At 45.7% G+C, this 72089-nt stretch overlaps 1 long non-coding RNA gene and 1 other non-coding gene across 2 annotated transcripts; one reads left to right on the top strand and one right to left on the bottom strand.

Annotated features, from left to right (window-relative positions):
• The first annotated feature begins 43267 nt into the window (after nt 1-43267).
• Nucleotides 43268-61975, top strand: LOC145521227 (uncharacterized). The gene is made up of 4 exons (XR_014065250.1): nt 43268-43425; nt 50656-50847; nt 60634-60919; nt 61138-61975. It is a non-coding gene; the product is annotated as an uncharacterized LOC145521227 (long non-coding RNA).
• On the bottom strand, nt 55067-55173 carry LOC145522173 (U6 spliceosomal RNA). Its single transcript, XR_014065970.1, has one exon. It is a non-coding gene; the product is annotated as a U6 spliceosomal RNA (small nuclear RNA).
• Nucleotides 61976-72089: the final 10114 nt, after the last annotated feature.

Below are 72089 nucleotides of genomic sequence, written 5' to 3'. Positions count from 1 at the left end.
CTCCGGGCCGGGGCGCAAGCTCTGCGGCGGGAGCGCTCTGCGAGGCCGGCTGCGGAGTCGGTCACCCAGCGTTGAGCGCCGCTTCTTCGGCTCTCACTCCCCGGGAGGGCAAGGGCCACTCCATCCCCCGACTGCGTCCTGGGCCCGCGGAAGTTAAATCCAGGAGTGTGGCGAAGGGCCCTTTGTCCCCCGGCCAGACGCCCCGCCGCGCTTATCGGCAGACGGCTTCTGGCCCGGTTTGCAATCCTTTCCAGCCCCCTCCCGACCCTCTCGGGGTAAAGGTCTGAAGGGGAGGGTCATTCTGCTAACTGCGTGGCGCGGAAATGCAGCTGCTAAGAGGATTAGTGCTGGGCGGCGAGCGCTCGGCCGGGCCCTCCTCCCCTTCCGCGCTCAATTAAGGCCGCCGCGAGCTCGCGCCTTCCTCGGCCGCGTTTCGCATTCCCACCGCCCTTCCCGGCTCCGAGTCATCCTTCCCGCGCCGCCGTGACCTTGGGGTGTGGGTCTCTATACCCGCCCCTCCGGCGATGCCTGTTCAAAACGCCTAGAATTTTACCGGAGCTGGAAGCGAAAGCCTTGAAATCTGGCTTACGTGTGTTTATTGGGGATGACAAACTCAGACGGGGGAGGACGTCGAGGAGCCCCCCCAACCCGGTCTGCGCTCTCCCCTCCCCCAACCTCAAGGACCGTATTGGGAGACACGATGGAATTTCGAAACGGTGTTCTCCTCTTCTGCCTTCTGGAAAGACTGCAAAGGCTAATCACCTCCGGGATGGAGCAGACACCGGCCCCAGCCTATTTCCAGTCCTGTATATTTTTGCACGGTACAGTAAAAAGAACCTGGTACTGTGAAAAGTCCCTGACAGTGTTTAATAGAAACGTAAGTGGCTGAGTGGCCCCAATTAACACCTTGTGATAAGGCATTCCTAAGATGGAGTGTCAGACACCAAATTGTGAAGAGATGTATCTAATTAATCCTCCTAGAATGACACCGATAAACAAGCTTCTATTTAAATAAAGATCAAGGACTCGGCGCCCCGTTTGTTTACCTTCACCGCCGGGGGTCCCAGCGTTCGCGCCCGCGCAGACTACCTACCCTGAGCTGGGGGAGCGCGGGTGGGGAGGACCCTGGCTTGGGAGGGTCCTGCTGGCTCCCTTCCGTTGTAGCCCCAAACAGACATCTCCAAGTAGACAAACTGCAATGAAAGAGAAGTGCAAAAACGACACGACTCTGACTTGGAAATACTATTGTCATTTTCTTCACGTGTCCTTTTACATCGCCAAACACTTTTTGGTTGTCTGAGTTTTTCAAAGTTAGGCCAACAAAAAGCATATTCCACTTGTAGTCTCGGGAATTCTTTGCTGTTTTGGGGAGAACTCGGATCAGGACCTTCCTCTGCCCCCCACCCCGCCCCAGTGCGATTTCTCTCCTCGCTGACTCGGGATTCCTTCTCCAGGCAACTGAAGCCCAGAAGTGCTGGGGCGCAGGGTAGCTATCCTGGTGGTGGAGTGGGGAGCCACCCACTGGGAAAGGCGAGAGGAATCTGGAAAGAAATAGGGGAAGAGTGGAAGGGGCAGCTAAACTCTTAACCTATAAACCAGGGCCAGGGCTCGGAGCCTACTCGGCATCTGCAAGGAATCACCTCCCCACTCTTCAACGGGGGTTTAAAGGCTCCAGATCAGCTTTCGGTCCAACCTCCTTCCTTGTCAGCCGTCTCTGATTAGATTTCAGCCTGGGGATAGAGGCAGACTCGCGGTCTTCCATTTCCTCTTCAGGTTCTTCCTTCTTTCGGAACCAAACAGAGCGGGGGTACGATGCCGTGGTTTTTTTTTTTTTTTTTTTGTAATTCTGCAGGTGTCGTGGAAACGCTCCGAAATAAACACATTTCACCTTGCCCCCTGATTTTAATCGAAATTGAACCTCCAGTGGGGATAAAAAGTGAAAGCGCTCAGTCTTCACTCGTCCGGACGCTTCCCCTGCCCCGCTCTCGTGGCGATGTCCCCCACCGCGCCGCGGCTCTCCACGAGTGGGGCTTTTCACCTCGCGAAGATTTCGGCAGCCTCGGGACGCACTTTTAAAGGCAATTTGCAAAACCCCGTTGGTGGACCTGATCCAGTCCCCTTCTGTAAATGCCCCGTCCCTCGAGTCTAAGCTTTCGAAGGCGCGAACTCCACCGACCCAGCCCGGGAGACTGGACCTGCGGAATCCGTCCACCTGCGCGCGTTTTTGTTGGAATCGAATCCCTCCTGCGCCCCCGCGGACGCTAGGGAGCAGCGCCTGCACTTGGGGTTCACTGGGATTCCGTTCGCCGTAACCCGCAGGAGTTGCATTTCTTCCCCCGCCCGTGAGCTGAACCGTTCGTGGACGGCCTGAAACTAAGACACTTTTTTTTTTTAACATGATGATGACTCTGACCTTGGTGGCCACTGAATTTCTCCTTATTACAGCTTAAAAGAAGTTAACTTCTGGCAACTGCTCCACCCTCTTCCCCCTTTCTTCTTCGGCCCTAGGAGCCCTTTGCGTCTCGCCGAGGACGCATCAAGTCACCGGGGGAAGGACGTGGCTGCGCCAGACACGGAGCAGACCCTCGGAGGTGGTCTCCAAAGTGGCCGACTTCTGATGGACCGTTGGCCGCCCCCAGAAGCGCCAGGTCTCTTCTTATCGTGGGCATCACGGTGTGAACACCCCCACCTCCGCTTAAACTGTCCCCGTCTCCCTAAAAAGTCCTTAGCGTCCTTCTAGAAGCTTTCGCGGAGGCAGCAGGGCGCGCACAGTAACTTCTGTAAGCCCGAGCTGGACCCAGCTTTCCGCTCACGCCGCGCCCTTAGCGGTGGGTCCAGCCGCGGTTCCGTTGATGCTGCGGGTCCCGGATGGCGGGCAGGCTTCGCCATCTGGCGGCCACGGCGAGTAAGGCGCCCCAGGCCCTGCAGCTTCTGCAAGCAAGTCTTCGTCCCACCTCCCCTCCTTCATCCCAAAGCTCCTTGGTGTGAGGGCAGGAGCCGGGAACTTGAAGTTGGAAGACTTTAAATTCTAGTCCTGGGCCACCGCTCAGTAGCTGCAGTCACAGCTGGCTCGTCTGATGAATTGCCCAGGGCGAAAGAGGGCAGGATGAACTTCACTGCTTTGTAAGCTGTTGAGTAGCTGTGAGTAGTATTAGTAGATATTATTATTTATTTAATTTTTGGTTGTGCTGGGTCTTCTTGGCTGTGCGGGGGTCTTTCTCTAGTTGCCAGAGCAAGGGCTCCTTTTGGTTTTGGAACACTGGATTTAAGCCCAGGGACTTCAGTAGCCGTGACCCTGGGGCTCAGTATTTGCAGCACGTGGGTTTAGTTGCTCTGCAGCGTGTGGAATCTTCCCGGACCAGGGATAGAAGCGTGTCCCCTGCTTTGGCAGGTGGATTCTTATCCACTGTACAGCCAGAGTAGTCCAGGAGGCATTATTAATTACTACTTTTACAACAAGATATATAGTGGTAAACTCAGGTGCATTCATTGGCAAATGAAAGATTTTTTCCGTAGGATTTTTAATTTTTTACATTCTTCCTGAAGAATAGTTGATTTACAATGTTGTGCTAATTTCTGCTGTACTGCAAAGTGATTCCATTATACACCTATATACATTATTTTAAAATACTCTTTTTCATATCATTTATCCCAGGAGATTGGGTATAGTTCCTTCTGCTATACAGTAGGATCTTGTTGTTTGAGAGATTTTTAAATTTACTCAAAAATGATTATGGACAATTACAAACATACAAGAGAGTAAAGAGAAGTGAACCCCCCCATATATCTGTCTTCTGGGCTCCCCTGGTAGCTCAGCTGGTAAAGAATCCACCTGCAATGCAGGAGACTCTGGTTCAATTCCTGGGTCAGGAAGATTCCCCGAAGAAGGGATAGGCTACCCACTCTAGTATTCTTGGGCTTCCACGGTGGCTCAGGCGGTAAAGAATCTACCTGCAATGCAGGAGACCTGGGTTCGATCCCAGGGTTGGAAAGATCCCCTAGAAGAGGGCATGGCAACCCGCTCCAGGATTCTTGCCTGGAGAATCCCCATGGGCAGAGGAGCCTGGCGGGCTACAGTCCACAGGGTAGCACAGAGACAGACACAACCAAAGCGACTGAGCAGGCAGGCAATCCTCGATTATTTCCATACACAACCCTAAAAGATAAGGATTCTTTATAAAGACACACACATATAGACATATATATCCCATCTATAGAATCAGCAGTAATTTCATGTCATGAAATATCCAGGCATGTTTCCCTGATTGGCTCATAAAGCTTTTGCTGTTGTTCCTGTTTTTTTACAGTTGGTTTGTTTGAATCAGGATCCAGAAAAGTCCCACACATCTGGTTGATCATCTTAATTCCCTTAATTTAGAAGTCTTCCCTCTTTTATTTTTCCTTGCCATTTGTTGAAGAAGTTTAAGCATTTATTTCGTCTACTTTTCCAGGTTCTGGATTTTGCTGATTGAACTCCTGTGGTGGTAACTTGATCCTCTGACCCTTGCGTTTCCAACAAACTAGTAAATAGATATGGAGACTTCATCTGATTACAATTCTGTTTTTGGCAACAGTATCTCATTGGTGGTCTCTTCCACCAGGAAGCTCTTCCACCCGGATCGTCTCTCTTTGGGCCCTCCCATTGTCCACTGGTAATGCTCACCATGCCCATTTTTTCTTTGGGGATTTGACAAAGGAGGTAAATTTCAATACAGCTTTTATTTCATATGCAGGCAAAAGTTTTACTCAATGGCACTTTGGTTTTTTCTAAAGTGTTTTTCCCTCAGCTTTGCTGAGATATAATTGACATATAACATTGTGTGCACTTAAGGTGTATAGCCTGATGATTTGCTTATCCATGGGTATACTGCAAAATGATTACCACAATGAAATTAGTTAACGCCTCACTCACATTACATAACTACTACTTTTGTGTATGCTGTGGGAACACTTAAGATCTACCGTTTAGTAATTTTCAAATACATAATAATATCATTAGCTATTCCCCATGCCATTCACACTGAATCCTCAGAGCTTATTCATCTTATAACTGGGCCCTTTATAATCTTGTACTCTTTGGCCAACACCTCTCCATTCCCCTCACTCCCCAGGCCCTGGCAAACATCATTCTTCTCTTTATTTCCCTGAGTCCTGCCTTTTAAAATCCACATATAAGTGAGATCACACAGTGTCTTTTTCTGTCTGACTTTGAATAATGCCTGCCATACATCCAGAGGAAAACATGGTTTGAAAGAATTCATGCATCACAATGTTTATAGCGGCACGGTTCACAATAGCCAAGACACGGAGACAACCTAAACGTCCATCGGCAGAGAAATGGATAAAGAAGAAGAGGTACATATATAAGACAGAATATTACTCAGTTGTTACCAAGAATGAAATAATGCCATTTGCAGCCACATGGATGGACCTAGTGAAGTGAAGTACTAAGTGAAGTAAGTCAAAAAGACAAATATCATGATAACGCTTATATGTGGAATCTTTAAAAAATGCTAGATATCGAGTTATTTATCGAATAGAAACAGACTCGTAGACTTAGAGAATGAACTTATAGTTACCAGGCGGGGATGGTGGGGTAAGGGAGGGATAGACTGGGAATTTGGCCTTGACATGTACACATTGCTGTGTTCAAAGCAGATAACTAACAAGGACCTGCTGTGTAGCCCAGGGAATTCTACTTAATATTCTGTAATAACTTACATGGGAAAAGAATTTGAAAAAGAATAGATACATGTATATCTATAAATGAATCACTTTGCTGGACACCTGAAACTACTGCAGCATTGTTGATCATCTGTACACCAGTATAAAATAAAAATTCAAAATATAGATAATGCCCACAAAGTCCATTCATGTTGTTGCAAAAGGCAGGGTTTCCTTCTTTTTTTATGGCTAAATAATATACATGCCAATTTTCACATTTCCATTCCCCCATGGGTGGACATTTAGGTTAGTGGTTTGCATCTTTTGGCTAGTGTGAATAATGCCACAGTGAAGATGGGAGTGCAGATATCTCCTAAAGATCATAATGACATTTTGATTGTGACATTACACAGAGTGAACCAAAAATCTAAGGTCTCTGCTCTTTACGTATCATCACAGGAAAGTAACTGTTGCCCTCTGGGGGACATGGGTCATTGAAACCAAGTGAGAAGATGGACAGAGTACCTCAGTGGATAAGATTGATCCATATTTATTGAAACAGTTTGCCATGCACAGATTGCTAAGAAATCACAGTAAACCAGTGCATAACAAAGTGATAAAGTGTGTGACTATTGGCTTTTCTATTCCCAGGGCAAATTATCAATCTCCTAATCACCTTAAAAATATGTTTCCAGAACTGATAAACATCCCTTGGAAATCATAAGTGATAAAAAGGGCTGTCAAATCGGGAGGTGGTGATTCCATCTGTGATGAGTAAGGAGAGATGGTTTCTTATCAGTGAGTTTGCAGTGGAAGGGAGAGCTGAGGAGGGGACCTGGGGAAGGGAAGAGGTTGGGGAGCGTCCTGGGGATTTCCAGGTTACTATCCACAGTGCACAGCCTAGAACTTCTGGAATTGGGGTGCAATTCGTGACTGAGGATATCATGGTAACTCTATGAGTAACAAGGGTAGATTTAACCCCTACATGTGTCACTATAGCCCCACTGCAGGCACCAAATCGTCACCCATTCCACAGGCCACCGGGCGGTCAGAATGTCGGCTACGATAGTCTGTCTTTGGTGGTCACCGTTTCTTCGTGCAGTGTCCTGATTTTAATACCCTGGGCACCTGGACTTCTCCCCCTGGGATTGGAGATCTGAGGGACACTGTGATGGCTACAGCCGTGAGCGCACGTGACTCACAGGAGAGCCCCAGGGGCTGACGTGTCCCTGGGGAGTCCGCTGGCTCTGCAGTGTACCATGGGGTGGGGGAGTCCGCTGGCTCTGCAGTGTACCATGGGGTGGGCCCTATACTTTAACAGGTGAAAGATGTATATGATCTGAAGAGAAACCAGCGTGTGGACCCTAGACTTCTTTTTTTTTAATGGTTATTTATTTGGCTGCACTGGGTCTTAGCTGTGGCACACGGGATCCTCAGTCTTGTTGTGGCGTATGGGATCTAGCTGCCCGACCAGAGTTTGAACCCAGGCCCCCTGCCCTGGGAGCACAATTCTTAGCCACTGCCCGCCAGGGGCGTCCCTGGAACCCACACTATAAACATAAAACATTTCAGAAGTGTGTGAAATATCTAGTCATGACAGCATTAAATTCTAAAGCATAGTTTTTAATTATTTTTCTGTTGTTTTTCAGAATATTTGAAATGAACAATATTCAGATCTCAATGGATCAATGATTCATCTTTCTCTAATTTTTTTCTAAAATCTAGACCTGTCATGGAGTGGTGTCTGTTCCTTCTTGCTCTTTGACCTATATTCAACCCAGGGTAGTAAATTTACCCTACATATGTGCTGCTTTTCTTAATCTTGGCAGGCAGGTGTTTCCTTTTATTTTATACACCTAAAATCTAAGAACGTTCTTTGACATTTTACTTCTTCCAGGATTCCAGTTTTTCTTGTACACCACCTTTTCAACCAAGTAAGTGGTGATTTAATTAACCAACTACACTGCGCTTATCACTAAATTTTTAGAAGCTGCAGGTAGAGACCACATAGCTGCTACAGAAAATCACCCAGGAGCTGGGGTTGTGTCAGTGTACAAAAATGCACACGCACGCCTGTACTTGGAGTGTGTATCTGTGCTCAAAGGCTGAGCACAAACTGAGATCAGAAGGAGTGAAAATATGATTAGAATAAAATGTATGGTGGTATCAATATTTCCTTTAGGGACTCTTCTGCTCAGAGCTGTCAAAACAAATTGTGTTATAAATAGACCAGTCTGAAGGAGGTGATCCTAAGCATCCTGATGAAACAGTCCTCTGAAAGGATGCAAACAGAAGAGAATCTCTAAGAATGTAACTACACCTTAATCTGGGGGCAGTGCCTCAAATGATTTCCCGCTACTCCTCTTTCCCTTGAAGAAACACAAAAACAAGCACAGACTTGCTGGGAAAGGGAAAGCAAGTATTCCCATGTTCTGTCGTGCTCGCTTTCCCAGTGGAGTTTTAGAAAACGGCTTGTGAGTCACATTCTTCACCTGGTCCTGAGGAATCAGGGCTCTTTCTGGAGTCTCTGTAGCTGGGGCAGTCATGTCCATTAAGTGTCCCATGGTTACGCTGTTTCCCAGCCTCTTGCACTTAGGCATAGTCACTGGGACCCAGAGAGACAACAGTATGGGTAAGGACGGATAAGTATGGCGGTGTGGGTGTGTGTTAGTCGCTCAGCTGTGTCTGACTCCTTTGTGACCCTCTGGACTGTAGCCCGCCAGGCTCCTCTGACCATGGGATTCTCCAGGCAAGAACACTGGAGTGGGTCGCCATTCCCTTCTCCAAGGGATCTCCCTGACCCAGGGATCGAACCCAAGTCTCCTGCATTGCAGGCAGATTCCTTACTGTCTGAGCCCCCAGCATTTGCCAAAAGCTGCAACTTTTCAAAAAAGGATGTGGCCTGCCTGTAGTCAACCAGCAAATAGGCAGCCAAACTCTTCTCCCACTCTCAGCTTCCCTGCCAGACCTCTGATTGGCCAAACGCAATGCAAAGCCAGAGGACCAAGAAGTCTTAGGATGTAGTCATAGAAGCCAGTATCCCAGGCACAAGGCAGGATGGAGAAAAATGGAGCATGAAGCACAGGGCAATGAAGAAGATAACCAGCCCTACTCCAACCCTACCCAATGCAAAGCCTAAGCTAAAGGCTCTAAATACTCTACAGTCGTTTTGACATATCCTCAGGAATGCTGCTTCAAAAATAGCTGGAAATATGGATTACTACATGAAAACTTCATCATTTTTCAGTATGGATAACTTATTTGAAAGAAACAAACAACAAAAACACTTCTGAGAAAGACTCAGCTGTGGACTGCTAGCTTGGGCTTTCCTGATAGCTCAGTTGGTTAGGAATCTGCCTGTAATGCAGGAGACCCCAGTTCGATTCCTGGGTCAGGAAGATCCGCTGGAGAAGGGATAGGCTACCCACTCCAGTATTTTTGGGCTTCCCTTGTGGCTCAGCTGGTAAAGATCCACCTGCAGTGTAGGAGACCTGGGTTTGATCCCTCAGTTGGGAAGATCCCCTGGTGAAGGGAAAGGGTATCCACTCCAGTATTCTGGCCTGGAGAATTCCATGGACTGTAGAGTCCATAGACTTGCAAACAGTCAGACACGACTGAGTGACTTTCACTTCACTTTGATCAATGATTTAATTCTAACTGGATCTCAAACATGTCAGAAACAGGACTTCTGCTCCAAGACAAGATGGAGTAGCAAGGATGTGGCTTACCTTTCTGCCTGGAAAAATTTTTATTTTAAAATAAAAATCAGAAAAGCATATAAGAAAAAATGTCTTCCAGGACACTGAGTATCAGGCAATGTAGAATAGCAGTCCATTAGAGAAGAGAAATGAGAAGCTTCCTCCAGCTGCTGCCTAGAGGGATTCCAGTCTGCGGTCAGAGTGAGGCTGGGGACCCAGACTAAACCCAGCAGTCTTCTTGAGTTGAGGACACAGATTTGTGAGGGGGAAAAGCCAAGATAGCCAGATTCTCAGGGCAGAGTTCCGAGAGCAGGATGCGCGCAGAGACACGCCAGAGAATCGAGCAGGGTCCCCTGATGCTGAGTGCTGAGCAGAACGTGCACATGAAGAAATGCTCCAAAGTCCAGAAGAATAACCCCCGAAAAGACCACGGTTGGCCTTGTCAATCTCAACACTAATGACATTTGGGGACAGATAATTCTTTTTCTGAGGGTGGAGAGCTGCATTGTAGGATATTTAGCACCACCCTGGCTTCTAACAATTGGATGTCTTCTATGCCTAGAAGAAAGCTTAACTATATTTATAGTAATAAAATAACCGCAAGCTCATACGAAGAAAATATTAAAAATTTATGGCATTCAATAAAAAACAATAAAAAAGCAGGAAAATATGACCCACATTAAGGAGAAAAAAAACAATCAAAACCAAACCAAAAATGACACAGGTGGCAGAGTTAATAGAAAACAATAATAAATAGCTTCCTAGATGGCACAGCGGTAAAGAATCTGCCTGCCAATGCAGGAAACACAAGAGATGCAGGTTTGATCCTTGGATCCGGAAGATCCCCTGGAGATGGAAATGGCAACCCAGTCCAGTATTCTTGCCTGGAGAATCCCATGGACAGGGGAGCTTGGCGGGCTACGATCTGTGGGGTCGAAAAGAGTCAGACACGACTGAGCGACTAAACACACACACACGTGCGCACACACACACACACACACATACACACACACAAAAGAGCTCAGTGAAGACAATCACAGGAAATATGAAGGAAACTATACCAAGGCTCATATTAATCAACTTTCTTAGAACCAGCGATAAAGAGGAAAATGTAAAAGCACCCAGGGGGAAAAAAGGTATATTGCATACGAAGAAAAAAGATCAGAATGACTTATGTTCATAAGTAGGCTAGATGATGGTGGAACATTTTGAAAGTACTGAAAGAATAAAATCATCCATCTAGATGTCTATACCCAAGGAAAACCTCTTTAAACAATGAAGGTGACATAAAGACTTTTTCAGACATATGAAAACTGACAGAATTTATAATCAGCAGACTTGCACTACAAGAAATGTTAAAAGAAATGCTTCAGGATAAGTAAAATGATACCAGATGGAAATTTGGGACCCACATAAGGAATGAAGAGCCCTGAAAATGGTAACCATGTGAGTTAATATAAAATACTTGTTCTCTCATTTTCAAAATCTCCTGAAAAGAAAATTAACTGTTTAAAGTGAAAACAGCAAGGTATGTGATGTTTATAACATAACATAGAATTGAAATATATGATGATAGCACAAAGGCTGGGAGTAGAGAAATGGATAATAATATTACTGTAACTGAAGGTGGGATCTGAATGCTTGCAACTCAAAAGCCGATAAAGAAACCAGGTTGGTGGAAACGAAAGTTTGCTTGATTTTGGATGCTGGCAGTGGGCAGGAGGAGGGCAGATGCTTGTCGAGAGGCCGACTCCCCCCACTGACTATCAATGGGCAAGAGCGTTTATAGACGGAGGGAGGGGCTACATGCAGAGACAGCACAGTCAGCGCTGACAGTCATCTTGAAATCGGTCATGTGTGGTCTGACCAGCATCATCTTGATTGTTTAAAGTGCGGTTATTAATCTTCAGTTCCAGAGTTGGCTTGTTCTCATATCTTTGAGGCCAGTTCTTGGAATTGTGGCAACTCATGGCCTGGCTCGTCTGTTCATCCTGTAGTTAACTTCTTCCACCTGGTAGGAGTTTCAGTATCTACAGGCTCACAGGATATGGCTGAAAATATTATCGACAGCCCTTGAAGAGGGACTAAAAGCCTTTGATTTTGCTTGCTGCCCAAACTATTATTATTCGGTTTTCTTTGACTGCTCCCCTTTGTTTCTGCATTTTCTCACTTCTCTGATTAAACCTATCCTTGGGCTAAAGTTTTTCTACCAACAAAAGGCAGGTTGGGGACCTGGGGGGCAAGGACCACAGGGTCCTCTCTATTATGGGTCCTTATAGCCTACGTCAAGGGATGCAGTATCACTCAAGATCAACTGTGGTAAGTTAGAGATGTTTCTTGAAACCGTAAAGCAACTATCAAAATCACACAATAAAGAAGAGCAACCAGTAAGTCTACAAAGGAGATAAATGGATTTTTATAAAACACCAAATTAACCCAAAGGAGGCACAAAAAGAAGGAAAATGAAACAAAGAACGGATTGAACAGACAGGAAGTAAACAACAAGCTGGTAGATTTTAACCCAACAATATCAATAGTAACATTAAGTGGTTAACCACTCCAATTAAAATTCTGGGATTGTCAAATTGAATTAAAAAGTAGGCATTATTATATGAAACCCACTTAAAATCTAAAGACATACATAGTTACAATTGAAAAGATTTTTAAAGATACAGCATGCTAACACTAATCAAAAGAAAGCTAGAGTGGATACATGAATATCAAGGCAAATTTTAAAGTGAAGGAGAACAGGTCATTTAATAATGATATCAGTATAAATTTATCAATAGGTCATAATAATCCTGTGTTTATGTATCTAATAATAAAGATTTACCTGGGGTTCATGTAACATTAAAAATCAATCAATATAATTCATCATGCTTACAAACTAAAAATGAAAAACCGTTTGTCTCAATACATGCAGAAAAATCAGTTGACAAAATTCAACATTTATTCTTGGCAAAAAATGCTAGCAATCTTGAAATAGAAGAGAAAAAAAAAAGCAGGGGACATGATTTCCATCACGAAGATGCCACACGCTGCGTGGCAGCGAAGACCACGAGCTACAGTTAGAGAAGGCCCGCGCACCGCAATGAAGACCCACAGCCAAAATAAATTGACATGCAAAATGACGTGAAATAAATTAAGCCCAAAGAAATCAGGTGAGGAGCAGTAGGAGTGTTTGTTCCTGATCTTTTCATGAGCGGAAACAGCGTGCTCCCAAAGCCTGAGGATGGCCCAGCGGAGGAAGTGAAAGAAACACAAGGAAGATGAGAAATTCAACTGCAGGCGGAGCCGGCCTTCTGTGCTGTTAGGGTTTAGGCTGAACCCAGAAGCAGGAGGCAGGCAGGAGCAGATTTTCTTTCTCTCTCTTACCTTAACATTCCTAACCACATTTGCTAACTTTCTTTTTAAGAGTATTTGAACATTGGTATGCTTTAATCTTTTCTTTTTGTATTAATTTCCCTTCCCAAATTAGCAAAAAAAAGAAACATTCGTTATTCTTAAAACATGTATTTCCAACATGGGATTGTTAGGTCTAAAGCTTGAATATTTTTAACTGCAATTGTAATGCATATATTTATTTTCTCAAGAGAGGTAGCAATTCTCACCTCCACCAGACACATATGAACACCTGTTTCTGCACATCCTGGTGTCATCAGACTTTTAAATTTGTGTCAGTCTAATAGATAAAAATTTTATCTAATAGATAAAAATTGGTGCTACATGTAAATTTCTTTTTCCTCTCTAATACTGGTAGCATGACTACTACTTCTATGTCCCCTTCTCTTCCTAACTCCTCCTAATGTTACTATTGTCTACTGAGCATGTCCTGTGCAATAGAAATAGTTCTGCAAACTTTGTCCTTTATCAATTAACTTCATAACCTTACAAGGTAAGTTCCACCATTAGCTCCATTTTGTAAAAGAAGAAACTGAAGTTTAGATAGATTAATTTTCCCCCAGTCATATGATCAAATTTTTAACACTGAGATGTATTTGACATACAAACTGTATACGTTGTACCCCATATTGATTGGATCCATTTATATTGCAGTCTGATTACATCATAGCCCTTGGTAACACCTCTGTCACCTCACATGTCACTTTTAGTGTTGGGAACAGATGAGATCTAGTCTCAGCAGGCTTGCAGTTTGTAACACAGTGTTGTCTGTAATCACTGCACTGTGTGTTAGAGCTCTTATGTGTCTACTAGCTGCAAGCATGTAGCTTTAAACAACATCTTGACCATTCCCCTACCCACCAACTCCTCTTAATCACCTTTTTATGCTCTGCTTTTATGAATTCGGGGATCTTTTTCTTAGCTATCACCTCTAAGAGATCGATCAGACAGCATTTTCCTTTCTTTGAGTTATTTCACTTGGTATAGTATCTTCAAGTTCAATCCATGTTGTTGCAAATGGCAGAATTTTCTGTTTTCTCTCGGCTGAATGGTGTTCCATTGTGTGTATATATAAAACATTCATCTGTTGATGGGTACTTAGGTTGTTTGCATAGCTTGGCTATTGTGAATGGTGCACAAACAGAGGAATACAGACATCTCTTCAATAATTTGTTTTCATTTCCCTTGGATATGCAGCCAGAAAGGGGTTGCTGGACCTAACAGCTGCCTTCTATATTGGTAGCTTCCAGTTTGGAGCTATTACAAACAGAGCTGCTATGTTCAATTATACGTGCCTTTCGAGAAACGTGTGTGTGTTTCTCCTGAGAATATACCAGAGTAGAAGTCCTGTATCAGATATTCATCTTTAGCAGGTCTTGCCAAGCAGTGTTTCAGTCTGGCTGAAGCAATTTTTAATCCCACCAGCAGTGTATGGATATTCTACTTGATCCGCTTGCGCTCGATATTTAATTTTTGCCATCCTGGTGTGTGTACAGTGGTATCTCACTCTTTCTGTAAGTTTCTGGAGATATTCTTTTTCAGATTAATTACTCAGTCCAATTTTATCATGAATGGGAATAGTGTATTATTTTTATTTTGTGATATATTTTTTAGGATATCTGTATAGAAATACTTAACTTTTGTTTACTAAAATATGTCCATCATTTTCTCTTTGCATTTTTGTGCTTCCTGCATTGTTTTAAAAGGTGTTATCACTCATATGGTCTATTAAATTCCTTTCCAACATCTTTATTGTTTGTATGTTTGTGTTTAAAATCTCTCCCTGGAGTAAATGTTTTGATCTCCGTAACTTTCTGATATTTTAATATCTTCCTTCCCCATTCTACTCCCAAATGATATTTTTCCAGATTTGGAGAAAAGTGTTGATCTTTAAATACTTTTGTACTTTTCTCCTTGTTGTACCTCAGAAAGAAAAAAAAAAAACAGGTTGTGATTTTTTAATTTTATTAATTTGGATTAAATTGCTCTTTTGTGATATTAACCCTTTCCAGGATGAACAGGTCTTATTTTATACCTTTTAATAATATTTTATGCTTTTCTTATGTAGATCCTAATCTGTTGTTGCTAAATTTATTTCTGTATTATAAAGGTTTACTATTGTGGAGTCCTGCCCCAAGGGCACAGAAGCGGAGCCCAGAGCCAAGGTCACCTCCTAATCTGACTGAGCCCCTTTGTAACTATTGTCAAAAGCCCCCCTGCTCATCACCAACAGGCTTCCTGACCCCAAATTAGGCAAAAATGTCCACCCAGATAGTCACCTTATTGAGCCCTAACCAGTCACCTAATGCCAACCTTCCAGCAGAATTTTTTTTTTTGTCTTGAGACTATAAAAATTGACTACTAATCCATGAAAAGCAACAGCTCTCCCTTGAGCCAGCCCACTGTTCTAACAACACCCTGTTGACCTTCCCTGGCCTCTTAGGGGTTCAGCCCACTGTGCTCACAGTACCCTCATCTCTGCTTTTTGCTGTTAGTAAATTCTCCCCCTTCTGAAATTATTTGTGTCTGGAAATTCTTTTCCAACTCACTCATACTACCTTGACAATTATGTATTTGACAATTATGTATAAAGAGATTTTTCATTTTAAAATTTATTGCTGATATTTTGAAAGTAGCTCTCTTACCAAACTCTCTAGTTTGCACTAGAGAGCTACTCAGGGTTTGTAGATAGTCAATCATGCATGCCATCAACAAATAAAGCATATCTTGTGTCTTTATTTCTATTGTATAAGAACATTTATTGTGTTTTCTCTCCTTACTGCTTCAATTAAGATCTCTAATACAACGTTCCCTTAAACCACAGGGAGAATTTATTGGTAGGGGGCTGACAAAGGCTGAAGAACGAGGCATGACCCTAGGGCACTACTGGCTATTTTCTTCCATTAATATATCCATCTTTTCAAGATTCAAAGTTGTGGAAAGGCGATTACAACTTGCTGAACTTCAGTCTCTCACCCACACTTTGTAATGTTAGGACAATGAGAGGCTGTAGCTCAACTTCACCTTCCTCATAGGAAGGTCAAGTAAGCCAGGTAAGACATGATAGGAGAGAGATAATACACCTGGGAAAGCCTGGATGCTGTTACAAAGGGAGAACGAATATCAGGTTTCAATAGTGAAAAGTTGATCCTCGAATGGGCATCTTATGGGAGTGAAATCAGTGTCCTAATCCTATTAATCCTATTGCTCTCTCTCCTTTATAAAAAATGTTTTAGAACATCCCTTCTACTAGTCTGGTCATGCTATCATAATGAAACAGCAGAAACTTTTAGCTTAATCAGCAGAACTTTATTTTCTCAGACTTCTGGAGGCTGAGATGCCTAAGACCAAGGTGCTGGCCGGGTGGACTGCACCCCAAGGCCTCTTCCCTTGCTTTGTAGGAAGCTGTGAGCTCACACGGCCTTTCCTCAGTCACACGGCCTTTCCTCAGTGCCCGTGAGCAGGGTGAGAGCAGGCTGATACCTCTGGGGCCTCTTCTTCCAAGGGCACTAATCCCCCAGGAGGACCCCATTCTCATGAACCTGTCGAATCTTAATCACCTCCCAAACACTCCATCTACAAATACCATCACATTGGGGGTTAAACATTTAACATATGGATTTTGGGGGACACAACTCAGTTCACTAGCACCTCTTTTATTATTCTAAATTGAGATTCATAGGTTTAAAAACTGCCTATATTCACAATTTTATAAAGTGAATATGATCAACTGAAGTACAAAGGGGATATTGGAAAAGCAATTAATAATAAGATGCTGTGAATTTCTATAAGAAAGTATTGAGTGAGCCAAAAATTTCCTTTGATTCCTAAGTGAAAATAGAAGACACATTTTTCATTTTCGCCAAGAACTTTATTGAACAATATATTGACCCTTTTGTTCCACTACCTTCTGCCATTTTTCAGGCAACTTCATAATTCTATCTTTCCAAAACTTTTTATCTTTTTGAGCAAAGAACTGTCCAGGTGCCTTTTAAAGTCTTCCGGGGAATTGAAATATTTTCCATTAAGACAATTTTGTAAAGACCGAAATAAATGGACATCCAAAGGTGCAATGTATGGTGAATATAGCCGATGAATCAGAACTTCCCAGCCAAGCTATAACAGTTTTTGCCTGGTCACTAAGGAAGCGAACATACAGTCTTATGGTATCTTGATGGGAGATTATACATTTTCTGCTGACTCATTCTAAATGCTTTTTATCAAGAGCTACTTTCAGTTGGTTTAATTGGGAGCAGTACTTGTTGGAATTAATTGTTTGGTTTTTCAGAAGGAGTTCATAATAAAGGATTCCCTTCCAATCCCACCATATACACAACATCATCTTCTTTGGATGAACTTCAGCCTTTAGTGTGGTTGGCAGTTGCTTCATTTTACTTGCCTCACAATCTCTTCTGTTTCACCACTCATCACAATTTGTTTTTAAAAAATGGAACATTTACCTTACATTTCAGCAGAGAATTGCATGTGGAAATGTGGTCAAGGTTTTTATCACTTAACTTATGTGGAACCTAAACATCAAAGTAATTAACATAATCAAGCTGGTGCAATTGATTTTTCAACTATTGATTTGGATATTTTCAGTATGTCAGTTTAAGAATTGTCCACAGTTTGTTGTGATCCACACAGTCAAAGGCTTCAGCCTAGTCAATGAAGCAGGAGTAGATGTTTTCCTGGATTTTCCTTGCTTTTTCTGTGATTCAACAGATGTTGGCAATCTAATATCTGGTTCCTCTGCCTTTTCTAAATCCAGCCTGTACACCTGGAAGTTCTTGGTTCATGTACTGTTGAAACCTAGCTTGAAGGATTTAGAGCATGACCTTCCTAGCATGGAAATGAGTAGAATTGTGGTAGTTTGAACATTCTTTGGCATTGCCCTTCTTTGGGATTGGAATGAAAACTGACTTTTTCCAGTCTTGTGGCCACTGCTGAATTTTCAAATTTGCTGGCATATTGAGTGCAGCACTTTAATAGCATCATCTTTTAGGATTTGAAATAGTTCAGCTGGAATTCCATTACCTCCACTAGCTTTGTTCATAGTAATGTTTCCTAAAGCCCACTTGCTATTCTTTGGAACTCTGCATTCAGATGGGTGTACCTTTCCTTTGCTTCTTTGCCTTTCACTTCTCTTCGTTTCTCAGCTATTTGTAAGGCCTCCTCAGATAAACATTTTCCCTTTTTGCGTTTTTTTTTTTCTTGGGGATGGTTTTGGTCACCACCTCCTGTACAATCTTACAAACCTCCATCCATAGTTCTTCAGGCAGTCTGTTTATCAGATCTAATCCCTTGAATCTATTTGTCACTTCCACTGTATAATCATAAGGGATTTGATTTAGGTCAAACCTTAATGGCCTAGTGGTTTTCCCTACTTTCCTCAACTTAAGTCTGAATTTTGCAATCAGGAGTTCATGATCTGAGCCACAGTCATCTCCTGGACTTCTTTTTGCTGTCTGTATAGAGACATACAGACATACAGAAGACATACAGCCTTCTCCGTCTTGGGCTGCAAAGGATATAATCTTGACCTGTATGCAGGTGAAGAAGCAAGTTAGAACTAGACATGGAAACAAACGGATTCAAAATTGGAAAAGGAATATGTCAAGGCTATGTATATTGCTACCCTGCTTATTTAACTTATATGCAGAGTACATCATGCGAAATTCCAGGCTGGTTGAAGCTCAAGCTGGAATCAAAATTGCCAGGAGAAATATCAATAACCTCAGATATGCAGATGACACCACCCTAATGGCAGAAAGTGAAGAAGAACTAAAGAGCTTCTTGATGAAGGTGAAAGAAGAGAGTGAAAAAGGTGGCTTACAATTCAACATTCAAAAAACGAAGATCATGACATCTGGCCCCATCACTTCACGGCAAATAGATGGGGAAATAATGGAAGTAGTGAAAGACTATTTTCTTGGGCTCCAAAATCACTGCAGATGGTGACTGCAGCCATGAAATTAAAAGATGCTTGCTCCTTGGGAGAAAAGCCATGACCAACCTAGACAGCATATTAAAAAGCAGAGACATTACTTTGCCGACAAATGTCCACCTAGTCAAAGCTATGGTTCTTCCAGTAGTTACGCACAGATGTGAGAATTGGACCACAAAGAAGGCTGAGTGCCAAAGAGTTGATGCTTTGAAACTGTGGTGCTGGAGAAGACTCGTGAGAGTACCTTGGACAGAAAGGAGATCAAACAAGTCAGTTCTAAAGGAAATCAACCCTGACTCTTTGTTGGCAGGACTGATGCTGAAGCTGAAGCTCAAATTCTTTGGCCACCTGATGTGAAGAGCTGACTCATTGGAAAAGTTTCTGATGCTGGGAAAGACTGAGGTCAGGAAGAGAAGTGGGTGACAGAGGATGAGATGGTTGGATGGCATCACTGACTCACTGGACATGAATTTGAGCAAACTCTGGGAAATAGTGAAGGACAGGGAAGCCTGGCGTGCTGCAGTCCATGGGGCTGCAACGAGTCAGACATGACTTAGCAACTGAACAACAACAACTATGTCGGCTGTCTCCCACATGGTATAAGGTTGTTTGTTCTCAATGACTGTTTCAATTTGATTGCTATCCACTTCTACTGGTCTACCTGTCCAGAGAGAAATCTGCAGCATGAAAGTTCACAAAGCACCCTTGATATGTTTGATCTCTTACAGCACCTTCCCATACACTGCATGGATCTTTTTGTGTTTCAGTTGTGTTTTTACATTTCTTGAAATAATAAAGTACATTATGACAAAAAGTTGCTTTCTCTTCCATCTTCAATATTAAAATGGCTACACAAAAATTCACCAATTTTGATGTCTTTTTTAAATGCTGTCACATACAATCTAACAGAATTGTTTTAAATGAAGGTAAAGATAACTAAGTGCTTCAAGAGCCATCTTATGAAAGAAAAAAGACCCTTCGGGCAACCCAATACTAGGAAACACGAATAGTCAAAGATTTGTACCTAGAAACGTCATGAATGTGACTAACAGATGTGGACTGATACACCTCGGCTGGTGATTCAAATACCACCAGGTTGAAATGTGAAACAACTCTTAGTAACATTTTGATCCAAACAAAATATGATCTTCCCTTTATGTAAATGATCGTTGTATTTCTAAAAGTCAGTTATTATGTAAGTCATGCTACTTTTGTGTTTATATGTAAAATGGAATCAGGTTCTAGGCTCAGACTTGAAAAAAGGGCAGTCTCCTAAAGCTGGTGTTATACGGTAAGGGAGATCTGACCAACAAAATGGACTCTAACTTTAGAGCTGGTGGCCTGCCACTGTCCTGGGCATTAACGCTTAGACGGCTGGACTGTTGAGGGGAGGGAGTTGCAGGGGTCCCTGGTAGAGAGGCTGTGACAGTCGGAGCCATCTGGGAGGCATTGGTTGTTTGTCAACCAGCATGTTAGTAAAAGCATGGTAGTATATTATTCTTTTAACAATTGCTTCAAAATGTCTACCTCTCTTTGGGTTAATGCTAGTGATGTTTTACTAGAAATTACCATTTCTTTCAGTATTCTTTCATTATAGCCATTTCATATTCAGATATACACGGCTTTACAGTTTTAAAAATAATTTCCAATGTTGCACATTTATAATTTTTCTCTGTTTTCCCAAGGTTTTCAGAGTTTTACATACTTGTTACTCCTTTTTTTGATCAGCTTTTGGGTTTTCACTGTTTAATTAAGTTCTAATTTTATTTTTATTTAATTCTCCTAGTTGGGGTTTATATTATTCTTTTAATAGTTTCTTGGGAGGGGGATCGATTTTATTTGAGCTTCTCCCCGTGGTTAGCGCCACTGTCTCCAGAACAATCACATCACAGGAAATGTGCCACCGAGACTGCCCAGAAAAGTCTGACCAGCAGAATCTTATTGCTTAAAATACACATATTCTCAGTAAATGACAAAGGGCGCCATGCCTCTCATAGGAATGGGTTAGCAATTGCAAATCTTCCGACTGAAGCGCGAATCCCTCCCCAGCCCCTTTCTCCTCATTGGCCTGGAACACCAGGCTCCCTCAGGTCTCCCGGCCGCTCCCAGGTCCTCGGGTCCCTGCTTCCGTCCCCCTGGTGCAGGGCAGCCTCGAGTGCAGGGGCCAGGCCGGGACGCCGAGTCCAGGCCAGCTCCACCCCGTGTTCATTCTTCTCACGCCCTTAGGGTCAGAGGCTGCAGTGAACCTGGAGGAAACCTGTGGACCGGGGTGAAGGTCCCCACTCTGATTGGAGAAGAAGTCTTGAGAGGGCCGGAATCCATCGCTTTGACCAGTTCACTCAAGTAGGGTTCATTTGGGCACAACCTGATCGGCTTTGAGACATTTCAATGAGTTGTTTGGGATTAAAAAGAAAATGTGGCAGGAAAGGTATCCGAGGGCTGCAGGCACACACCTGCTCACTCTCACTACACACCGGCCACATGCCGGACCTCGGCAGAGGGAGGTAAGCCCTACGGCCCTGTGTGTGCGTGCTAAGTCACTTCAGGCCTGTCCGATTCTTTGCGGCCCTATGAACTGTAGCCCCTCAGGCTCCTCTGTCCATGGGATTCTCCAGGCAAGAATACCGGAGTGGGTTGCCATGCCTTCCCCCAGGGGATCTTCCCTACCCAGGGATTGAATCCATACCTCCTGGGGCTCCTGCATTGCAGGTGGATTCTTTACCACTGAGCCACCAACAGCTGCAAAATCCTCCTGGCAATTCTGGGTAGGGTCAATGTCTGGGCCACAGCCAGTCTGAGCTTGACCCTGAAGATCCAGTCCAGCTTTGGTCTGAGGTTCCATCTTAGCCTTCTGTCCTGAGCAACTGTGAACACCCCTGGGGGCCAACGCCAAGGGCCAGGAGCAGCCAAGGGAGGTGGACAGGCTGAAAGCATGTTTCGATTTCTGGGGAACAGGACACAGGCCTCCGAGTCCACAGAGCAAGGTGCAAATTGCAGTGATGGGTAGAGTGAAATCTCTACCTGAATGAAGCACAGTTGCTGTTTTGCCGCTCAGTCATGTCTGACTCTTTGTGACTCCATGGACTGTAGCCCACCAGGCTCTTCTGTCCATGGAATTCTCCAAGCAAGAATACTGAAGTGGGTAGGTAGCCATGCCCTTCTCCAGAGGATCTTCCCAACCCAGGAATTGAACCTGAGTCTCCTGCACTGCAGGTAGATTCTTTACTGTTTGAGCCACCAGGGAAGCCCCTGGAGCACAGCATCTCTGCCAAATGTAGGTTCTGCCATTGGCAGCACTGCTGACTACACCCCAGTGCACAGTCAGACATTTGCTCAGTAAGCAGCAAATATGTGAAATAAGTTACCCTGAGAGGGCCACACCTCCTCTAAACATTGGGCAATGTGAGCAGAATGGCCGCAGTTCAAAGTATATTCATAGGAAAACAGACCGGGGCTCACTCACAATGGACAGACACATACAGGTTATTGAAAAAGTTGTTGTGTATGGATTGCACTTTGCTCAACATGGATTTTGGTTTTGTGGACTCCAAACGCAGACACTCATTCACCTCACAGCCTTGGATTTGTCTATTTTGTGTGTATGTGTATGTGTATGCATGCTAAGTCACTTCAGTCATGTCCTACTCTTGGCAACCCCATGGACTGTAGCCAGCCAGGCTCCTCTGTCCATGGCATTCTCCAGACAAGAATACTGGAGTGGGTTGCCATGCCTTTCTCCAGGGGGCCTTGGAACCTGCCTGCCAATGCAGGAGACATAAGAAATCCAGGTTCGATCTCTGGGTCGGGAAGATCCCCTGGGGGAAGGCATGGCAACCCACTCCAGTATTCTTGCCTGGAGAATCCTATGGACAGAGGAGCCTGGCGGGCTACAGTCCATGGGGTCACCAAGTTGGACATGATTGAAGCAACTTGAAACACACGCATACACATAAACGTAGATGTGTGTGTATTCATATATAAATATATATATTAACACACACACACACACACACACATATACACCTTCGTTTCTTACCATAACATCAACACCTAGTCTGAATATCATGATTCAAGAGTAGGGGAAGCACCAAGCTCTTCACATGAACAGGGCTGGACAGGGGATGTGAGTTTTGGCAGTTTGCTTTCTCCATTCAGATTATGCCTAGCAAAGCTCACCTGGTTTCTGAAGCCAAACCTCGGTGTTAAGGATCCTGTGGTCCTTCAGGATGGCTGCCTTCACCCTGCTATCTGGGTCCCTGCAACTCTTTACATAGGCTACAAAAAGGGGAAAAGACACGAAAACCAGAGACAACCAAGGCGTTTTTCCCAAGTAGTCAGTTTGGGAAAAATAAACAAAACAACTTATTCAGAATCAAGACAAACAACTGCGAGAGAGCCAGACTTCAGGCCTGCCCCTTCTCAGGACCCACAGCCTCCTCATTTGTCTGTAGGGAACCGTGAGACCCGAAGGCCTGCAGATGAGCGCCTGCGACGAGGGTGGGCACTGGCCAAGGGCGGGCACAGATCGAAGGGCAGAGAGATGGAGAGTTGTGCCCCCACCCACTGCCATGGCGCAGGGCCCCCTGCTCTCCCACAGAAGTGCCAGGGATCACCCCCTGCCCGCCCCCCAGCCTGGACCCAGTGTGTCTCCTGGCTCAGCCACAGCCAGGCTCTTTGAAGCCGAAGTTGGGAAAAAGACACAAACGGCCCCTTTCCAAAACAGAATTCTGGCCTGCCCCCTGGTCAGGTTCCTGTTCTCAGCTCTCATTTGTTGTTTGTTTTGAAAACAACAACGAAAAAACTACAGAGAAGGCAGGTGTAATCTTTTCAGACTGGAACCAGCCAGCGCAAGGCAGAACCTGCTGGGAAGGGAGGGGTCCCTCCAGGACACACTGCAGCCTCGAGCTCCTCGCCTGGAATCGGGCAGCACAAGCTCCCTACCAGCCCCGACACCACCACCCATCAGCTCTCAGGCTCCCACAGCAGGAGTCCAGTTCTGCCCCCTAGACTCTGGCAGGGAGCGGTGACAATCACAGCCCGGGACAGACATCTATACGCGGCACAACTGAATTTCCATCTAAGCAGTTCAGCCGCTGACTCGAGATGTCTGAGTCCTGTGCCACGTGGGTGAGTCTGTGAAGTGCAATCATAGCACAAATAACGTGTCCCTAGGTGGCCTTATTGTCGCCACACTCTCCTTCTATAGGTCCTGCTGTCCGATTTGACGGAGCTGAGGACTGCCCAGCGGAAGGCCACGTGACATCGGGGCCATGGATGGCTGGCTTCACGCCTAGTGATTTTCCACTTCTCAAGCCACTTTTTACTCTCTCACAAGCCATTACATTTTTGATAAGATAGCCAACTTTTGGCAGACACACCCGCCAATATTCAGTCTGAGCACTGTTGCCAACCTCTAAATCCGCGTCCTGCTTTGGAGAATGCGGTCATCTCTCCATCCTCCCGTTTCTCTGGGGCGCAGTTCTTTTTTTTTTCACGACTTAAAATCTTCTCACGGCCAGCAGAGGGCAGATTTGTGCCACCACGTTCTTTCCTGAGAGCAAAGCACACATGCGAACCGGGAAAACCACAGGCTGGGGGCAAAGACGTCCTTGCAAATGAGAAGGTGGACGGTCTCACCTCCCTGGTAGTCAAGGGATTAGATGGAAGGACAGATTAAACCCTCATCCGCTATGATCCCTTTCTCATATCTGCAGAAAAGAAAGGAAATGGTGATTCGGAAACCCGTGTTCCCTTTTCCCTTGCTCTTTCTGAAACCTCCAGCCACGCAGGTGAAGGACCAGAAGACGCGGGGAGGAGTCAGGGGCCGTAACAAAGGCTCGGACACGGGACACATAACAAAGGCTCAGGTGGCCTGGCATTCTCCAGCTCGGTGCCGAGGATGATGAAACTGTCACTGTGTCGCTGCCCGGGTCCTCCGGCAGCCGAGTCCCACGGGGAGGGCTCGCCCACGTGTCGCCACCCAGACGGAATCAGTCTCTGCCGCGACGCCCAAGGTCAGCATCAGGGATTTGGTGGCGGAGGGGAGGCAAAGGGATGGCCTGGCTGCTGGAGTGACCTTCCTGAACATGCTGGAAGCCTGGCGCTCTCATGCCTTTTTGATTTTTATTTCATTAATTTCATTTTTTATTAATTTATTGTATTGTTTCCTTTTATTTTTGGCTGGTCCATGAGCATGTGGGATTTTAGTCCCGGACCAGGGATTGAACCCCTGTGGCAAAAGCCTATCGCCGGGAAAGTCCCATCTCAGGCCTTTTTCGAGTGGCATTTAGCGGAACCCCGTCGCAAGGTGCAGCAGGGGCCGTGTGTTTAGCGCCTGGCATGGAGGGGGCGCTGCACACACTCAGGAGGGGTTGGCTGCCGTCCTTGTCTGTGAACTTCCTCCAGGAGGAGGCCCTCGGATGCTCCCTGCGGGGCAGGAGCTGCTGAAAGCCCTTCCGGTCAGTGACTCCCAGGCCCCGAGTGTTGCCACTTGTCCACAGTTTTCTTTAAAACTTTGTTTCAACCTCTCTTTTCCTCGGGTAGAAACGGTCTTAAGTAACTTCTCAGCTCACTCAACCAGAGGAGACACAGAAGGAAACGAAGCCTGGCTGCTCCAGCGGATGATGAAACCCAGGTCCGAGAGTTGCCAGCGCCGGAGGGGAGCCGGCCTGAGTCACTCTGTGCGTTGCTATTAAAAATTCTCACCCGGCCAGACCAGATCCAGCTCCTTACAGTCCCGTGTAATTTAGAGCAGGGCCCAGGCCAGGGTGAGTCTGTGTTTGCGCTGACAAGTATTTAGGGTGCAGGAGGAATTCATTTCACCCTTTCCATTCTGGAGCTGGTGAGCAACACAGGCCCTCATGCTGATTGACTTAATATTCAGACCCTCCTTTCCCTTTAACGAGGGCTCCCCTTCCTTCTGCCCTTTGTTCCATCCGAGATGGGGAGGAGGAACCAGACCGTGTGTCACTACAGCCCAGCCATCACTGAATTCTAGAACTGTCCTCCCCCAAATAGGGTCTTCAAGGCAACACAGGAGAAGCACATCACTCTACGTCAGTGAATTCAGGACACGTGTATGTGCAGGGTCTGTGAAGATGCTATATGTGTTTGCTTGAAAGTTCATATATATGGTGTATACATGTATGTTTTGAGCACATGTACATGTGTGAATGTATTTGCAGGTATGTGTACATATATATGCATGTGTGGCTGGGGTCTCTGTACATGGTATATGCATGTTTGGCTGGGAATAAGTGGCTATGGTTTATGCATTTTTGTTTGGGGGGGTCTGGGTACATGATATGTGCACCTTTGGTTGGGGGTCTGTGTACATGGTATATGCATGTGTGGCTGAGGGTATGTGTACACGCTAGGCGTGCTGAAGGTAGTTGAGATGGAACAGCAGGGCTGGGTCACAGACGCTGTGACCCTTTAGATGTGTCGCCCTCGAACAGTTACAGAGCATCTGCATAGAGCATAGAGGGCTGAGACAGATGGAGGTATGATGTGATTCCTGAGCCTGAGATCCACTACAGTCTCTATGGAGAGAGGCTGTGTAAATATATGATGAAAAACAAAAAGGGGCTGTTATTGTTTATGATCTCTGCCTATTTTTAAATAAACAAAAAACTTCTTTTAAACAAAGTGCTCATAAATTCAAATGAGAAAGTTTCTCTGAGGTTTGGTGAGGTCTAGAAGACTGTAAGGACAAGGTAATATTTTCACTGAACTTTGAGACAAAGAATTAGGGCTCAGGTAAGCAGGGCGACCTGAGGAAGGCAACCTCTGGACAGGCTTGCTCATCAGTACAGAAAACACACTGAACTCCTGGTTTCATCAGTCAAAATCTGTTTGCCAGTTAGCGTCACTCAAATTGCAAACAAAACCAACACGACCCATATAACAGAGGTCCGAGGCTCAGTGCCAACCTCAGTCCTCAAAGATACGATCAGGATGCTGCCTCGTGTCTTGGCTCTGTTCCTCTCAGTGCTGGCTCTATTTGCGGGCAGGCACTCCCTGCAGAAGGTGACCTGGAGCCCCAGAACTTAACTCTACCAGAACAACACGGGCACCCTGTCCCCAGAAGTGCCAGCAGAGCGTCCTGGTCTCTGGTTAGCTTGGCTTGGGTCAAGTGCCCATCCCTGAAGCAGTTTCCGTGACCAGCAGCGTACAGTTCTCTGATGGCCAGATCTGGTCACATGCCCACTCCCAAAGCCAGATGACGGCCAGAGTCCCACCTGAACCTCACGAACTGAGAGTGGGAGTGGGGTGTTTCCACAAAGGAAATGGAACGAGCAGGACCCTGTGGGGATCTTGGACGCAAAAGCCCGTCTGTGTACCCTGTTTCCTGATTACGGGAAATAGGCTTCATTCGGCCTCCATGACCTTCCTTGAGCTCCAAGGAGCAGATTCAAGTAGCTGTTAATCAGGGAAGGGAAGGGAGAGGAGACACAGGAGGAACAGTCGTGCAGCCTTGGGGTGGGGGCCTGGCTTCCCCTCAGGGGATACGCACAGCAACACCTGAGCTGTTTTGCAGATACGGAAACCCCTTCCAGGTGGGAAAAGGTAATTACCTGCGGCCCACAAACAGGTAGACCCCAGACCAGAAGGAACCAGAAGGTGGGTGATGCTGACTCCCACTCACCTCACCCCCAGCCAAACAGGAGAATGTCCGTGAACTGACCGCACCCTCTTTGAACCGTTTCTATAAAACTCCTGACTACCCCCTCCAGGTCAGGACACACAGTTTCCTGAGCATTAGCCTGCTATGGTCCCCTTTGCCCGGCAAAGCAATAAAGCTATTCTTTACTACTTCACCCATAACTTTGTCCCTGAGAGTTAATTCAGTTTTGGGATACAGAAGCTGGGTTTGGCTTCAGAAATCAGGAAGCTGGACCAGGAGAAAGAATGGCGCCTGGGCAGGCAGAACAGCAGCTGCCTCAGGCATCCCACCCCACAGCAGTCTGTTGACGGTGACTCACATCAATTCTTTCCTGAGTTCCATCATTTCTTTGTACAAATATCAGAGCTTCCTGAACATGCCATATCCTCAATATTTAGCTCTAAATCCCAGACAGCAGTCTATTCTATTTTTTTAAAATATTAATTAATTTATTCATTTGGCTGTGCCACATCTTGGTTGTGGCATGTGGGATCTTTGATCTTTGTTGCAGCAGGTGGGATCTAGTTCCCTGACCAGGGATCGAACCCAGGCCCCCTACACTGGGAGCATGGAGTCTTAGCCACTGGACCACCAGGGAAATCCTCTATTCTACTTTTTATTGATAGGAGATCCTTTGGGTGATTAATACAAGCCCTCAGGGAAATGAGCACTAGAAAATCCTCATGCATGAAATCAGGACTGAACTATTTCTCTTGAATGATGAATGCTTATTTGACAAAATTATTGAGATAGAACAGAACTTTGGCATTCGTGGCTTATTCAGTGAGGAAACCCTGTCTTTCAGAATGAACCTCCTAAAAGGTCACCAGAGGAGAGCCTTCAATCCAGTTTAAATATATTTCTGGATATTTTTATTGCTAAGGATGATGGCAACCAAAGGCATAGCTCTTTCCAACCAGGGGACAATGTCATTGTTCTTGTATTTCTTAATAGAGCAACTCTCAGGATCAAGATAAACGTGCAAATGAGCTGAATTGTGCTCACAAATTGGGACTTGGCAGATGTATCTGGCAATGAGCTGTGTTCTTTTTCATTCTGAAGGCCTGGCATTGATGAAAGATGCCACAAGCTACACTCAGCCTCTGTATCATTAGGGTCTTGGAAAACTAGGCAAATGCACCAGTCTGTTGTTCTACACTACAAGTCAATTTGCTTCTCTAGAAAATAATACTCAAACCTTTAAGTAATATACATCTTATAGACTCAAAAACATGTTAGGGTGGAAAGGGGCCTTATGTTTATTTTGCATTCATTTTTATTTTTTGTTTGTAACCTTTATTTTAAATATAATGTTATGTCAAAGTTTTAATCACTTTTCAGTGATAGATCTAATGCAACTATAGAAAAATATAGGAGAAAAAAGGACTAATGTTATTTTTTTAAAAAAATTATTTACTTGGTTGTGCCTGATCGTAGTGCGGCATGCAGGCTCTTTAGCTGTGGTGTGTGGGATCTAGTTCCCTGATCAGGGTTCGACCCAGGCCCCCCCACATTGGGAGGACAGAGCCTTAGTCACTGGACCAGCAGGGAAGTCCCCAGAGTAATGCTCATTTTAATTCAAGGCCATACCTACATAAAGGCACCAAATTTATAACTACCCAAATAAATCAGAGATTCTGACAGCATCTAATTATTCCTTTCTTTAAAAAATTATGTACATTTCATAAGGTATACATAAATACATTCTGCTTATAAAAAACAACCAGATAAAGTGAAAATTTTCTTCCTTTCTCCCCACACCGACGTCCCACTCCAGTGTATTTAGAATAAAATTCAGTGTATAGTAACATAAATGACACTATGCTAAATACATGTATGTACAGCTTTTAAAAAGTTTTTCATCAGTATGTCTTCTAGGTCCACTGATATTTTTACATATACATTTGGCCTGTTCCCAATGTATATTTTTTTTACCATTAAACACAAAGCCTTGGCCAATACTCTTGAACAGGCCCGTGTGTGTATGTGCATGTGTGTGTGTGTGTGTGTGTGTGTGTGTGTGTGTGTGAAGTGTCCTACAGGTGGACACCAGGAAGCAGAACTTCTGAGTCCCAAGGAGTGGTCTCCACTTCAGTGTTAATAGAAACTAGTAAAAAAAAAAACAAAACACAAAGCCATAAAAAGTAGCTATAGGGGCTTTGCTGGCAGGCTACTGGTTAAGACTCCACTTTCCAATATAGGGGTGTGGGTTCGATCCCAGGTCAGAGAGCTAAGATCCCGCATGTCTCTTGGCCATAAAATCAAAACATAAAACAAAGGCAACATTGTAATAAATTCAATAAAGACTTTAAAAATGGTCCAACTAAAAAAAAAAATCTTTAAAAAGTGTAACTATAATGATTGATACCACCAGAGTTCAGTTCTCTGGATATTATGACTATCTTACATTTTTGTCAATCAAATATGTATTTATCAATATTAAACGCCTTCTCACTGCTTTAATTTGTATGTCGTCAATTGTTAGTGAGGTTGTCCCTGAGATATCAGGCGGCTAGTTACCATGGTGCTGTAGTAGCCAAGCCAACAAGATAATTTTCTTGTGGTAGATGTGAGCTCTTGTTCCCCTGAAGAGAAACTCATTGCAGGCACCTAAACACACTGTTTAGGGTGGGAGATGTGCAAGAAAAGCAGTATTTTATTATTACTGAGAATGATGAACTGCAGTTCCATGGAGATACAACCTGGAAACCCACAGGCAAGAAAGACCATTATTGGCTATTGTCCCTTTTAGTCAATTTCCATGTGTAAGAAAACAATGGTTTCTTTATAAAAGGCTGGATTTGAAACTTGGAGTGGCTGCCACCTATTGATAATTTTCTGTCTTGCCCAAGGGACTGTATGTCCCCTTATTTTGAAGAATTTCCAGGAAATGATACTATTGAATCCTTTGTGAAGGATTTTTTTATTTTTTGCCCAGCACCCACCAGTAAAAGCACAGTCCTGGAAGCATTCATTGAAAATATTGCCTCAAACACTGAGCCCTTTGAAAGGAAACATTGAAAATTAGTGAGATCTTCCCTGGTGGTTCCTCTGATTGCAAACCATCCCCTATTCTTAAACCTTTCACAGTCCCTTTCCTACCCAGACCACTCCTCAAAGTAAACACGTGCAGGCTATCAACAATCCACCCTGGCCCCATCAGTGCCTTCTCTGGCTCCTCTTCACTGACGCCTGCCTCCCTGGAGCTCTTGCCTCTCTGTTGACTACGTGAAACTGAAAGTGAAGTCACTCAGTCGAGTCTGACTCTTTGCAACCCCATGGACTGTAGCCCACCAGGCTCCTCTGTCCATGGGATTCTCCAGGCAAGAACACTGGAGTGGGCTGCCATGCCTTCCTCTAGTGAATCTTCCCAACCCAGGTATTGAACCAGGGTCTCCTGCATTGCAGGCGGATTCTTTACCAGCTGAGCTACCTGGGAAGCCAAAGTTCTGGGCTTGTCCCCGGCTAACATCCTTTATTCCAAATGGTGGTGGTGGTCTTTTAGTTGCTAGTCAGGGTCTTAGCCACTGGGCCACCAGGGCAGCCTCGCGATCAACTATTTTAATTTAGCCACAGTGTCCACCCTGGCCATATGGCCATGGCCTCAGTGTCTGGGCAACCCCAGGAGCATACTTTGAAACAAAGACCCATGGTTTTGCACAACAGAACATGTTCTGCGGGGTTCTTTCCCTTGATATCTCCAGGAGCAGACGGGGAAGTGTTACACGTTTGGAAATCATCTCATCTGTTCAAATTAGAGAATAGATGCCTTCATACACACAGTTGTGATGGAAAACAGAAAAACGTGGGCCCATAAGATCTTGGTAGGTTGGGAAGCTGAGCAGGATCCCAAGGTGAGCGAACAGGTGGGAGCAGGTGGGGATGGAGGGAATGTTTCTTCTCAGATGAATGCTCCACAATCAGCCAGAAAAAAAGGAAATCTTGTGCTAGTTTCTGGTTCCCTGGGTTCAGAAACTCTAAGTGCTAAGTCTTGTGAAAACATTCAGTTACAAGGGCTGGGTTTGGGGCTTATGCTAATTTTAGCAAAAGTCCTTTTTTTTCTCCTTGTTTCCCCCCTTCTCTTTTTCCTACTGAAGCTCTGACCACTGATAGAGTTTCTAGCTTTCGACTCTGAATGACATACTCTTCTCCAGAAGCCACCCCACGGTGTGTGGTGAAATTCCCTGGAGTTCACCGAAGCAATAAAATGGAAGGGTCTGAAACACCAGTTCCCACCACTGGGAACACAGTTCCTGAGGGAGAAAGGATAATGTATCTATGTCCTGGTGAGAGGAATTCAGAAGAAGTTCATTGGGAGAGTTCTCTTGGAGAAATGGCATCTCATCGTTCAGCTTCTACTCTTCCCATTTTGGCCAAGACTGATGCTGCAGGCATCTCTGTCTATCCCTACACACCTGATGGCCATGTGTCCCAGGGGTTTCCAGCCACACCCCTGTGCCTGCCTTTCCTTCCCCAAATGATGCTCCTGCAGCCCTGGTACCAGGAAATTACCACCCCCAGAGGCAAACCCTCCACTACTAACCGAGTTGGCCTCTAGATACTGACCCCCTTGCTCTCTTCCTGGGGTGACTCTGAGGGTGTGTTTCACACTGGCCCCCAGCCGCCCCCCCAGGACTGAGCTCCAGGTGCTCACAGACGTAGCCTCCTAAAGAAACTTCTCATAGTGGAACCCCTGGGCTTCCCTGTGTGGCTCAGTCAGTAAAGAGTTCACCTGCAATTCAGGAGACGCAGGTTCGATCCCTGGGCCGGGAAGATCCCCTGAAGTTTCACTTCAGATTAACTGAAGTGACTGAACAGGCACACATATAGTGGAACCCTTATTTCAGACTTGGCTTCCAGGGGAAGCCAGATGCCAACGAGGACAACTACGAGACGTTTATTTAAGCAGACATTACTGAACTCCTTTTGTACACTAGGCATTGTGATGATGGCATGGATCTCCTCCTCTCTCTTCTTCCTTCTCCTCCCCATGGAAACTTTATCCTCTTTATCCCCTTTGCCCTCCATTCTATCCTACCCATCAATTCCACAGTCACTGTCAGAACTCAAGTCTCATCATGGTCTTTTCCAGCTTAAAATCTCACAATGGTTTCTCATGACCAAAAAGCAAGCTACAAGCTCCCTAAATGGCCCTTGCAGAGCTCATACCAAGTCTGAGTGACACCCCCAGCAGACTCAGCTGTGGTCATGCCTCCTCCTGCTGGATGGTAGGGTCCAGCCCTCCAAGTGTACAGGGATGAGCACACCCCGAAGGTGAAGAGCGTGGGCTTGGGAGCCAGGATCCCGGCTCTGTTAGATAGCGTCGGCCCCAGTGTGACCTTGGACAGGTTATGTCATCTCCTGAGCCTCCCAGGAGGCACTAGTGGTAAAGAACCTGCCTGCCAATGCAGGAGATGTAAGAGGCGCAGGTTAGATCCCTGGGTCGGGGAGATCCCCGGGAGGAGGTCATGGCAACTGGCTCCAGTGTTCTTGCCTAGAGAATCCCATGAACAGAGGAGCCTGGCAGGCTGCAGTCCATGGGGTCACAAAGAGTCAGACACGACTGAAGTGACTTAGCATGGACGCACGAGCCCCAGTCACTGCATCTGTGAACCTCACAGGAGTGCTCCCTCCACAGAGCCACCGAGACGATGACACGAGACGAACGCATATAAAGCACAGAGAACGGTGGCCGGGTGCAGCACCAGGGCTGGAATCATTGCTCATCTTGGAGAACACACAGCAAGCGCCCGTGTCCTGCGCTACCTGGACCATATCCCCCGCTTGGCCCACTTAACAAACTTGTTCACGACCCCACCTAAGTACTGACCTCTGAGTGCAGTTTTCCCTTACCAGCATCTCACACCAACCCAAGAAATAATTGCCCTTGATTTTTACATTCCATGGTACTCTTATATATGTTGCACTAACACTGTATTATGCTAACTGAGCATGTGCTTGTGTGTGTGTGTGTGTGTGTGTGTGTGTATCTCCCATGGAGACGGTAAATTCCATCAGAGTGGAGACTGTATCTTATTTGTTTTCAGTTGTGTCCGACTCTTTGCTTCCCCATGGACTGTAGCCTGCCAGGCTCCTCTGTCCATGGGACTTCCCAGGCAAGAATATTGGAGTGGGCTGCCATGCCCTTCTCCAGGGGATCTTTCTAACCCAGGGATGAAACTTGAGTCTCCTGCATTGCAGGCAGAATCTTTACCATGTGAGCCACCAGGGAAGCCCTTATTTGTCTTAAATTAGTTTAATGTAAGAATAAGTACGTGATGGACCTCCCTAGAGGTTCACTCTCTGGTTATCAGTCCATGCTCCCAATGCCGGGGGCTCAGGTTCTGTCCCTGGTCAGGGAACTAGATCTCACATGCTACAACTAAAAAAGAAAAAAAGAAGTAGTGTATGAATGAATGCATGCATTTGCTGCAGGATTTGTAACATCTGAAGGCCCCTTCTCCATCTTCAGCCTTTTTCTGGAGCCTCCAGCAGAGGAGGTGAAAACTCAGGAAACTCCAACAGGCCAAGTGTGTCTCCTTCCTCTTCTGCTCCAGAGGCAGGGTCCCACGGTGACCATCCACCCCAGGCCTGGGCTTCCTGCCCTGGTGTCTTGGGGAGGGGATTGGGGGCTGGGCAGCCGAGAGGCCCACAGCCGCACCCACATCCATACAGTCGGCTCTGAGCCCCTTCACCACCTCATGTGATGCTCCGGCTGTGAGCCTGTAAAGCTTGCCTTCCTGCAGGGGTTTTGTCTCTTTAGGGCGTCTGGTGCTGGGAGAGGGCAGGAGTAGGTGGCGCGCGTCCCCAGGAAGCGGAGCCTCGCTTGGCACCTGGTGCTGGAGGGCTCCACGGAGGGAGCCACCCTGTGGTCCAGCCAGGACGCGGGGGTGTGTGACTCTGCTGAGTGGGCCTCAGGGAAGTGCCAGGCTGTTCTTTCCGGGCTGCGGCTGTTAAATGGGCCTGCTACCAGAGTCACATGGGAAGGATGTTTGCATTTCCAGCAAGAACGGCTGTAGAGAAGCTTTTTTACAATGAGCAACAGTTTGCTGGTAAATTCTGAGAACTCAGGGCTTGGGAAGACTTCGTGTATTTCTCTTTGTGAACCATAGTTTTTTTTTCACCTAGCAGACAGTGGATTCCACAGGCTGATGGGAAGTCGGTGCTACATGTTACAGTCCAAATGCTATTTTCTTTAGTCAGCAGGTCTTGTTACAGTATGCTTATATATATTCCCTATTTTGAAGTTGTGATTTTATCAGAAATTATCTTCTTTATGGTGATTAGGGATGGGCCAGAATGATACATGTGTTGAAGAGTTTCAACCATGATGCGTATTTTTTAGTTTTTTGATGTGGATCATTTTTAAAGTCTTTATTGAATTTGTTACAATATTGCTTCTGTTTTACGTTTTGGTTTTTTGGCTGTGAGGCATGTGGGAATCTTAGCTCCCCCACCAGAGATGGAACCCACACCTCCTAAATTGAAAGGCGAAGTCTTAAGCCCTGGACCACCAGGGAAGTCCCCAGCCATGATATATTTTCCCCATAATTTCAACTGACCTTGCTGGATGGAGTGCCCTACTTCACAATATAGCCTTTCACTGTCCTTTATACAGGATTCTGACCTCTGTATTTAGAGGTTCCCCACCCTAGCTGCAGAGTAGAATTACAAAGGCAGATATTTCTTTAAAAATAAAAAATAAAGCTAGATGCCAAATAAGAATTGCTGAAGGTGGGAACCAGGTTTCCATATTTAAAAACTCCTCAGACAGTGCTAAGGCGTGGCCAGATTGAGAACCTCAGAACAAGGGCAGAGATCAGGGCTTACCCAACAAGCACATCACAGTCTGAGGGGCTCTGAGATGCTGGAGGCGGGGCCTAACTCCACATGTACTGAAGAATCATCTCCAAGGATGGGCTCCAGGCAGTTGTAATAAAGCAGAACCCTGTGGAGACCGCTTAAGGAAACTATGGCAGGAGATGAGACTGGAGAAAGTTCTCATGTAAGCCATACAAAGAAACAGGAACTCTTGCTCAAGGGTAATGGGGAGGTTGGAAGAGTTCTAGACAGACAAGTGACAATTGTGTAAGCAGACAGGTTAGGAGGACCCTTGAGAAAGAGAACCAGGGATGGCTTTCTTGACATAAGAGGAGCTATTTTGGCCCAAGCCCTGTTGTGATCTGAGCAGAGCCGCAACGCTTGCCCTTGAACAGGTCTCAGTAATCAAGGCTCTTAAGGGAACACAGGAGTCCAGGAACAAACAAAGGCAATCAAACACCAAAGTGATAAAGCAAGGTCCTAGTTCCTCCTCAAGGGATATACATAATAATACATCTCTGAGTTCTGCAGGAACTAAGGCACACACCCAGGTGAAGGATGGAATGTAATGTTGACACTCCTGACTTCAGTCAACTAAAGTTTGGACTCTGTGGACCTTAGCCCCAATTCTATGCTGAATTCTCCTTTCGCTCAAGCTCCTTCATGAATATGCCTGTACCCTTAGCTTAAAATTTCCCCAGTTTTGCTGTTGAAGAGACAGTGCTTTGGGAAAGATCACCAGTGTTCTCCTTACTCGAACCTGAGTGAGCACTGTGACTCCGTAACTTGAGCTGGTAACCTCTACACCGGACAGCCAGCCCGCGGACAGGAAAAACCTGGGCTTTTGCTCACCAGTGTGTCCCCCCTTCAGTCCACAGCATCCAGCAGGGTGCCCAGCTCAAAACAGACCCTCCCCAAACCGTATGGAGCAAATAAGCCACTGATATGAATTACAGCTACGGATTCTCCCAGGAAAGGACCCTGCATCCAGTAAGAAGTATTCCTAGGAGCAGGCCAACTGTTTCAGATTTGCTGTTTGAAAAATTCAAGGATGACCCTTCAATGAGAGTAAAGTTACAGCAACTCCCCCAGTTCAAAAACATGGTGTCACCCCAAATCTTTATGCCCACTAAGGGTCCCCAGCACTTTAGCCAACTTTGGCCCCTCCAGCTCCTCTCTCCAGTCTCAAGATGACTTTCAAAATGTCAACTTATCTCCCCCTTGCCCTCTCTTCCACCCCACCCTGACAGACTTTTTTCCTTTCTCACTGATGCTCTTGATTAAAATGGTTTTCCCCTTGGTGGCATTATATGTCCCTTTCTTGTCTCTTCTAGAGAACCTACCCATGGTCCCTAACCCTATCCAGGGTCCAACCACTGCTTCAACTCTGAATGCCCACAGTACCTACATATGTGGCTGAGGCTTCTTCTTGTTTTGCTTCCATCTTCTCCATTTGACCCTTACATATCATTCTGATATCAGATTTAAAACACTAAATGCATACTTCCTTTATAGTCCCCTTTACTCACATTTGCATAAGCACCACCTCCATTGCAAAAGTTCCTACTTACAGTCACGGATGGCTACAGGGCTGAAAAGCACTCCACCCGTATGGCAACTGCATCTAGGAAAACAACATTAACTCTACCCTGTGTGGCAACTGCATCTAAGAAAACAACATTAGCTCTACCCTGTATGACTGGTTTGGAGAAGGAAATGGCAACCCACTCCAGTGTTCTTGCCTGGAGAATCCTGGGGACGGGGGAGCCTGGTGGGCTGCCGTCTATGGAGTCACACAGAGTTGGACACGACTGCAGTGACTTAGCAGTATGACTGGTTACCTAGAATTTGGCGGTTTTTCTGGAGAGAAGCAAAGCATCTTTCCAATGAATGCGGAAGGACTCACCCTCATAGGAATCAGAGGCAAGCTGCCAAATTTTAAAACAGTTTTATAGGGACTTTTCTGGTGGTTCAGTGGCTAAGATTCCAAGCTCCCAGTGCAGAGGGCCTGGGGTCGATCCCTGACTGGGGAACGAGATCCCACATACTGCAACTAAGTGTTTGCATGCTGCAACTAAAGATCTGGTGCAGCCAAATAAATATTGTTTAAATAAATAAAAACAGGAGCATAGCCTTCAAGAAACACTTTGTATGTTTGTCAAACAAATCATCATGTCAAAATTTCCAGGCTTGAAGGCAATGAAGGGAGGAGAAGAGCAAGTTGCTGGGGGGAGAAAAAGCCTGTAGGTACTATTGTTGTGCAGTGCGACTTGTTGTGACCCCCAGGGACTGCAGTACGCCAGGCCTTCCTGCCCCTCACTAACTAGTAGATACTATTATCTTTGGCCAAAGCCCAAATGAAAAGAGTCAAAAGGTGCCCACTGATCTAGGAAGTTGTAATATTCTTTCAAGATAGGCAACTAAAATAAAGCAGAGAAAGGGAACTTAAATTTCTAATTCTCAATGTCACAGACCCACAATATAGTTCAAGACTTGCTGAAGAGAAGGTGAAGAAAGAATTCATAGGACCTGGACTCCATCTTAGGCCTGTTTATGCTGATCATGCTTGGCCACCTCTCTACTGGGCTCTAAACTCTGTGCTTAGTGCCTATGGAAACGACAATAGAAGGATAAGACCCCCGCCCGACAGGAGAACCTTGAAGATCATATCCAGGTTACTCATCGCCTAAGAGAAAACATACACTAATCACCCCTGTCTGCGGACAGGCCATAAATTTTTCTGTACCTATCGGAGTGTAACCTCGGGCTTATTGATTATTGGCCAATTGTTTAACTGTTTAAACACATAACACATAAATGATGAGATTATTGTGATTGTATTTACCCTTCCTTTGTTTGTGTAGGTCTCAAGGAATTTGGGGTGGTGAGTTCAGACACGTACACACGGGGTATAAAAGATTTTCACAAATGCTGGTCGGGGCCCTTGGCTAAGACAAGACTCTGCCTTGGGCCCGCCGGTGTAATAAACTGCCCTCCACTACCTGTATTGTCCTTCTGAGTGAGTTTGTTTCCCAAAACGCGTGGCTATAACATTTGGTGCATTGGCCGGGAAACTCCTCACTTTGAGGAGACAAGTCCCATTTGGGACTACTCTGAGGCCTTGTGGCTTGAATCTTCTAGAGGGGGGAAGGCGCCTCGCCCTTCTAGAAGGATTCTGCTTCTCAATGCCCGGACCTTTCACGTTAACAGGTAGTGGACGGCAGCAGGGGAACTGAGCGCTCAGGTGAGGAGGAACCCACCCGGCAGGGTGGAAGAGGGGGCCTGATCACCCCCCTGGGAGGGGCTAAGAGGGGCACGGACCCATAGGAGCCTGGAATAGGCAGGCGGCGATTGCTTGGTACACAGGTCGACGAGCGTGTTAGGGCTTAGGAAGGGAATTTGTGAAGGTCATTTAGGAGGTGTGTCCACGCCGTCTCAGGGGAAATTATTACCAAGCGATCGCCAGGGCATTTTTAGGGTAGAAAACTGGTCCTTGTATGCTCGTATTTTGCCCTCCCCCAGGAGGTGTCCCGTCTGCTGTGAAATTCTTGACCCCCTCGGAATTGTCAGGCTAAAAGGAGGGGGATACATAAGTAAATATGAATTGGCTTTTCCGGAGACAGCCTGGGACATGGGATATTTAACCCATCTGTGTTTTCATCTACACCTGATGAAGCCCACCAAGGCAGAACAGACTTTCATGGAGAAACAGTCTTGGACCACGTGGTGGTCTGGTTTGGCCATGCTGACCAGCAGGTGAAGACACGCCGATCCCCCTTCTCCCTCTGGGATCTGGCAAGATTTGGACGAGGATGAGCTGCCCCTCCCCCATACTGGATGATGATGCGCCTGCAGCCCAGTGCTCCACCAGGACCGGAGGCCACCTTAATGCCCAATCCAGGGCCAGGTGAAGTTCTTGCAGCAGCCGTGGCTCCTCCGGCAGCTCTCCCGGAGGTTGTAGAGCCGCCACCTCGGCAGGCCCCGATCCCAGTGGCAAAAGCCTCTGGCCAGCACTTCCAGGATCCGGCTCCAGCTGAACCGCCCAAGTTATACCCGTCTCTCCCGGTGAGTACTGACAAGAAGGGGAGGGAGACGTTGGAATTAAGCAGAGACTGCTCTCTGCCAGAGAGCCGGAGGGAACGAAAGAGAACAGACAAGAGATTCCCAATGCTAGCTGCTGCTCTGGGAAAGTCTATCTCGGGCCCTCCAAAAAACCTCCTCTGCACCCAGGGACAGGACAGTCCTTCAACCGGTCCCAACGGAGGCCCTGGGCCCCGTTACAGCCAAACCAGTGTGCCTGGTGCCGAGGTTTTGGCCTCTGGAAAAATGAATGCCCTAAGGCAAGGAAAGAAGAGGAAGCTCCTGCAGTTGTGGGGCTTGCTGACTTGGAAATTAAATAGGGCTGCCAGGGCTCAGAGATATTAGGTCCCCGAGAGCCCATGGTAACCTTAAAAGTGGGGGACCAGACATTCCTGAGTGCCCAGTACCCCTGTTGGGAAGAGACTTGCTCTCCAAGCTAGGAGCACAAGTGACTTTCTCCCCTGAAGAGAGGCCCACCTTCCGGATAGGACTATGACTTATTTGTTCTCTCTCTCAATACCCACCCCAAGATGAGTGGAGGTTGCATGAGCCTCCAAAGGAAGAACCAGGTGGGCTTGAAAAACGTGAGAGAGAGATAACTCTATTCCCTGAGGTCTGGGCGGAAGACAACCGCCGCCCCCCCACCCCCCCGCAGGCTGGCTAAACATCAAACCCCAGTGATAATAGAACTCAAGCCCAGTTAAAAAGCACCAGTACCCACTACCAACAGAGGCCCGGGCCGGCATACTACCCCACATCAATAGATTGAAACAAGTGGGCATTCTGGTAGAGTGCCAGTTGGCTTGGAATACGCCAATCCTGCCAGCCAAAAAGGAAGGAAGACAGGACTATAGGCCTGTACAAGATCTCAGGCTAGTCAACCAGGCTACTGTGACTTTACATCCCACTGTTCCAAACCCCTGTACCTTACTTAGCCTCCTCCCACCGAGGACTAAAGTTTATACTTGCCTAGATCTCAAGGATGCCTTCTTCTGCATACGCCTTGCCCCAGCGTCACAGCCCGTCTTTGCCTTTGAATGGGAAGATCCAGTCGGGGGCACCAAACAGCACCTCACCTGGGCTCCCCCACAAGGGTTTAAGAATTCCCCAGCCATCTTTGGGGAAGCCTTGGCTTCTGACCTGGATTCATTCCAGCTGGACAAGTATGGATGTTGGCTCCTACAATACATGGATGACCTGCTGCTGGCTGCCGAGACCAATTTAAAATGCTGGGAAGGGACAAAAGCACTACTCCAGCTGCTGATGGAATCAGGTTACCCGGTGTGGAAAAAGAAGGCACAGATCTGCGAGGAGGGGGTAAGGTATCTGGGGTTTGTTTTAAAAAAGGGCACAAGGTTACCATTACCTGCTGGTCATGGTGTGTACATTCTCGAGATGGGTAGAAGCTTTTCCTACCTGGACTGAAAGAGCATCAGAAGTAGCCCAGTGCCTGCTTAGAAAAATAGTTCCCAGATTTGGATTTCCTACCAGCATTGGATCAGACAAGGGCCTGGCTTTTGTAGCTGATTTAGTACAACAAATAAACAAAACTTTAAACATCAAATGGAAACTGCACACTACATATAGGCCCAGAGTTCTGAGATGGTGAAATGAACCAACCAGACACTTAAAGAGACTCTCCAAGTGGATCATGGAGACTGACTGCTCCTGGGTGGACTTGCTTCCGACGGCTCTGCTCAGACTCAGGATGAACCCACGGTCCCAAAGCTACTCTCCATACGAAATTGTGTATGGGAGGCCCCCTCCCATAATAAAACAGGTGTCAACAAATTTGCCTCAGGTAAGGGGAGATAGAATTTCACAGCAGATGGAACTAGGTAAGGTAATAAATCAGGTAACTAAATTTGTACAAAAAAGGGTGCCGTTCCCCCTTGGGGAGCAGATTCATAAGTTTACGCTTGGTGACCATACGGTCAATAGACTTGGGTCATGGAGTTACATATTATGTAAACAGCAGTTTCATAAAAGTAACAAAAGCGGTAATTCAAAATAAGATGGCATTAGACATACTCACAGCAGCCCAGGGGGGGACTTGCGCCATAATTAAAGTCAAATGTTGTGTATACATCCCTGACCTGTCTGAAAATGTATCTACTGCCTTAGAGAATACGCAAAATCAAGTGCAAGCAGTGTCTGATGAAAATATTCCCTTTTAGACTTCGGTCCTGTCCTGGGAAAAGGGAGATTGGTGGAAAACTATTGTTACTGTTGCCATAATAGTTCTAATCATACTGCTTTGTGGGCCCTGCTCCTTACAAAGTCTTGTGAACTTTGTAACCCAGAGGTTGATAGTGTTCTCTCACGTGGGTGGCCAGAGGGCTAGGGTACAATATATTTCAATAAATGATGCTTGTTATGAAAACTAAGAGCATCAAGAGGGGGGAATGAAGAAGGAATTCATAGGACCTGGACTCCATCTTAGGCCTGTTTATGCTGATCATGCTTGGCCACCTCTCTAATGGACTCTAAACTCTGTGCTTAGTGCCTATGGAAACAATAGAAGGATAAGACCCCCGCCCAACAGGGGAACCTTGAAGATCATATCCAGGTTACTCATTGCCTAAGAGAAAACATACACTAATCACCCCTGTCTCTGGACAGGCCATAAATTTTTCTGTACCTATCGGAGTGTAACCTCGGGCTTATTGATTATTGGCCAATTGTTTAACTGTTTAAACACATAACACATAAATGATGAGATTATTGTGATTGTATTTACCCTTCCTTTGTTTGTGTAAGTCTCAAGGAATTTGGGGTGGTGAGTTCAGACACGTACACACGGGGTATAAAAGATTTTCACAAATGCTGGTCGGGGCCCTTGGCTAAGACAAGACTCTGCCTTGGGCCCGCCGGTGTAATAAACTGCACTCCACTACCTGCATTGTCCTTCTGAGTGAGTTTGTTTCCCAAAACGCGTGGCTATAATAAAGGAAGAACATTTTCTTTCCTGGTGGCTCAGTTAAGAATCTGCCTGCGATGTAGTAGACCCAGGTTGGGTTCCATCCTTGAGTGGGGAAGATCCCCTGAAGAAGAGAAGGCTACCCACTCCAGTATCTTGCCTGGGAAATCCCATGGACAGTGGAGCCTGGCGGTCTACAGTTCATGGGGTTCCAAAGAGTCCAACAGGACTGAGCAGACTCACAGTTTCATACCTTCACTTTCATTTGTACAATGACCCGTTTTGGTTTTAAAATTCAGCCTTATTTCTGCCTCAAATGATTCCTTCTCCTTCTCAACCATTCTAACTCTGCACCACCGTCAGCGGAGTGGATGTAGGGGTCGATCAGCAAATAATAAAATGGGGGGTCAGCTGTGGCAAGAAGGGTGTGTTTGGGGAGGAGTCCCAACCCTTTGCCCTGGCTCTTATCTCTGAGCTCTTACGGGCCCTGCTGATGGCGGGCACTTCCAGGTTAAGTTCTCCAGGGCACGAGAGGTCCCTCTGGAAGTTCAGCCACCCTTCCTGGCAGACCCCCAGCGCTGATCACATGGCGAGCACCCCTGGCCGGTTCCTGGCTGTCTCGAGCTGTGGCCATCCATCTCCACTGCCCTCCCTGCCGCCTCTTGGTCTGTGGGTACATAAACGTTTCTTTCTCCCCTCTCTGGAGCGGGCACGTGAGGTGTGGTGGGGATGCTGGGTGCAGAGCCTCGACGGCCGCACGCACTACCTAGCTCCTAGCTTCTCGAGGCCCTGCCCAGGTGGCGCATGCGCAGGCCCGCAGGTCTGGTGGCCCCGCAGAGAGGAAATATCAGCGACCCTAACCCTCACAGGGGACCCCCTTGGGTCCTCCCACACTCGCCTTCAGGGTCCTGAAGCAGGAGAAGCAGAGGCAAGATCGCTGTACACTGCCTCCCCCATCCCCGGAAGGCGAGCCCCGCCCCCCGGGGGGGTCCTCCTGAATGGACTGGGCTGCGTGGGCTGGGGGGTGTCCCTGCTGTGCCCCCCGCTGCCCACATCACCTCTCCACCCCCCTGCTCCCACCCCCAGGCCAGTCCGGGAGCGGCAGGCGGCGCTGCTGCTGCTTCTCGGAGGCCAGACTCCAAGGATCTGTTTCCAGGGAAGCCTCTGAGTCACAGTTCTGGGAAGATGGGGGGAACGTCGCACGTGACCCATAATCTCGTCCTGTGACGTAAGTTAATGCTGCTAATGCTTTCCTGAGTTCGTGGCACCTGCGGCTTTCTGTGTGTGAGGAAAGGACGGATCCCAGCTTGTCCTCTCCGCTGCCTGCAGGGACCGGCGTCTCCTGTTGCTCCAGACCCCGCGACTCTGTCCCACAGGGTTGGAGAGGGGCGCTGGGGGCTCGCTCCCTCATGCCCAGCTCTCAGGGGTGCGGGGGCCGGCCCACTCGGGCTATAGGCCTGGGGCGAGGGCAAACATCCACACTCTTTCCCGGCCCCAGGTGCGAGGGGTGCTGCGCGGTGAAGCCCGGGAGGAAAGTGTGTTCCAGCAGTGAATTACAGACACGGATCAGGAGCAGTGGGGTAGATTCCTATCAAAAAAGGACAAGAGGCACAGACAGCTGCGGGAGAACGGGCCTCCTGGGATCAGTCTATGAGTCTCGTTTGGATTCGCACTTGTTCGGTGGCTAGCCAGCCTTTAATTTTTCTTGTTTTTTACTTTTAGGGGGCATGGCATGTGGGAATTTATTTCCTTCACCGGAGATCACACCTGCGCCCCCTGTGTTGGAAGGGCAGAGTCTTAACCATTGGACTGCTGGGAAAGTCTCTGTGGCTACAGTATTAGGATGAGAGTAGACCTGTGCTAGGGAGAAGCCTGCCTCCCTAGATAGGGGGATGGAGTAGGGGCCAGAGGAGGGTTGTACTTAGAAAGTTTGGTCATCTGTATCGCCAGTCACCTGAGGGGTACATACATCCTCAGAACCTGAACCGAGATCAGTGTCCCCAGGTAGAAATAACAGCTACCATTTGTTGAACCCTTGTCTATGCCAGGCTCCATCTCAGATGGTTATCAAATACAATCTCACATAGTCTCCACAACACCATGAATACAAGCAGGCAAGCTGGGACACAGAGAAGTTAAGTAACTTGTCCAAGGTCACACAGCCAGTATGCAGGAGGGTGTGCCTTTGAAGATGAGCGATTTCCCTTCAGAGCCCCAGTTCTGAGCCTCTGCCGTTTTCATTGCCACCCCGGTGCAGGCAGGATTCTTTGGAGTTGGGGGTGCAGCAGCATAACCTGGGGAATTAGAATGAAACTCACCAGCAAGAGGAGCAGAAAGAGGTTCATTGTAAGGTCCATGCCTTTTTTTACTTGCACATTTTTTTCCTATCTGTGGTCGTAATTGTACACCTTTTTCAGTTTAGTTAGGGAATTCATCAGAATGGGGTTTTTGCACTTGGATGAGATTGACACAAATGGATCAGGGTGTCTGTGGCCACCATCATGATGGCAAGGCAGGTCTGTCGTGTTGCTTTCATCTGGACATTCCTCTCCGCGGCCAAAGTTGAAGTTCCTAGTTTGAATTTGTTGGAGAACACAAATATATACACTACTATTTATAAACTAGATAACCAAAAAGAACTTACTGTATAGTGCAAGGGAACTCTACTCAATATTCTGCGATAACCTATATGGAAAATAATTTGAAAAACAATACACACACGTATGTGAATAACTGAATCACTGTGAAACTAATACGTTGAAAATCAACTATACTCCGATACAAAATTTTTAAAAATCAACTTTAAAGCTAGAAAAAAAAAATTGCCAAAAAATTCCAGAAGAAAGCCCTTGTAGCTCAGTCAGTAAAGAATCTGCCTGCAATGCAGGAGACCCAGGTTCGATTCCTGGGTTGGGAAGATCCCCTGGAGAAGGAAATGGCAACCCACTCCAGTATTCTTGCCTGGAGAGTCCTATGGACAGAGGAGCCTGGCAGGGTACAGTCCATGGGTCGCAAGAGTCAGACAAGACTTAGTGACTAAACCACCAACTACCACCACCATTTCAGCAGAACTTTGGTAATTGAGGGGGTGTATCACCCACCAGGCTCCTCTGTCCATGGGATTCTCCAGGCAAGAATACTGAAGCAGGTTGCCATTGCTTTCTCTAGGGGATCTTCTAGACCCAGGGATTGAACCTGCATCTCTTATGTCTCTTGCACTGGCCAGCTGGTTCTTTACCACTAGTGCCACCTGGGAAGCCCATATATATGTGGGTCTGACTCCTCAGTGGAAATAAATATTCATTTTTATAACTAGTTGTGTATTTTATATTTGTATTCTTTTTTTTTTAAAGAAAAGTCCTGGAAATTGTAAAAGCTTCAGATCCTACAGAACCCAAGGTTTTTCTGATGCCCAGGGCTGCAGAGGTGTCCTGGATTTCAGCAACCCAGTAGTGAGTTTCTCTCATCACTGGCTGACTTTTCTAGAGGAGTTTTATCATTACCCTCTATTGTCCTGTGGCAGTATGCCTGATTTTAACAGTATTGATACTAACATTTATTTCTTAATTCCCTTCTTATTTGTTTAGGGCTAAAATTCACATACTAAAGCTTTTTAGAATTACATTAAAACTCAAATATATATATGAAATACTCATAAAAAGATGGAATCTTGCCATTTTCACTTATATGTGAAATCTAAAACCAGAACAAAGAAAACAAGACAGAAACGACTCGGATACAGAGAACCATCTGGTGGTTACTATAGGGGTGAGCTGGGGGTTGGGTGAAATATTTGAAGTGGATTAAGAAAGATGAACTTCCAGTTATAAAATAAATAAGTCACAGGGATGTAATGTACAGCACAAGGAATACAGTCAATAATACCATAATAACTTTGTACGGTGACAGATGGTTACTAGACTTTCTACAGTCATCAATCTGGAGTGGACATAGATGTCAAAACACTACGCTGTACACCTGGAACTCATATATACTGTATGTCAATTACACATAAATTAAAAAAAGGATACATCTTAAAAAAAAAAAAAAACTCTGAGTAAGACTTCAACAAATTTCCTTGTGCTGGAGCACAATGTCTAGAATTTGTTTCTGCTCACTTCCCAGCTCAGAGGGGTGATGTTCCTACAGAAGTTACTACCACACAAAGTAGATTCTTATATTCTCCTTGTTAACAAAAGGAGACATTTTATAAGAGGAAGTAGGGTGTTAGGAGTTGATAAATGTTAAGATGGATTCTAAGCCTGTAAGCTGCTTCTCATACTGATTCCACACTGTTCATGGGGTTCTCAAGGCAAGAATACTGACGTGGTTTGCCATTCCCTTCTCCAGTGGACCACGTTTTGTCAGAACTCTCCACCGTGACCTGTCCGTCTTGGGTGGCCCTACACGGCATGGCTCATAGTTTCATTGAGTTAGACAAGGCTGTGGTCCATGTGATCAGATTGGTTAGTTTTCTGTGACTGTGGTTTTCAGTCTGTCTGCCGTCTGATGGAGAAGGATAAGGAGGCTTATGGAAGCTTCCTGATGGGAGAGACTGACTGAGGGGGAAACTGGGTTTTGTTTTGATGGGCGGGGCCATGCTCAGTAAATCTTTAATCCAATTTTCTGTTGATGAGTGGGATTGTGTTCCCTCCCTGTTATTTACCTGGGGCCAAACTATGGTGGAGGTGATGAAGATAATGGCGACCTCCTTCAAAAGATCCCATACACACACTGCTGCACTCAGGGCCCCCAACCCTGCGGCAGGCCACTGCAGACCCCTGCCTCTGCCGGAGACTCCTGGACACTCACGGGCAAGTCTGGGTCAGTCTCTTCGGGGGGTCACTGCTGCATTCTCCTGGGTCCTGGTGCACAAGGTTCTGTTGTGCCCTCCAAGAGTCTGTTTCCCAGTCCTGTGTAAGTTCTGGTGGCTCAATGGTGGGGTTAATGGTGACCTCCTCCAAGAGGGCTTATGCCATACCCAGGTTTGCTGCACCCAGAGTCCCTGCCCCTGCGGTAGTCCTCTGCTGACTCGTACTGCCACAGGAGACACTCAACACAGTTCTGTCTCAGTCTCTGTGGGGTCTCTGGGTCCTCGTGTGTACAAGGTTTGAGCCCTCTGAGCATCTCTGGCGGGTATGGGGTTTGATTCTACACGGGATTTCGCCCCTCCTACACCCTTTGCCCTTGGATGTGCGGTATCTCCAAAGATGGAGAAGCTCTATATAGTCAGCAAAAACAAGACTGGGAGCTGACTGTGGCTCGATCATGAACTCCTTATTGCCAAACTCAGACTTAAACTGAAGAAAGTAGGGAAAACCACTAGACCATTCAGGTATGACCTAAATCAAATCCCTTATGATTGATTATACAGTGGAAGTGAGAAACAGGCTCAAGGGATTAGATCTGATAAACAGAGCCTGAAGAACTGTGAATGGAAGTTCGTGACATTGTAAGGAGGCAGGGATCAAGACCATCCCCAAGAAAAAGAAATGTAAAAAAGCAAAATGTTTGTGTGAAGAGGCCTTACAAAATAGCTGAGAAACGAAGAGAAGTGAAAGGCAAAGAAGAAAAGGAAAGATACATCCATTTGAATGCAGAGTTCCAAAGAATAGCAAGGAGAGATAAAATCTTCCTCAGTGATCAATGCAAAGAAATAGAGGAAAACAACGGAATGGGAAAGACTAGAGATCTCTTCAAGAATATTAGAGATACCAAGGGAACATTTCATGCAAGGATGGACACAATAAAGGACAGAAATGATAGGGACCTTACAGAAGCAGAAGATATTAAGAAGAGGTGGCAAGAATGCACAGAACTATACAAAAGAGATCTTCATGACCCAGATAATCACAATGGTGTGATCACTCACCTAGAGCCAGATATCCTGGAATGTAAAGTCAAGTGATTCTTAGGAAACATCACTATGAACAAAGCTAGCAGAGGTGATGGAATTCCAGTTAAGCTAGTTCAAATCCTAAAAGATGATGCTGTGAAAGTGCTGCACTCAATATGTCAGCAAATTTGGAAAACTCAGCAGTGGCCACAGGACTGGAAAAGGTCAGTTTTCATTCCAACCCCAAAGACAGGCAATGCCAAAGAATGCTCAAACTACTGCACAATTGCACTCATCTCACATGCTAGTAAAGTAATGCTCAAAATTCTCCAAGCCAGGCTTCAACAGTATGTGAACCATGAACTTCCAAATGTTCAAGCTGGATTTAGAAAAGGCAGAGGAACCAGAGATCAAATTGCCAGCATCCGTTGGGTCATCGAAAAAGCAAAAGAGTTCCAGAAAAACACCTACTTCTGTTTTATTGACTATGCCAAAGCCTTTGACTGTGTGGATCATGATAACTGTGGAAAATTCTTCAAGAGATGGGAATACCATACCACCTGACCTGTCTCTTGAGAGATCTGTATGCAGGTCAGGAAGCAATAGTTAGAACTGGACATGGAACAACAGACTGGCTCCAAATTGGGAAAGGAGTATGTCAAGGCTGTATATTGTTACCCTGCTTATTTAACTTATATGCAGAGTACATCATGAGAAACGCTGGGCTGGATGAAGCACAAGCTGGAATTAATATTCCCAGGAGAAATATCAATAACCTCAGATATGCAGATGACACCACCCTTATATGAGAAAGCAAAGAAGAACTAAAGAACCTCTTGATGAAAGTGAAAGAGGCGAGTGAAAAAATTGGCTTAAAACTCAACATTCAGAAAACTAAGATCATGGCATCTGGGTCCCATGACTTCATGGCAAAGAGATGGGGAAACAATGGAAACAATGACAGACTTCATTTTCTTGGGCTCCAAAATCACTGCAGATGGTGACTGAAGCCAGGAAATTAAAAGACATTTGCTCCTTGGAAGAAGAGTTATGGCCAACATAGACAGCATATTAAAAAGCAGAGACATTACTTTACCAACAAAAGTCTGGCTAGTCAAAGCTATGGTTTTTCCAGTAGTCATGTATGGATATGCGAGTTGGACCATAAAGAAAGCTGAGAGCAGAAGAATTGATGCTTTTGATCTGTGGTGTTGGAGAAGACTCTTGCAAGTCCCTCGAACTGCGAGGAGAGCCAACCTGTCCATCCTAAAGGAAATCAGTACTGAATATTCATTGGAAGGACTGATGCTGAAACTCCAATACTTTGGCCACCTGATGCGAAGAACTGACTCATTTGAAAAGACCCTAACGCTGGGAAAGATTGAAGGTGAGAGGAGAAGGGGACGACAGAGGATGAGATGGTTGGATGGCATCACGGACTCAATGGACATGAGTTTGAGTAAACCCTGGGGACTGGGAGACTGAACTGAGCTGAAGCTGCTTCTCATAGCCCTGCTGATTCTCCAAGGGGCACCAGGCCAGGCCCTCCCTCCCGGCCCTCCCCCACCCCCTCAGGCCTGGGCTCCGAGGCTCCGCCTGGAGAGGGCGCGGAATCGGAATCGATGAGAACCGCAGAGGCGCGCGGCCACGCTCAGAGCGGCTCACTAAGATGCTTTCCAACCCCTAGTCTCCTTCTCCACCCTCTATTTCATGTAGAAATAGATACCAGTAATGAATAATAAGTACTATTAGTACTCACGGGCTGTAAGAAATAGTTGTTATTAGCAATAACCTATTTTCTTATCACGGAGAAGGCAGTGGCACCCCACTCCAGTACTCTTGCCTGGAAAATCCCATGGATGGAGGAGCCTGGTAGGTACAGTCCATGGGGTCGCTAAGAGTCGGACACGACTGAGCGACTTCACTTTCACTTTTCACTTTCATGCATTGGAGAAGGAAATGGCAACCCACTCCAGTGTTCTTGCCTGGAGAATCCCAGGGACGGGGGAGCCTGGAGGGCTGCCGTCTATGGGGTCGCACAGAGTTGGACACGACTGAAGCGACTTAGCAGCAGCATTTTCTGGTCACACTTCCGTCCTAATCTAGACACTCCTTTACCAGTTGCCTGAGTTCACCTCAGTGAAGAGGTCAAGATCAAGAATTTCCTTGATTGGACCTGGGATGGTCGTGGGAGGGGGAAGGAGCAGTCCCACTTGGCATGGCTCTAATGGGCACAGCCTGACTCACAGGTCTCACGTCCAGCAAGCCCTTGGGCACATTTCTGCTCCAATGCTGGTGGCCCTAGTCATGTCTTACTGTGTGTTTGTACTTCAACCCGGGCTCCTGAGCTGTAGGACATGGGGTAGACCATGGAAACCAGACCAGGGAAACCCACACTCATCTTAGGAAGGACAGAGGAAAAAAGACTCCGCAGATAAAGCTTTTCTTGTATTAGTGAGCAGGAGGCAGCAGATGTAATGACAAGTGCGTGGGTTCATGATAAGATACTAGCCATGAGCAGTGACATCATCTCGGCTCCCACTCCCCTGGCCTGCGCTGGAGAACAGGCTTACTCAAGCAGATCTTGCTTAACAGATGTGCGTGTTTTCATTTGTTTTTTAGATAACTGACTGTACTGCACTCTGCATCGGCCATCAGGCTCCAGCAGGCCCACCCGCCTCAGCCGCCTGTCACCTCATGCCTACAGGCGTGCGTTGTGCTGATGCTGGCGTTGTTCACTTCCTCACTTGCCGGACTGAAATGAGCCATCAACGCATGTCCGAAGTGGTGTTGGCATCGTTTCTGTAAAAGCAGGTTGTCAGGATCTTTGCTGTTGAGGGTTACGGTTGTGGGGTGGGGGTGGGGGAGTTGGTTCCCAGGGCAATTCTCTGAGTGCTGTGAAAATGGGGCCCACAGGGGCCACCCAGAACATCCCTGATCCCTACTGGGACCAACATTTAAGGAGACAACTCTTGAAGGATGAGCAGGAGACAGCCAGATGGAGAAAAGCCAGGGGGTATTTGGGGGTAGGAACAGCGTGTCCGGGGACTTCCCTGGTACCCTACTGGTTAAAGCTTCACCTTCCAAATGCAGGGGGTGCAGGCTCGGTCCTTTGGAGTGCGGGGCGCTAAGATACACGTCAGATCCAAAAAAACAAAACATGAAACAGAAGCAGTATTGTAACAAATTCAACGAAGACTTTAAGACAATGTGCTAAGTCACTTCAGTCGTGCCCAACTCTTTGCGACCCTGTGGACTGTAGCCTGCCAGGCTCCTCTGTCCATGGGATTCTCCAGGCAAGAATACTGGAGTGGGTGGCCATGTTCTTCTCCAGGGCATCTTCCTCACCCAGGGATCGAACCCATGTCTCTTACGTTTCCTGCATTGGCAAGTGGATTCTTTACTATTAGCACCACAGCCAGATCCCAAGATCCTAGTCCCCTGCTCAGGAAATGAACCTGGGCAGCCTGGATAAAAAACAGGAATCCTAGTCACTAGTTTGTCCACGTCAAAACATAAAAAATTCATCATATATATATATATTCATCATATATATATATATATACATGGCTCTGTATTTGAGGTTCACTCCCAGAAGGCCTCCAGGGACTTGGCTTTTGCTGGTGGCATTAAGGCCATGGATATGTCTTGCTGGACACAGTGGTCGTGAAGGTGTTGAGCACACAGCATCCGTCAACATTTATGTGAAAAACCGGACCATTCTCCTCTCTGGGGGTGTGGGACGGAAGCAGAGATAATCATGGAGGACCAATCAGAGGTGCTGGGTAGAGGATTTGGGATTTTTGCCTTGAAGTTGTTTTGTGGGAAAAGTTGGAAAGCTAACCTGACCCCCTGTGAGGCCCCCAAAGTTTTGATGGCTTAGGCTCTCCAACGCTCGCTTAGCTTCTGGAGGATTAAGACTTTAATCCTGAACATGACTATTTGAAAGGTCACAGAATTGAGTTTCTTCTGGCTTGTTCAGATGTGATAGAGTTTGTATTGGCGTGAGACAAAAGCTAAATTCCTAAGCTGGGGGAGTAGGGCGGGGAGCAGAGTGCTTAGGCGGGATTAGTCCTTCTCTGAGTCTCAACCTCAGCAACCCAGTGTTTCCTTAACTGATCAGAGCAAAGAGGCTCTGAGATCTTGCACCTTCAGCCCTGCTTTCCCTCCTGCTGAACCTTCTGAGAAATAGCTCCCTGCCCTCTGGATTGGCGCTACTTACTCCTTCGATCCAGTGGCCAATGACCAGCCTCAGTGTCTTCCCTTCAAGAAAGCCCATTCCCCATTCCTGCCAGAAATCAACAGAGAATTCACGAAAAATGGAATTGAGCCAGAAATGTTGATTCACGTTCTTTGGCCTAATGATGACATAAGACCAAGGGTTTTATTCTCAGAAGCTGTTTAACAGAATGTAGAAAAAGAAGTTTTAAAAGCATCAGGAAGGAGGTTTTGAGAATTGAGATTTTGCTTGAAGTGTTTACGTTATCTGCAAGTTCTTCTGATTCAGGTCCCCAGTGACCTTGTGGGGGCCAATGGAGTTTCTTCAGTAAATTTTGAGGAAAAGTTCTAATTATAATCAGTGCTCTCCAGAGAGCCTTATGGCCAAAGCGAACCATACCTGAGGGAATGTTATGAATAAAACTGAAGAACTTCAAGCCCTCACTTTTTACTGATGCTGACAACTCAGCGTCTGTGCACTGGTGTTGAGTTAAATCTCAGAGAGAGAGTTTTAGGTGGAATAGAAGAAAATAGCTTCATTGCTTTGCCAGGCAAAGGAGACACAGTGGGTTTCTGCCCCTTGAATACTGAGTCCCCATCCAGGAGGATTTGGTGAGAATTTTCATAGCAATAGTTCAAGGTTTAGGTTGCTGGTAAGGATCAGGGTGCGTGTAGGGCCTGCACTCCTAGCCTCAAGCTCTGATCAAACTCTGACGAGCTCGTGAAAGTGTGTTTAGTCATGACCTGACTCTTCAGGAATAGTGGAGTGGGCTGCCATTTGCTTCTCCAGGGGAACTTCCTGATCCAGGAATCGAACCCCTTGTCTCCTGCATTGCAGGCAGACCCTTGACCATCTAAGCCGCCAGGGAAGCCTTCTGGCTCCTTTAATCTGGCATCAGGTAGTCTTCTCTGGAGTGAAGTCTTTCATCTGTTGGAGTTTCAGTTCTATAGGGAGCTTCAGCGCGTTCTGTGTGCCCTTGAGGTGGAGCCAGCACCCTGCCCTGAGGCTGCTCCTCCCTCCCTTGTTAGCATCTGCTCTTTGGAACTCAGGCAAGTCCATGGAGGCTGGAGTCTGTTCCCTACAAGGAAGAAACGGGGGGGACACAGTCTTCCAGGCCCAGGATTCCTACAGGGTCGTGCTCCTTGCCCTCACCAAGGAAATGTGGGGGAATTAGGAAAGGAGATAGAAGATAGTACCCAGAACGAGGGGATTCGGGGGCTCCTCCTTTAATGGAGCCGAGACGCCATTAAACGCCACCTTTGTTTGCGCCGTAAACTCTGAATTCAGAGAAGGCTCCTTTGAGGGGCTTGGCGGTCCAGTGGTTGGAGCATCGCTCTTCCACTGCAGGGGCTCGGGCTCCCTCCCTGTTTGGGGAACTTGTGAGGCGTGGCAAGCACACACACACAAAGACTCCGCCGAGATCTGCTTTCCTCTCTCATAACCCTTGAACTACATTTAAGCCCACATGAAGCTGCTGTGTTCCTGGTGGTATTTGGTCTAAGGCTGCCAGTTCGGGGAAACCTTTGTACCTTATTGCTGATTCAGGCAACTCTGAGGATTACTGAGTGTTGGGTGGAGTGTTTGAAATGAGATTAAGCTAGAGCAAAGCTAATTGTTGCTTCAGCTTGAATGGATGAGGGATGGGCCGACTTCGGGGTGGGGACGGGGGGAAGGGAAAGTCCTGCCTTCCTTGCCCTCAGGAACTGCTTTTGAACGGTAAACACCCTTGGCTCCCTGCCTGAACATGGAGACTGAGTTTGGAAGTCAGTTGGTGAGTCTTCGACATTATAGCAAAGACAGCTTCAGATGTAAAGTGGTATCTTCTCATGAGATCACACAGCTGCTGTCACAAGGGGCCTTTTGTTGTTGGAATATCTATTTTCTGATGTGATGAGAGCCAAGTCTCCCTTTTTTACCTGGGAATGCCCTGACCTGCAGCACACCCTGTATCTTGGTGCTAGATGCGATTGTTATAGGAAGAGGGACCCCTTACAGAGCCCGAGAATGGTCTCTTGTCCAACATTTGGAAATGAATTGTTGGAGGAGACACACAAGCTGACAAAACAAGAGATTTTATGGGAAGACGCGCCCTGGTGGAGAGCAGCAGGGTAGGGAAACTCTGGAGAACTGCTCTGCACATGGCTCATGTTCTAGGGTTTGATCGTGATGGGATTAGTTTCCTGGTTGTTTTTGGCCAATCATTCTGACTCAGAACCCTTCTTGGTGGCACATGCATTGCTCAGCCAAAATGGATGCCAGCGAGGAGGATTCTGGGACATGGTCGGACACGTAACGTCTCCTTTCGCACTTTCCCGAGCTCTTCCAGTTAGTGATGGCTTATTCGGTCCATGTTCCTTCCCAGGACCTCCTATTGTAAAATAACTCACGCAGATGGTCACTATGGTGCCTGGCCAGGGTGGGCGGTTTCAGTCAGAGTGCTTCCCCTAACACAGCTCCACTGCAAAAAGATGTATCTGTTAAGAGAAATAAAGATTATGTCTACAAAAATGCACAAGGCATAGAGAACACCTCTTGGAAGGCATGCTTACTGACTATTTTTACACCATAATTGCAACAAACTGCCCTTTTGTTCAAGGGGTCAGTTGGCCCCATGGCACCCTGGAGCACATTTGTTTTGGCCATTCTGAACATGTCATGAGGCCACATTTGCTATTAGGTGTGTCCTTTGGATCAGGCAGGTGGCAGGCAGCATAGTTACTGCTCCCTGTGCCCGGCTACCCCACTTCCGTGCTGTGAAGTCTCATTTCTGAGTCTTTCTGGACAAGGGATTTTCTTTCTTTCTTTCTTTTTTTTTTAAATATGGAACGCTTCACGAATTTGCGTGTCATCCTTGTGCAGGGGCCATGCTAATCTTCTCTGTATCGTTCCAATTTTAGTATATGTGCTGCCGAAGCGAGCACTGGACAAGGGATTTTCATAGACGTTTCCAATTAGGTTGGGTCAGAGGCATCTCTTAAAACTCACTGTGACCCCCCACATGTACAATTTGGTCCCACAGTGTGCCCTCTAAGACAGTGATTCTCAAACTTTGCTGCAATGTGTAGGTACCTGGGACGTTTTTGTAACTCCCAGTTGAATCAAATTCTCTTTGTTGCAGGAGGGGGGACCCCTTCCAGGCCCGAGAATGGGCTCTTGTCTAACACTCAGAAATAAATTGGCCAAGGGGACTCGTGTGCTGATAAAGCAAGAGACTTTATTGGGAAGGGGCGCTAGGTGGAGAACAGGAGGGTAATGGAACCCAGGAGAACTGTTTTGCTTGCTGAACATGTGGCTTGCTGTCTTCGGGTTTATGGTGATGGGATTGGTTTCTGGTTTGTCTCTGGCTGATTATTCTTACTCAGGGGCCTTCCTGGTGGTGCAGCCATCACTCAGCCAAGATGAATTCCAGCAAGGATTCTGGGAGGTTGGCGGGACCTATTTTTATTTTCATTACTCTAGGAGGTGGGTCATAGAGGATCTTGTTGTGATTTATGTCGTAGAGTGTTCTGCTTATGTTTTCCTCTAAGAGTTTTATAGTTTCTGGTCTTACATTTAGGTCTTCAATCCATTTTGAGTTTATTTTTATGTGTGGTGTTAGGAATTGTTCTCATTTCATTCTTCTACACGTAGCTGCTCAGTTTTCCTAACACCACTTATTGAAGAGACTGTCTGTTTTCCATTGTATATTTTTATTTCCTTTGTCAAGATAAGGTGCCCGTAAATGTGGGGATTTATCTCTGGGCTTTGTATCTTCTTCCATTGGTCTATATTTCTGTTTTGGTGCAAATACCATACTGTCTTGGTGACTGTAGCATAGTATAGCCTGAAGTCAGGAAGGTTAATTCCTCCAGCTCCATTCTTCTTTCTCAAGATTGTTTTGGCTATTCAGGATCTTGTGTGTTTCTATACAAATTGTGAAATTGTTTGTTCTAGTTCTGTGAAAAATACCATTGGTAGTTTGATAGGAATTGTATTGAATCTATAGATTGCTTTGGGTAGTATGGTCATTTTCACAATATTTATTCTTCCAATCCAAGAACATGGTATATCTCTCCATCTGTTTGTGTCATCTTTAATTTCTTTCATCAAGTGTTATAGTTTTCTGCATACAGGTCTTTTGTCTCTTTAGGTAAGTTTATTCCTAAGTATTTTAATCTTTTTGTTGCAATGATGAATGAGATTGTTTCGTTAATTTCTCTTTCCAACTTTTCATTGTTAGTGTAAGAGTGAAACGGATTTCTGTATTAGTTTTGCATCCTGTGACTTTGCTATATTCATTGATTAGTGCTAGTTACTTTCTGGTCGCATCTTTAAGGTTTTCTATGTAGAGGATCATGTCATCTGCAAACAGTGAGAGTTTTACTTCTTCTCTTCCAATCTGGATTCCTCTTATTTCTTTTCCTTCTCTGATTGCTGTGGCTAGGACTTCTAAAACTATGCTGAATAGTAGTGGCAAGAGTGGGCACCCTTGTCTTGTTATTTATTTTAGAGGAAATGCTTTCAATTTTTCACCATTGAGAATAATATTTGCTGTGGGTTTTTCATATGTGGCCTTTGTTATGTTGAGGTATGTTCCTTCTCTGTCTACTTCCTGGAGAATTTTTATCATAAATGCCTGTTGAATTTTGTCAAAAGTTTTCTCTGCATCTATTGGGATGATCATACAGTTTTTATCTTTCAGCTTGTTAATATAGTGTGTCACATTGATTGACTTGTGTATATTCAAGAATCCTTGCATCCCTGGGATAAAGCCCACTTGGTCATGATGTATGATCTTTTTAATATGTTATTTTATTCTGTTTGCTAGAATTTTGTTGAGAATTCTTGTGTCTGTGTTCATCAATGATCTTGGCATGTAATTTTCTTTCTTTCTTTCTTTTTTTTGGCTTTGGTATTAGGGTGATGGCCTCATAGAATGAGTTTGGGAGCTTCCCTTCCTCTGCAACTTTCTAAGGGAGTTTGAGTAGGATAGGTGCAGCTTTTCTCTAAACTTTGGTAGAATTCCCCTGTGAAGTCATCTGGCCCTGGGCTTTTATTTGCTGGAAGATGTTTTATTATAGTTTTTTGTTATTATTGTATTTTTGACTTCTGTGTCTGTGATTGGTCAGTTCATACTTTCTACTTCTTGGTTCAGTTTTGAGAGGTTGCACTTTTCTAAGAATTTGCCTGTCTTCCAGGTCGCCCATTTTATTGGTGTACACTTGCTCACAGTCGTCTCCTATGATCCTTTGTATTTCTGTGTTGTCTGTATAACTTCTCCTCTTTCATTTCTAATTTTATTGATTTGAGTCTTTTCCCTGTTTTCCTTGATGCATCTGGCTAATGGTTTGTCAGTTTTGTTTATCTTCTCAAAGAACCAGCTTTTAGGTTTATTGATCTTTGCTGTTGGCTCATTTCTTTTTCACATATTTCTGCTCTGATCTTTAAGAGTTCTTTCCTTCTACTGACTTTGGAGTTTTTTTGTTTTTCTTCTAGTTGCTTTAGGTGTATGGTAGAGTTGTTTATTTGGTTTCTCTCGTTTCTTGAGGTAGGTCTGTATTGCTATAAACTTCTCTCTTAGCATTGCTTTTCCTGCATCCCATAGGTTTTGCATTGTCGTGTTATCACTGTCATTTGTTTCTAGGCATAGTTTGATTTCTTCAATGACCTATTGGTTATTCAGAAGCATATTGTTTAGCCTCCATGTGTTTCTGTCTTTTATAATTTTGTTCCCTGTAGTTGACATCTCCTCTTATAGTGCTGTGGTCAGAAAAGATTCTTGAAATGATTTTACTTTTTTTAAAAATTTGCCAAAGCTTGATTTATAGGCCCCAATATTTTTTAAAATGCTTCTGGTGATTGCAACCTATAGTCATGATGGAGAACCAGCCCTCAGGCCTATGCCCCAAGGTGGTGAATGAGCGTCATCTGTGCATTTACCAGCTGCTTCTGAGCTTGAACTTATGCTGCGAGCCAGGGTCCTGCTTCCATGGTAAAAACTCACCTTTCTGATTGGTAAAGCTATTGAGGTGAGTAGCACTAAACACATACACACACATGGGTCTTTAACAAGACAGCTCACAAGATTGTCACAAGCTACTCTGGGACCCACTCTGCCCCCCAGTCCTCAGCCACTCCAGGCCTGAGGCTGCGCTCCGGCCTGGATGCTAGAAAGCTAGTGACAGCACAGCCTCCATTTGCATTTGGAACTTGGGGCTGTTGCCTGGGGACCCGAGGAGCACAGTCCCCCTGTACCCATTTCTCAGTCTTAAAGAAAACCGGGAGTTGAGCATGGGAAGTGGTGAGAAGAAATGCCTCAATTTGCTTGGTAGGGTGGTGGCTCCTAAAGAGACCGAGCTCAGCTGAGGTCGAGCTGGGGGTACTCAGCCTGATGGGAGCTTTGCCTGCTGGGGACTGGAGGGAGGGGTAAGAAAGTGACATTTCTGGAAGGTTCCTGGGCGCTTGATGGAAGTTGAGTCCTGCTTTCAACTATGAGATAAGAGGCCAGTCAAGCAAGGGCTCTCTGAAATATAAATGTGTGATCCCCTGGGGAACCTGGGAACTACTGGGCCAGAGGAAATCCTGGAAAAGATAGGATGGCAAAGCATGTAAACTCTTGAAAGTGGGGCCACTGCAGATTCGCAGCATTCTCAAACACAGCAATTAAAACCTAAGTACAGAAAGGTAAAGTAACAAAGCACAAGTTTTCTAAAATCCCGCTACCAAGGGAAAGTCCTTCTAAACACCTTCCAGACAGCTCTCTGCAAGTGTGTGTGTCTGACTGTACATTTTCACAGAACTGGGACCTAAAGTTCACGCAGCTTTTTAAAAATGTCTTAATCACTATTTCCTTTTAAATTGAGGTATAGTTGATTTACAATGTGTTAACTTCTGCTGTACAGCAAAATGATTCATTTGTACAAATACATACATTTTTTTAAATGTGTTCTTCTCCATTATGGTTTATCATAGGATATTGAATACATAGCTTTGAAACTAGTTTTCCTTTCAGTCAACAATTAGTCCTGGACTTCCTCTGTGTCAGAGAATTTACACCCACATCATTTTCAATGTTTGCAGCACGTTCCCTTGTATGTATGTATATACCACAATTTGACCAGCCTTTTATAAATAAAGCTGCTAACAGCTATCTTGCCCATATCCCTCTTTTTTTTTTTTGAGCATTTTCTTCATATCTCTCGAGATGTACCTGGGAGGGATTGCCGGGCTATAGGCTGTCAGTCTCCTCTTATATGACATTGAGATGGTCTCTCCTTTTTGTTTTCTCAAGCAATTCTGCAATGATTCTTGTTCTGCTAACAATGTAAGTTCTCTAAGGGCAAGTGCCTTTTCTGTTTGCTTCATAGTTGAATTCCAAATGGCTATGTTGCTACTCTCAACATATACTGGTTGAAATAACTGAACAACATGGATTTCTTTCACATGTGTAGGAATACAGTCAGTTCTTGACTCAAAGTTTTCATTGTTCTGTCCATGTCTGAGGATGACCATGACAATTCTCTGTGAGTATTGATTTGGAGGTTACAAATAAATTTTAGTGAGTAGGCAAATTTGCAAAAACACAATTCACAAGTAATAAAAATCCACTGTATTTCATAAGATATATTGCTAGAATCAGACTTGTTGGATAAAAGAACATGTACACTGTAAGTACTGATGCTGCTGCTGCTAAGTCGCTTCAGTCGTGTCCGACTCTGTGCGACCCCACAAACGGCAGCCCACCAGGCTCCGCCGTCCCTGGGATTCTCCAGGCAAGAATACTGGAGTGGGTTGCCATTTCCTTCTCCAGTGCATGAAAAGGAAAAGTGAAAGTGAAGTCGCTCAGTCGTATCCGACTCTTAGCGACCCCATGGACTGTAGCCCACCAGGCTTCTCCATCCATGGGATTCTCCAGGCAAGAGTACTGGAGTGGGGTGCCACTGCCTTCGTAAGTACTGATAGATACTGTCAAATTTCCACCACCCGTCATGGAAAGTAACGTTAATTTACTTTTCCATCATTGGTATGTGAACATGCTTGTCAACCCTAGACCAAATCTGTTGTTGTTGTTGTGGACATGGATTAGATTTTTTTTTTTTAAATGGCGAAAATCACACAGGCGAACACAAAAATTAAAATTGACCAACTAGGAAGGAGGCCAGGGCTGGAAAACAAAGGGAATGAGTGTCCAAAGTCTCCTAGAAGCTTCCTGGAATCCTGGGTTCCTTCCAGGATCCTCCATGCCTGGGTGCCTCCTGGACCCCTTCCAGGAGTACCATAGGGCTCAGTTTGGAAACCAGCACTCTGGGCCAAGGGATCCCCTGTACAAGAACGTTGAGATGTCCAAGACTGGTTCCCATGGTGACGTTAGCCTGAGTGGATGCCTGGTCCTCCTCCAGCAGGGCTGCCGCAGTGGAGGAGACAACAGCTTGGATACAGAGTTGTGCGGCGAGAGTACTGGCCGGGTGGCGCCCTGTCACACTTGCAGCTGGGACCTTCACTCTCCGGGCTGTCCATGAAGGCAAACGTGCCCGCCAGCTCTCCTCCTCCTCAGCGCAGAGTCCAGGAAGAAGCACATTCTTCAGGGCACTGTCACGGAGAAGCCAGCAGGGCAGAGGCTGTCCGTGGGGCTGCTGCAGACCGTATGGGAGGAAGGGTTCTCCTGGACCGGCTCTCAGTCTCTGCCGGGTGAGGCTGAGGACCCGCCGGCTTGAAGGGGGAGCCAGAGCCCTCTCCAGGGCTGGAAGCCTGGCCAGAGAGCCAGGATGTGGGCCTCTCCCGCCACCGCCAGGGTGAACTGCTCTCCATCTTGTGTTCGGTCCCTGATCCTCCCCTGGGAGACGCCGAGGGCAGTGATTTCGAGCTGTTGAATAGCTCCTGCTTGAGCAGTGCCATTTCTCCAACAGGTCCAAGAAGATGACCCTCTTCTGGGCAGCTGACCCTTGGCCTTTGCACCTGGAGCTCGGGGGCTTGGGGGTTGAGAGGGCACCAGCCGGGGCTTGGAGCGGGCTCCCAGAGGGATGGAAGCCACTTGGTCAGCAGAGCCACCTCGCCCTCCTCCCAGCTGCATCCGCCTGCGCTGGGCTCCTGGCAACTGCTTCTCCGACCTGTCAGGCATGCGCTGTGGGTGCAGGAGCCCTTCCTTCTCCTCTCCCTGCCCCTTCCCTGCCCCCTGCCCCATCCTTTCTCCTTCTCTCCCTCCCTCTTCTCCACCCCCTGCCCCTCCTTCTCCCTCCTTTGCCCTCTCCCCCTTCCCCTCCTCCTTCTCCCCGCCTCGTACAACTCTTCCCAACCCTCTCTGCAGCGGGAAGTGGCGCTACGCTCCCAGACACCCCAAATCTCTAACTTCCATGCTTGCCTGGTGACTGGCCTGTGGTCAGCGCTGAGTAATTGAAGGCTTGGTTGGGTGACTGAACGACTGAGTGAAGGAATGAATACTTCACTTCAGGGTCTTTACTTCCCTTCCATGTAGTTGTGGATTTTCTAGATTTCTCTGAAGCTGATCTAGACAGTAGTCCCTGGATGGATTCTTTGGGTATTTCTACCTCGACCTTTCGTGAGTCCACACAGCAGTGGGAAAGCAGGGGTTCTGAAAAGCAGTGATGGCTCAGGGGCCCAGGTTTGTCTCCACAATGGCCATGAGCCTCTAGCAGAAAGCGCAGTTATTTTTACAGAGCAAAAACGACTGCCTCTGATATGTAATTTTTTCAATTCAGTAAATTAAAAAATGTGTTTTAAACCAAAGACCACACTAATTAACACCAAAGAAATTTAAGCTTGCATTCACGTTTTCCACTAACCTTAATGAAGTGCTTGGGTTGCTGGCACGGCCCAGCGTTGGGAGAAGAAAGGGCAGATCTGTGCGCCCCAGGCTGCTGTGCACAGCGATGGTGCCAGGCGTCTCCTCATCTGCAGGCACAATACTCTTTACTGAGCATCCACAGTTGACAAAGATAATGAGTCTCTTTCCAAGTTTATTCCCAATTTTATTAATAGATTATTTTATAGACTAATGCAATTATAAATTAGCTATTCAACAGCGCACAATGGAATTCATGAACAAATCTGGTTCAATGCTTTTCTTGATTGCACTGCGTGTATAACATCTTTAAAGGATTCTATTCTTAATTCACACCAACAATTAATGTTTGCACACAGTGTATTAATTATTTCAGTTTGCTGGGAGAAGTCCCAGTTGTTCATTGATAGGGATGAATTAACATTTTCCTGCATTACTAATCTGGAATTTCTGGGGAAAAGGAAAGAAAAGTGTTTTTTTATTTTTCTAATTTGTGTTTTTAAATATCAAAATACTCTCTCACATTAATGATATAGTAAAGGTTAAAAAAAAAGGACATTCAAAATTATGTGAATTTTTAATGTTATTTTTATTCATCATCTAGAACATTCTAGAAGAAAATATCCTAAAATTTTGACTGTGGAAATTTCCAGACTATAGGCTTCCCAGTGACATTTTATTTCATCTGCTTTCCTCTTTATGGATCTTTCCTCTAGGCAACACATCATTTGTATAATGATACATAGCGCCTATCTAATAAAATACGCTGTAAACTTTAAAGTATTATAAAGTGTCTAAGAGGTCTGATATTCAGTAAAGTCTTACATAAATGGACTGTAAAAATCTATCCTATCACAGAATAGAATGCTAACTATGACAAATGAATGTAGCTGTATTACAGATGTATGATGTAACCTCACTGAAGGGGAGGAGGGGGAAGCTGACCTAAGCAACTTCTAACAATGGTACTTTGCGCACTGCAAGCCTGAAGACAGAATGCTACATAAACTGCTTATTCTAGCTGGCAAATCTGCTTCTTACAAGGCTGTGGGTTGAACAAATAAGTAAATACAAGTCAGAGAAAAAAGTTACAGACATACGGGAGGGAAAGGTTAGAATGTCCTCTGTGGTATTGGATCAGAGCAGGAGGTATAGGCATCAAATTACGTTCATTTCCACATATACATGCAAATGGCTAGATACAGAAATAAATACACTATGTGTGCATACCTGGGCTATTAGGTACACATGTATCTCCTTGCTGACTGTTGACAGGGCCTAGAGGAAATGATGTCCAGCAGCAGTGGCCACCAACACATCTAGTCCTTGGTTTCTAAAGACCCTTCTCCAATAGAATGAACCAGCATTGCTCAGAGAAAGGGTTGGGACATGGAAAATGAGTTTGGAGCATTGTATCATTCCAGAAATTACGAAGTTCTCTCCCAAGAAGGTATTGAGCATGTTAAAAGGACTTGTTGTTGGTGAATTTAAGGTTCTTGCTTTGTCAGGAAAGAATCTGGAGATGAAGTGGTGGTAAGAAGTGGATTTATTTAGAGAGAAACACTCCACAGACACAGTGTGGGCCATCTCAGAAGGCAAGAGAGGGAGCCTCAAGATATGGTGTGGTTAGCTTTTATGGGCTGGGTAACTTTATAGTCTAATGAGTGGGAGAATTATTCCAACTGTTTGAGGTAGGGGTAGAGATGTCCAGGAAGTGGGCCACTACTCACTTTTTGACCTTTATTGTTGACTTCAGAACTGCCAAGGCACTGGTGGGTGTATCATTTAACTAATGTATTACAATGAGTGTATAATGAGGCTGAAGGTGTACTGGAAGTCAAACCTTCCACCACCTTGGACTTTGTTGGTTCTAACCAGTTTTTGTCATGTCCTATGGTCATATCATTCTTTTCAAGTTTGTGCCCTGCCCCTTACCCTCTTGTTTCAGACATTGGTGCCAGCCTGCAAGAGTTCCCAATGGTCATGCTGAACAATGTGACCAAAAAAGCAAATAATACTATTGCATGATAACCCAAGGCATAAACAAAATATCCCTGTACATACCAATATAAGTGAATGATTGAATAAGTAAATAAATGGGAAAGAAGGGACAGATTTTCTATGCAGAATTCCAGTTAATAAATCTGGACTCTCAACTCCAGAAAATGGAATTTAATTCCTCTTCTCTTGGACTTGTGGAGACATGTGTCCTGTGAATTGAGCTTGGAAAGGGAGCAAGACCCTCTGGGGCTCCTGGACACAAAAGCCTATCTATGTCCCCCATTTCTTGGAAATAGGCTTCATTCAGCCTGCATGACTTTACCTGAGTTCCAAAGGGCAGGTTCAAATACTTGCTAGTGGGGAAGAGAAGGGATGAGGAGACAAGTGAGGAACGGTCCAGACAAACAGTAGTGCTGCCTTGGGACAGGGTCCTGGCTTCCCCTAAGATACATATGACAATATCTTTCAGTCATTTTGCAGATACTGAACCCCCGCCAGGTGGGAGAAGTTAACTGTTTACTGCCCGCAAACATGTAGATCCCAGTCCAGTTGGAACCAGAAGGTTGATGATGCTGAAGCTTGATTCAAAAGAATGTCTATGCGCTGATCAGACCCTCTTTGAACCATTCCTATCAGACTCCTCACTACCTGCCCCAGGTCAGAACACATTGTTTTGAGGGCATGAACCTACTCTTACTCCTTTTGTCTGGCAAATCAATAAAGCTATTTGTTTCTGAAAGTGAAAGTCTCAATCGTGTCCGACTCTTTGTGACTCCATGTACTATACAGTCCAGGCCAGAATACTGGAGCGGGTAGCCTTTCCCTTCTCCAGGGGATCTTCCTAACCTAGGGATCAAACCCAGGTCTCCCGCATTGCAGGTGGATTCTTTACCAGCTGAGCCTCCAGGGAAGCCCTAGAATCCTGGAGTGGGTAGCCTATCCCTTATCCAGCAGCTTTTTCCAACCTAGGAATTGAACCGGGATCTCTTGCATTGCAGAGAGATTTATTACCAACTGAGCTATCAGGGACTACTTCACCCAAAACTCTGTCACCTAAAACTTATTTCTGTCTTCTAGATTTAATTTGGTGTCAGGGTACAGAGGCCAGATTCAGCACCAATAGTAACACATGGAGAGAAGACTTAGCACATAGCACCTTAACCACGTGGTCAGGGTTAAGATCACCAGCGTCAGGTGATGTATGTATCAAACCTTCCCTAATACAAAGGGCACTTTCAGTTCAGTCACTCCAACATCACAGCTCAAAAGCAGCAACTCCTCGGTGCTCATGTGTAGCCCACAGTAGTAGATATAATGGTCATCTGAATTAAGTTCACCCATTTGATTCCATTTTAGCTCACTGATTCCTAACATGTTGATGCTAACTCTTGGCATCTCCTGTTTGATCACTTCCAATTTCCTTTGATTCATGGACCTAACATTCCAGGTTTTATGCAGTATTTTTCTTTATTTCCATCACCAGTCACATCTACAACTGGGCATTGTTTTCACTTGGACTCCGTCTCTCACTGTTTCTGGAGTTATTTCTCCACTGACTCCAGTAGCATATTAGGCACCTACTGACCTGGGGAGTTCATGTTACAGTGCCTTATCTTTTTGCCTTTTCATACTGTTCATGGGGTTCTCAAGGCAGGAATACTGACGTGGTTTGCCATTCCCTTCTCCAGTGGACCACGTTTTGTCAGAACTCTCTACCATGACCCGTCTGTCTTGGGTGGCCTTACACGGCATGGCTCATAGTTTCATTGAGTTAGACAAGGCTGTGGTCCATGTGATCAGTTTGGTTAGTTTTCTGTGATTGTGGTTTTCAGTCTGTCTGCCCTCTGATGAATTGGGATAATTATGGAAGCCTCCAAGCTTATGCTGGAAGCACAATTTGGCGAGGAGGATGAGGATGAAGGGCAACCCTTTCTGGTTCTGGAGCCAGCAGATCACAGCCTTCCGCTTGGACAAGGCGGGGGCAGGTGTCGCCAGCTGCTCATTGCCCCCTTTGTCCAATGGCTGGTTTTCTTCCCCCGCACTCAGTTCCCTTGTCTCATTATGACTGACAGGCAAACCCAAATTGGGGAATATTCTACAAAACACCTGAAAAGTCCTCTTAAGACTGTCAAAGGTAAGAAAATCAAGGAAAGGTAAAAAAAACTCTCACAAATGGAGGAGACTTAAGGAGACAGGATGACTAAATGCAACAGGGAATCCTGAATTGAATCTTGCACCAGAAATAGATTCAATAGTGTAAAATCTGGTACAATTGGAGCAAAGTTTGTAGCTGAGTTAGTACTGCAACAATTTCTTTTTTTCATTTGACAAACATATGGTGGTTATGCACGAGGTCTCCGGAAGATGGGTGAAGGGTACAACGGGACTTTCTGTATTATTTCCTCCAATTTTCTGTACCTAAAATTGCTCTAAATTAAAAAAAAAAAACATTTATCCTAGTATTTTATAGAACTAGTATTCTAATTATTCCTACTTATTCAAAAAATAGTCTGTTAATAATAGCTATCTTGTGGTTTAACATTTAGCAGCAATAGAATCAGATTGCCTGGGTTTGAATCTCCCTTATCATCTGTAACCTCAGGCAAGTCATTTAGCATCCCAGTGCCTCTGTTCCTTCATCTGTAAAATGGGAATAATAATACAGCGCAAAGATGAGGTGAGGATTAAGTAAGAAAATACACGGAAACCATTTTTGTATTTGATAAATGTTATGTAGCAGTAACAGTGGGGATCTTCTAAAATGTCCCAGAAATAACCTGAAAAACTCAGTCCCCCTCTTTCTCAAATTCTTTTAGTCATGAGTGAGAAAATGGGCCAAAACCTCAAAGATGGGTAAAAAATTGGTGAAGCAAGCTTGACTGTAATTGTTACTCCCAGTGAGCATTTCAGAAGGGGAATTCTTTAAACAAAGTAAGCATCCATTTCATTCTTTTTTCTGCTTCATAATTTAAGCTAATTTTTCTCTTGAATGTTAGCGCAAAGTTTCCTATGTTGTCTATTTCTTCTATTTCTTTGTTTGTCTCTTCTGTATTTTTTTCTGGGCCAGAAGAGCCTAAATACCAGAAAATCATCTACCTATAAGATGCCTTGCCCAGCTGGACCTAAGAAATAGGACTTATTACGAATAAACAATTATATTTTTCTAAGATCTCTAGTGTTGCAAAACTCTGGAGTGTTCCTGCAAGTACAAGTATCACCCTTAGATGCCTTACCTTTGGGCCCCATTAGTCATGATCATTACTAATCAGGGTTGAGATTTAATTTTTTTCAAAACCATCTTTGCTGGTATCTTATTGAAATAAACACGTCTGGAATCCTGACTCATGTATCTCATCGGCAATGAAAGAAGAGAAGTTTTAATTTCCTTAATATAGAACAGTAGTCCTCCAATTTTAGCTTCCGTCAGCATCACCTGGAGCACTGAGCGAACAAAGAAGACCAGGTCCACCCCAGAGCTAAACTTTAGGAGGTCTGGGAGGGACCAGAGAATTGCCTTTCTTTCTTTCACGTTTTTATTGGAGTATAGTAGATTTGCAATGTTGTTTTAATTTCAAGTGTACAGCAAAGTGAACTGGCCACACATATATATACATCCATCCTTTTTCAGGTTTTTTTCCCTTGTAGATTATTACAGAATATTGAGTAGACTTCTCGGTGTTCTATGAAATGTCCTTGTTAGTTATCTATTTCATCTATAGCAGTGTGTATATGTTAATCCCAGTCTCCTAATTTATCATTCCCCCCACATTTCCTCTTTGGTAGCCATAAGCTTGATTTTGAGATCTCTGAGTCTGTTCCTGTTTTGTATCATTTTTTTAAGATGCCACATATAAGCAATATCATATTTTTGTCTTTGTCTGACTTACTTCACTTAATATGATCATCTCTAGGTTCATCTGTGTTGCTGCAAATGGTGTTACTTCATTTTTTTTTTTATGGCTGAGTAATATTTCAGTGTACTGACATGGCCAAAAAATTTATTTGGGGTTTTCTGTGCCATCTTACAGAAAACCCCAAATTTACTTTTTGGCCAGCCCAATATATATGTACCACGTCTTTATCCATTTCCCTGTTGATGGAAATGTATGTTGTTTTCATGTCTTGGCTGTTGTGAACAGTGCTGCGGTGTGAGAATTGCATTTCTAATTAACTCCCAGGTGATGCTGATGCCACAGGTCTGACCAGACTTTGGGAACCACTGGGTTAAAAGAACTAATGTGTTTTAGAACTTATTTTGCCTAATGTGGGAATGCAAATGCAACTAAAACCAAGGGATAAAAAACAGATGATTCAGCCCCGAGGATGAACCCCAAGGCGGACTCTCGTTTTCTCTAGTGTTCTGATGGCGGCGCACCTTTTTGTTTCACTTGAAGGATTTCCATGTCAGAGATGTCCTGTGGCTCCTTACTGTGTGGGGTAGACTGGGTTTCTTCAAATCTCTTCTCTGTGAACAGAAATGCCTGGGGTGTGTCTCTGGTTCAGCGGTTTTCAAATTTCATTGTGCATGAGAATCACCAGGTGAGCTTATTTACAAAGCACATTTCTGAGCCCCACCCAGGAAGCTGATTTATTAGATAATAATAATAGCAAGTATTTATTATATGTTTACTATATTATTATATGTTTACTATGGGCCAGACACTGTCATGAGCACTTTCCTTGTGTGGACTCAGTCAATCTGAGTTAATATGAGGTAGCCACAATCATGAATCCCCTTCTGCCAGCGAGGAAACTGATGCTCAGAATGGTTAATAACTACTTAGCTAGTTACTGGTGGAGCCTAAATGTGCACACACCCAGGCAGGTGACCCCAAACTCTCTTACCCACCATAACTACTGGTGCTCCTCTGAGGTGAGCCTCCTCATATGAGTTCCCCAAAAGTGTACACTAAAAATGAACATGTAAACGATTTTATTAGAGTGACAGAGAAGCACAGACAAGAGAGAAAGGACATGAAGTGGGGAAGTATGCCTTCATGAGCAAGGCAACCAGGGCTCGGGTCCACGGGGCACCCTCTAAGGAACCTTGAAGAACACGCCTTAGAACTGTCCTGTGGAAGACAGGTGAGACTGGGTATTTACTCCTACCCCCCTTCTTTACTGTTAAAGAGTGGGCTTGCTGGGTATGAATTTGCTGCCATTTGGATGTTCCTTTGAAGCCAGGAAAGCCCCAAGGCAGAATAGCAGAGACCTAAATACAGAGAACCGTGGATCGTAGCTGCAGGCAAACTCTGAGGTGGGTCAGAGGGATCTGGTGCAGAGCTAGGATGTTTGTGCTCTGTCTCTCAGGCGTGTCGGACTCTTTGCGACCCCATGGACTGTAGCCGGCCGGGCTCTTCTGTCCATGAAACTTTCCAGGCAAGAAAATTGGAATCAATTGCCGTTTCCTCCTCCAGCAGATCTTCCTGACCCAGGGATCGAACCTGCATCTCCTGTGTCTCCTGCATTGGCAGGTGGATTCTTTACCCCAGTGCCACCTGGGAAGCCCACAGAGCTAGGGTAGGAGCCTGCATTTTACTCTGCTGTTGCAGGTAGTCCATGGAATACATTTTGAGAAACAATTTTTTTAAGATTTGAGAGGGACCTTGTGTTGCCCCAAGACGATGCCTCAGGCCATGATAACATGGTCCTAAGTGATATGAATCTAGACCGTTTCCTTCTTCTCTTTTCATCCTCAGCCTTGGAAATTGTACCCTGAGAAGTGAGCCAAACCAGACCAGTAATTCATTATGATCTTGGCCGTTGAGTCCTCCTCTCAGTCCTAAAGTTGCTACTGACCAGGATTCTTGGCCTCCTTAATCGACAGAAATTGATTAGAGGACTTCCCTCATGGTCCAGTGGTTGAGAAGCAGCCTGCCAATGCAGGGGACATGGGTTCGATCCCTGGTGCAGGAAAAGGTTCCATATACCCCAGGACAGCTCAGCCTGTGCACCTACTAAGCCTGTGTTCTAGAGCCTGTCAATGTGAGAGGCCCCCATAATGAGAAGGCCGTCTACCACAGCGAAGCGTGGCCCCCACTCTCCACAACCAGAGAAAGCCCAGGGGCAGCAATGAAGACCCAGTACAGCCAGAAATAAAGTAAATAAATATGTATATTTAAATAGAAATTGATTAGAGGCTAGACAAGAAATTCAGGCAAGGCCTTATAGGGGCCCCTGCTGCAGCAAAGGGGAATGATAAGAAGAAACAGGTCCCCTTGCTCACTCTGCAAGGGGAGGTGAGCTGATTCCTTACGTGGAGTGAGGGTAAGGGTGGATCCAGGGGTCGGGATGGCTTAGGTGGTCCGCCCACCGCTTTAGCGGTGTTGAGTGCAGGCGATACGCAGAGTACCTGCTTTTGCTCACGACCCCCTGCTTTTTCTCCCAGGTCTTCAGAAGTGGCATTTGGTGGTTTAGGGTCTTTCTGTATCCTGTTGTCCATAGTCTGACGCAACTGTACATGCATGCAGTTAGTTTTAGTCCTTTCTAGTTTCTTTGTATTTTGTTGCCTAAGGAGATGTTTGTCAGGTGCAACCACTGCAGCGAAGGGTCCCGGGTGCAGCCTCGGTGTGACTGACACACCACACAGCCAGTGAGGGACAGCTGGGTCTCACTGTCCACGGGAAGGTCACAGGTCTCTGGATAGACAAGGAGAGGGTAAGGGTTTTGTGTCCATATTCCTTTTTTGTCTGGGCTTCCCTGCTGGCTCACACAATAAAGAATCTGCCTGCAGTGGGGAAGACCTGGGTTCGATCCCTGGGTTGGGAAGATCCCCTGGAGAAGGAAATGGCAACCCACTCCTGTATTCTTGCCTGGAGAATCCCATGATGAGCTACAGGCCATGGGGTTGCAAAGAGTCAGACACGACCGAGTGGCTAACACTAGCACTATTCCCTTTCGGTCTACATTTTGGACTTCAAATCAGTTCAAGGGTTGGCCACTGACACGCTCATCCCCCCTCTAATAAAGTTAAACAGAACCTATGACCCAAATCATGGAGAGGAGAGGGAAAGGTGCTTCAGAGGCATCTTCAAGGCAGGCAGGCACTCAACTCGGCCGCCCATGGTGGTGACTGAGTCCTGGAGAAACAGCACAACACCCAGAGGGTGGTGAGGAAGAGCAAGCGCTGAAAGGGGGACCTAGCAAAGCCTCCAATTCAGCGACTGCAAACTCAGGAGCCGCGGTGGGCCGGCAGCCACGATGGCTGGTTACAAAAATGTGTGCAAGGCCATTGTGAAAACACAGTAGAGAGTGCTGGGGCAAACTGGGAAACACACACTCTGTGATCTTCAAAAATCGTGGGCCGGCCAAAAGCAAAACAAAATACCTTGAGGTCATATTTGTCTGGGCTTCCCAGGTGGCGCTGGTGGTAAAGAACCCTCCTGCCAACGCAGGAGATACGGGTTCGATCCCTGGATGGGGAAGAGCCCCTGGAGGAGGGCATGGCAACCCACTGCAGTATTCTTGCCTGGACAATCCCATGGACAGAGGAACCTGGCAGACTACAGTCCAGGGGGTCGCAAAGAGTCAGACACGACTGAAGTGTCTTAGCATGCACAGATGCATATTTGTCTACAGAATACTAATGTGAATATACAAAGTAATCCGTTCCCCTTTAGTTGAGAGAAGACAGTTTCCTGAGGTCACTGGGAGACTTGTATTCAGCTGGTACATGCTGATAAGGCTATGCTTGTTCTGACTGGTTGGGGCCTGGCTACGCAAACCCTTAAATGCTTAACTACACCTCTGAGTTCACACAAGTAGCAGACCAAAGAACTGAAAATACCTCCCTACCCTCTTGTGTCCTCTGCCTTAAAAAACTTATGTTTTTGCACACAAAATATGGAAAAATAGATGCATATGAAAATTTTGAAAAATGATAAGAAGGGTATGTGCTGTGCTATGCTTAGTCTCTCAGTTATGAGCATAGATAAATGTGTTTATCTGTGTAAAAGAAGATACTTTTCCAGATGAAAGGGATTTTAACTTGTACTAAAAATACTTTGAAAGGGCAAATCCATCAGCAGGATATCATGAACTATCTAAACACTTGTTCGC

The sequence above is a fragment of the Giraffa tippelskirchi genome, chromosome 9 (genome assembly GCF_054371585.1).
Source record: "Giraffa tippelskirchi isolate mGirTip1 chromosome 9, T2T-mGirTip1v1.2.pri, whole genome shotgun sequence".
Lineage (NCBI taxonomy): Eukaryota > Metazoa > Chordata > Mammalia > Artiodactyla > Giraffidae > Giraffa > Giraffa tippelskirchi.
This window is presented reverse-complemented; position numbering and strand designations above follow the sequence as displayed.